Source organism: Gossypium raimondii, chromosome 6, assembly GCF_025698545.1.
Source record: "Gossypium raimondii isolate GPD5lz chromosome 6, ASM2569854v1, whole genome shotgun sequence".
Classification (NCBI taxonomy): Eukaryota; Viridiplantae; Streptophyta; class Magnoliopsida; order Malvales; family Malvaceae; genus Gossypium; species Gossypium raimondii.
In genome coordinates this window covers 7,386,373-7,458,461 of record NC_068570.1, presented here as the reverse complement: position 1 = coordinate 7,458,461, position 72,089 = coordinate 7,386,373, and the positions used below count along the sequence as shown (strand labels likewise).

The 72,089-nt window shown below is 33.2% G+C and overlaps 1 protein-coding gene and 1 long non-coding RNA gene across 2 annotated transcripts; one reads left to right on the top strand and one right to left on the bottom strand.

The window, feature by feature from the left end:
* Nucleotides 1–32,537: 32,537 nt before the first annotated feature.
* On the bottom strand, nucleotides 32,538–34,647 carry LOC128041807 (uncharacterized). Its single transcript, XR_008196658.1, has 3 exons — nucleotides 34,591–34,647; nucleotides 34,039–34,122; nucleotides 32,538–32,764 (listed from the first exon to the last, which is right to left on the bottom strand). It is a non-coding gene; the product is annotated as an uncharacterized LOC128041807 (long non-coding RNA).
* Nucleotides 34,648–48,720: 14,073 nt separating this feature from the next.
* On the top strand, nucleotides 48,721–52,601 carry LOC105773458 (zinc finger BED domain-containing protein DAYSLEEPER). The gene is made up of 2 exons (XM_012595396.2): nucleotides 48,721–49,002; nucleotides 50,442–52,601. The coding sequence occupies exon 2, from the start codon at nucleotides 50,459–50,461 to the stop codon at nucleotides 52,493–52,495; it is 2,037 nt and encodes a 678-aa protein (XP_012450850.2). The 5' UTR covers nucleotides 48,721–49,002; nucleotides 50,442–50,458; the 3' UTR covers nucleotides 52,496–52,601.
* Nucleotides 52,602–72,089: the final 19,488 nt, after the last annotated feature.

Sequence of the window (72,089 nt, the reverse complement as noted above, 5' to 3'; positions counted from 1 at the left end):
AAGGTGAGGTGAGGGTGGCGAGACCTACTCTGATGAGGTACTAATAACAGCAGCCCTCCCCCTCCCAATTGGGGGGTTTTAGAGTGACTTACTCCAAGACGATTTTTTATTATTATTTATTGTGAGTAGGTGCGTGTGGGGTGCAAATCTAGTGGGGAGGTGTGTTTTCGTGCACGTATAAAGTTTTGTAAGAACTTTAATATGAATTTAAGGGGAGCATTCGTGTGGCAAAAAGTTGTGATGAAATAGTAACAAAACAATATATAAATTTTAAAGCCCAAAAACTATTATCACTTTCATCAACTACTTGAAAGCATATGAGATCGTTGCTAAGTAATAATTCCAATGAAATAAATCTGTTGAATGAAGTATTCTGAATATTGAACCTACAAAGAGATTAGAATTATACTGAATAAGTAAGTAAATAACATAACTTAAATAATTTGACTAACTAATTACTCTATCTTAAATTAACTAAGATTGTCTAAGTTAAATTAAAAGACAAATTTATTAAACTAATTTAATCTTTAAAATCTAATTAAAAAAATAAAAGCAAATATGAAGTAATTAATAATGAAGATGTAGTGGTGAAGAAATCTTTAGCTAATGAGACTTAATAATCTATGTAGGTTATCAATGGATTTAGGGTTCATAACTAATGTGGTCATCAAGGTGTAGGTACCTAAGTTAGTTTACAACTTACAGGCATCTAAAGAATTCTGAAGTTGGTGTATAGCTTATTAACTAAATCATTGACCGTCACTATCATCAATCCCCAACTACATAAGTGGTGTATATCTTATAGGTAGTCTCGCAATTGGTGCATATCTTAGCGGGTTGTGTAACTATTCAATTAGATTGCTAAGGTTAAGTCAACATCTCATCGTACTCTCCCCCCCTTTATTCCTTAAAATATGCATCACTTAGTTTAATTATGAAGAATAAATTGAAACATTAATCTAGACATGATCTATACCTAAAATTCCTTCATCAATTAAACATTTTAGTTCATATTGGAGTTCAAACAAACATAAAAGATAAATGAAAAGATAATAAAAATAATGGAAAAGACTATAGAAAAGAGAAAAACAAATTTTATTGATTTGAAGCGCGAGACTCTTCAATAATCCACTCTAAGAGTATAATGAATCTTGCAACAAATTGTTCACGTAATCACTTTCAAAATAAAAGAAAATAACTAAACCTATCTAAATTACTACTAAACTAAGAAAATTGAATAATAAAAAATAACCCTAACAAAGTATTAAAACATCCTATTTAGCACTGCCTAAAGTATGTGATTTATAGGTGTTCAGATGACCACTCTAAGGCTTCATCCTTAACTTGGGTACAGAGGATTGAAACAATTGAGAAAGGGTGAAAATTGGCCAAACTAGAAAGTCAAACGCTACGCCACTTTACCCTAGCATTGTAGCACCCGCGTCTTTTTGCCCAGTTCCATTTTCCCTCATTTTCACTTGCTTGTTTTGCCTTCGTTTGCATTTGATCTCATTTCTCAAGCTCAAATTCACCTAAGTAAAAGTCATAAAACACTTATTAAATTATTAATCACTAAAAAACATAAAATATACACTAAAACCAATAAAAGTGCACATAATGCAAATGAAATGCAAATTATGAAAATTATCCTAATTAACTCTAAATGTATGGTGTCTTTATTTGTATGGAGTAGTGGTTAAAGCTCTTGCCAGACAATCATTTGAAACGGGTTCAAACCATATGACCCCTGTCCCTTACCCTTAATATTATATTAAAAAATCCAAGTCATGGAAATTTATTCAATAATTAACCAAAATCTAAGTGAAAAAGGCCTAAAAGTATTGGTATGATGGGCACTCATCATTCCCCCACACTTAAAAAATGCCACAAATATGTCTGAAAAGGATGCTATCAATGCCATAAATGGTTCTTAGAAAATCAACATAGTTGGAAAGTACTAAAACACTAAAGCTCTAATGTATATGTATGCACAAATCACATGTGTGTTATCTCATTAATACATTTGAAAAGTAATAAACGATAAATAAATGACCATAATGAATTAATAAGTTCATCAGTTATCCTTTTTCCCTTAAATCGATTCCAATATGTGAAAGAGTCGCTAAGTCTTTAAGGCTTATAATGGGGCTCAGGTCGAGGCATAGTGAAGACTTTATGTAGAAGAATCTAGTCAAGCAAGGGTCATACTTTCAATACAACCAAAGTTCCATTAAATAGAAAATCTAATCTTTAAAGCATTTTTATTTGGAAAAGATCTCTTCCATTATAAAGATTATTTGAAGAACTTTTTAAATGGATATTTTAGAGAAATTTTTCATTGTAATTGACCTGACGTCAAAAGTAGTATTTATTTTGGGATATTTTCGCACTTAAGGAGCTTCTTTTATAGGCATTTTTATCTTAATTATTGAATTTTTAGTTGTTAGTAGCTTAGTAGTAAATTTTAATAAAATAAGTGTTTTTGACACAATTTTTAGTGTTGATGAACTTATTAGGTTGACACGGGCCTTCTCTAGGTTTTATTTGTGTATTTAAGTGTGCGGGAGGGTTAATAATTTTAGGCTCAATTGATGTAGGAACTTGGGATGAGTGTTGCACAAGCTTCCTGAGCCGTGAAAGCACGAAAAAATGTCCAAAGCCATGAAATGACTGCTATGGTGAGACAAAGAAAGTCTATGGCGTGAAACGCACCCTGTGTTGCATTTCATGCCATAGCCTGAACGTAGGTCACAAGAAATGATGATGTCAACAACCGTATTTTTGCAGATTCTCGTAGATTTTATTTCTTGCTTGCACCCAAGGTATCAGAGGCATATCTAGCATAAGTGCACATTTTTGTGCCTATAAATAAGAGGTTTCTGTACACAAATTAGAGCATCAATCCATCAAACACAGTTTTTCTATTTTGTTTTGTTTTCTTTTTATGTTTGCTTAGTCAGAACTTTTCTATTCCGATATGAAGACAATTGTGAGTGGAGATTGCTCTGGATTCGTGCTTCAATATATTATCAATGAGCATTTTCTCTATTCTTCTATTCCATTCTTTTATTTATACTTAGTTAACCTTATCAATTAACTGTTGTATGAATATTAGAATGATTTCTCGCACTTTATTCATATCTTTCATAATTTGTTTATTTAACTAATTAATTAATTAAATCAATTAATTAAAAAAATAAGATTTCATAATAAAATTAGTTCATATAAATTATGTGTTCTTAAACCCTAAGCTTGAAAATCCTAAAAAGTAATCAAATCTTAAACGAGGTGGGGAGACAAGTTTGTCAAGTAAATCATAATTTATCTCGATAGAGGAAGTGAGGTACGGGGATAAGCGAGTATATGCCAATTAATTAATTAGTAAAGGCCGAAAGGTAATACTAGTTAATTAATAGCTCATTCCTATTAAAAATGAAAATCTGAAATTAGTTAATCTTCTTTTTATTAATTAGGGATTTAATCAATCATAGGCTAGAGGCTCGCATTGTTGACACTACGAATAGGAAATTTCATTAGGTTAATTTAGGTTTATCTAATTAGTTTAATTACTCTTTTAATTTGGATTCACACTACTATTTTGTGACTCGATTAGATCAGTAACTATTTTTGTAATTAATTTAATAATAATTTCTCCAATTAGCAATCCCTTGGGTACGATCCTCAGAATTCTTACCAATTGGGTACGATCCTCACAATTTGACATGTATGCTTGGAGATACTGCACTAAATATTTATATTTTTATTTGTATGATTTTTACTATAAACGATAACACATTTATAGGCAGTCAATAATTTAATATATTTTTATAAGCCTTTTAATTCTTATAGGACAACTTGTTTAAGTGAGATGTGTGAATTAGAAAGAATTTTATTTGTTCAATTAGAAACTATTTATTTGAGTGTAAAATTGTAAGTAAACTTATGTTTATCAGTTTGCGTCTAAACTTTTAGGGGGAGAGACTTAGAGGGAATGTGATCTAGTTTGAAGTATAGGAATAAAGTTGTATCTTGGTGAGTAAGTTGGACTTATACCACAACTTGTACTTGTTAGTGGATTACTGTATATGAAAGACCCCACAGATGTAGGAAGTTTCTAAGTGTCCATCTCTATTTTTCTACTGGTAGTTACTTCATCTAATTGCAACTGAACGAATATTTGATAGGAAAAATAAATGAAATTTAATTTTTCACAAATATATTAAACTAAATTTTGTAATATCAAATAAAGTTATCTCATTTTCATATTTCTCTCATTCAATAACCAAACAATATTATGCTATTCTAAAAGTTAAGAGTTCTAAAAATGATGCGATTTAGGCCCATTAAGCTATGTATTATTCTTTATAAAATCATCTCTAAAGTGTTGGTTAATCAATAAAAGAATAATTTACACAGTACATACAACATAATCAGTGTGCCTTCATTCTAAGTTACATGATTAGGGATAATAGGCCTGTTGCTCATGAATTTGAATGACATTATATTTTTGAATGGGTTTTGATCATCATTGGAATGATATCATTATGAATTGTGTGAAAAATGTATCTTATTTGGATTGGATTAATGGTTCATTGACAGACTTTTTCATATCCCAAAAATCGGGTTAGTAAACTGAATACCGAAATTAGGTTTATAGTAATAAATTAGGTAAAAAAATTAAAATAATAGACGAGATTAAAATTCAGGTAGGGAAATTAAAATTAAGAGTTTGATTATAATTAATATAAAATAGATTTTAAATATGAAGCCGGTTTTGAAAATAATTGATGAAATGGGTTTTTAATTAAATTTGGACTAGTTTGAAAAAGGGTGGAAATCCAAAGTGGTTAAAAGAGAAATTGCCCAATTTTTGAAAAATGGTTGGCTATTTTAAATACCCAACCGTCACCTTCCTTCCTTCATCTCTTCCATTTGAAATCTCTCTAAAATCCCAATCTAATTTTTCCTCTCAAATTATCCAAGCAACTCAGACTCTCTAACCTCCCACACACCAAAATAACCTTCAATTTCAAAGAAAAACCATGATTTCTCCATCAAATTTGCCATTGTTCTTCTCAAGTTCATCCTCGAACTAGATCCATAGTTCATCATTTTTAACAAATTGAGGTAACATTTTGAATTTTTATGTTCAAACAAAGCATGTTGTTATTTCAATTCGAGTTTTACTTGATTTTATGGATATTTTAATAGATCTGACATTTTGAAACCAAATTTTGATTCAAAAATGGTGAATCTAGAAATCACAAGTAAACCTACTTTTTTAAAGTGATTTTGACTCATTTTTAGTAATTAGAAGATATTTCAACTCAATTTAATAGATCTTTAACGAATTTTTAAGAATCAAACGTTTTCCCTTGTTTAAATGTTTATGAGAGCTTGATTTTTCAGAAAATTTAAATCCAAAAAATTAGATTAAAGTGAAGGCTTAGATATATAATTAAATGGTATTTAGGATGTTTGAAATCAAATTCGAGATTTTAAAACGAAGATATGGAAAGGAATATCTTATTTCGGCAAAACTAGTTAATTTTCGGTAGTAATAAGAGAATGTGCAGACTTGTAATTTTTCTATGGTTTGGATGTGAATAAGGTTGTAATTGATGAATTTGTAATTTGTTTATTATGTATGCAAAGTTTTGAATCAATCGAGAGCTTCTTCAAGCAAGGCAATGGGCAAAGAGAAGTTTACCTAGCCTTTGGTGTTCAACCGAAAGCAACCCAGTGAGGGGTCAAAATTGCTGCTTCTAGGCACAATTCAATATGTTATTAGGGAGATTAGGTTAGCCTAGAAACCTAGCCTAATTTTTGATTGTAAGTATATCTATTTGATCTATTATTGTTATGCAAATCATGTTTGTGAGATGTGACATGCTATGTGAATTATCATGAAATGTGAATGAAAATATTATGTGATTATGACTGAATATGATATGAGCTTGCTGGTATTTACGCACACAATATGAGATCAATGTGATATGGCTCTTTGAACATTATGTGAGCATTTGATTAAGTGGTATGGCTATGTGTTATACGATATGTGAAAGTGTGCATAAAATAGTAAGTACATGTGTGTTTAAATGGATATGTTGGCATTGTGATACTTTGGAACAATTGGATATCATTGGCATGCCATAGGATTGTGAGTACTCATCATTATTTGCTTATGTATGTAGGTATTGAGGCCCCGGGACTAGTTTGGAGAGACAAGGGAATGTTGAGCTTAGCTCCATTCAGTAGGATTGGTTGGTGTGTTTGAAGAGTGTTAGCTTCATGCTACACTTTTGTGGGACTAGTATAGACTCTATGAGTCATTTGGTGTGATGGGAGATCCACTAATCCAATCATACACGTTTCATAGTCACAGAATGTCAATTTTTTTATCATCAATTGTTATATACTTGATGTAATGCCTTGAGTAAATGATATAGTATGCTTTCTTATAATCTTAAGATTATGGTTTATTTATGGTCATTTTGAGCACTCGCTAAGCTTGTAAAATCTCACACTCTTATGTATATTCTATAGATAAATAGTTGGTTCATTGGAGGAGAAGTGAGCCATCCAAGTGATCTAAAGCAAGGCCAAACTTTCTTAAGTATGTGTTGTGTTTTCTATTTCAATAAGGAAGGAAATGTAAGACCTTACTTGGGGAGTTATTCTTTGATATTTTTGGGTTGTAATGGACATTTTAAAGACTGTTTATGGACTTTTATAGCTGGCTTTTGACCATTGATTACTTGAGAATGATGATTTTGAATATGCATGTGATGATGATTTGAGTTGCATGATAAATGATTTGTATGCCTATAGCTAAATAATGATATAGATGTTTTTAGTGCATTTTGGATGTTGTAACAAGTTTTAAATGACTTACTGGTATAAAATAGACCTTTGATGCACATAAAAATGCTGGTAATGCAAAATTGGTATGTTAAGTAATTGATTTATGACGTTAGGAATTGCATGCTAGCATAACTATTTACCTTGGATGTCAAATTGTGTATTGGTAAGTTTTGAAGTGTATGAACATGCTTAACACGATCTATGCATGTTATATGATATGTTGGATTAGAGACATTAGGCTAAATGCAAGAATTGGTATGTTTGTTAATGTGACAAAGTGTTATATGCAGTTTTGGGCTATTTTCTGCATAAATTGCAGACGACGTTGCGATGACGTTGCGATGACGTCACGACAATGGATTGACATCGCGACGAAGGATGTCACATGGTCGCGACATGACATACTAAGTGATTGAACCATGTTTTGATAGTTTTGCAATATAGTCCTAATTTTTATACTATGCAATGGGAGTCCTTACATGCGATGAAATTACTTCAAAATTTGCATGATTAAGTCCTATTTGTTTAATTTCAAAATTGTACTCTCGATTTTATAAAAAGGATTTTTGAAGTATTTTAATAAACTTAAGAATTAGTCCTTAAATCTTTATTTTGTAATTAAATAAGTTTTCTTATCGTTTTGAATTGTTTCTTTCAAATATACTCTAAGTTCAAATGCTTTAAACAATATGTATGCTTAAATTTTTGAGTTATGCATGATTTGTATATTGCATGAGAAAAGACTAATTTACCCTTGTTGTTGTATTGTTCAGAATAGCACTACACAAGCATGATTTAGAGTTTATATGCTTACCCTGGACTATATGATTGATGTTTATGCATGTAAATATTATGTGTGAATATTGTGTGCTGTGAACAGTGGTTTTGTGGTTTGTTTGGTGGTCAGTAAAGAGAGTTACCTAAGTGGCTAATGTGACGTTCTGGATTTGGATCGGACCGTCTCGGCCGGGTTTAGGGTGCCACAAACTTTTTGTAATAGAAAAGGGTCTATAACAAGGTGACCCATAATCTCTTTACTTTTTTTTTTACGTGTAAAGGTGTTTCCAACTATATTTTCTTATGCCTAAATAAAAGACTCTATTAAGGGGTTCAAGTTAGCTGGTGTAGTCCTAAAGTGAACAGCCCTTTCATTGTTGATGACTGTCTCCTTTGCATGAGAAATAGTTAGGCAAAAGTCGTAAGGTTTAAGGGTGTGCTATAAGAGTATAAAAGTGGCTATGGGTAAAGGGTGAATTTGGATAAATCATTGATCTACTTTAGTCAAAATACGCTTACTCGATAGGGTGAGATGACTTTAGTAATTCGGAGTGTCTAAGAGGAAATTGAGCATTACAAGTATTTGGGTGGCATTTGATATTGGGTAAGTGAAAGTAATTTGCTTTTTAATATATAGTACATAAAGTTAACCTATATGGTTACAGTCTTATGGTGGATGAGAGGTTTTTTCAAAAATATATTTTAAAATCTATTCCCACCTACATGATGATTTGCTTCCTACTACCTAATTTAGTGATTAATACCATTATTCGACAAGGAAATTTTGGTGGTTTAGTAAGCATAAAGGTTGTGTTATGTTAGAGTGGAATACCATCAAACATCTGAAAGGGATGGGTAGCCTATGCTTTAGAGATCTCAAATTATTTAATTTGACTCTATTAGGCATGCAGGCTTGGTGGTTAATGCACCACCAAGACACACTTCTCTATCAAGTGCTTGTGGCTAAATACTTCATTGAAGGAAACATATTAGATGTGAAGCATGTTGATAAACTATACTTTGTGTAGATGAATACTTGGAAGGCTTGTATGCATTTATGTAACACCCCATACTCGGCCTAGACGTTAAGATCAAGTCTAAAGAGTTACATTAAACGTTATCAGGAAACCAATTTTTGTAAACACAGTTACAAACCGTCTAACAGATTATAAACATTCATAAAAAAAAACCAAGCTACAAATCAACCATCTTAAAAAGTCATAATACGAAGAAATCACTGAAATTACTGATAATATAAAAGGGTGATTAAGCAGAATGATTGAACTTACATTATGCCAACCTGATCAAGACTGTGAGTTACCTGTAATTCAATCAACAAATAAAATGAGTTGATAAATCAGTGTGCAACCGATATAAATTCAAATGGAAGCGTAAATATAACAGTAAATTCCAAAATTTGTGTTCAAATCAGAATCAGAGGATATTCAGTATAGTCTTTAAAAATCAAATGGAATGGAGGATAATTCAAGTTTAGATACAACACGGATCAGAAAGAAATGTAGCTTTTCCTACACCCATTCGCTATACACCATCTCTGACCAACCCAACACACCATTAAGGGAATTTAATACCCATCCAGCCCTACACATCACATAGTGTCAGTATGACATGTTCACATAATTGTAGACTACCTACCAGAACAAATTGTGACAAAACGCCATATTCACATATATATTGTGGCTTATCCACTGAACCAGAACAGATCAATTCCTTCTTTACACAATCTCCATCCAATGTAAATGCAGATTATAGATGTAAGATATCAACAGTCATCACATTCAATATGCATTTAGATAGTCAACTATTCAGTCTCAGGTCATCAAATAGCACTTATGCGGTCTAATTCAGATCATACGTACACTATAGAAGGCCTACGTTCGAGTCAAATGACATTGACGGCCCCATAGATAAATCTCATTTCTGACCCACATGCCCGTGTGGTTTCAGATGGGCTGGCCTGTATGGCTCCACACGGCCTAGCACACACCTGTGTCATCTACCCGTGTAGCCCTGAATTATAAACAGTGAGTCACATGGCCTGGAACACACCTGTGTCTCTGGCTCGTGTGGTCCATAATGGCAAACAGTGAGTCACAGGGCATGGACGCACGCCCGTGTCCTTGGTTCGTGTGGTCTTTAATGGAAAACAGTGACTTACATGGCCTGGGCGAACGTCTGTGTCCCAGGCCCATGTGGTCATTAATGGCAAACAGTAAGTCACACAGCCTGGACACACGCCCGTGTCCTTGGCCCATATGGTTCTTAATAGAAAACAATGAGTCACACGGCCTAGCACACGACCATATGCGTCGACAACCATGTTTTTTGACGTACAAATTTCGCAGAGAGTAGGGTTTTCGGTATGCACCTGAAGAAGTTTTGAAGTTGGAACAATGTAGAAGACTCTCGCAGACTAAAACGACCATTCAACAACTCAATTAAAACTTAATTGAACTAAAACGCTAAATCACAGTCGAATTTTTCTACGTCGAAAACTTCAATGCAAAAACCCCAAAACGAAAAACAATCACTTACCAACGATTGTTTGGCATGTTAAAATTAAGTGACCCGAATCCTTTTTTAAATCAAATACAGTGGTAAAATAAAATAAAAGTAAAATCTCTATAGAATTATACTTCTTTTATTTTATTTTAGAATAAGGTTTTTTAAAACTTATTAAACTCCATCTAGTTAATATTGATTAGAATAAGGCATTTTAATCTTACTACACTTCTATTAGAATATGGTTTTACAAGCCTATAAATAGACATAGTTTACTCTTGTAATCATTCAAATTCGACATAGTGAATTATCTTCTCCTCTGCCCGTGGTTTTTCTCCCGAAAGGGGTTTCACATAAAATCTGTGTGTTCTTTATTTTTCTCTCTTTTTCTTTGCGATAAATTGTCATTACCAACATTTTATTTTTTACAAAGTGGTATCAGAGCTTTCGAGTTGTTCATCTCAATTACGGTAATGACGTCTTTGAAGTATGAAATTTCGCAGTTGGATCGCAACACCAGATTTCTGTTGTGGCAGATAAAGATGTAGGCAGTTCTTGCACAAATGGACTTAGAGGAAGCCCTGCTAGAGGTAGATAAGATGCCTTCAACATTGACGAAGGAAGAGAAGAAGCGCAAGGATCAAAAGGCATTAACATAGTTACATCTGTATTTGTCTAATGAAATTTTGCAAGATGTGATGAAGGAGAAGACCGTCGCTAGATTATGGAAGAGGTTGGAACAAATATGTATGTCGAAAACTCTAACTAGCAAGCTGCATATGAAGCAGCGTCTTTATGCTCATCATTTGGAGGAAGGTGCTTCTGTGCACGAACACTTAACAGTGTTTAATAAAATTCTCTCAAACATGGAGGCCATGGATGTTCAGTATGATAAGGAAGATCTAGGGTTAATTCTACTTTGTTCGTTGCCCCCATCTTATTCAACCTTTAGAGATACGATTTTATATAGCCGCGAGTCTCTCACAGTTGATGAGGCTTATGATTCTTTAACCTCGTATGATAAGATGAAACATCTTGTGGTTAAAATTGACTCTCCAGGATAGGGTCTCATTGTTCGTGGGAGACAATACCGGAATGCTGATGATGATCGTGGAAGGACACAGGAACAAAATCTTCGCGGTAAATCTAAGGGTAGATCGAAGTCTTCAAATAGAGGTAAAACTTGTAACTTCTGCAAGAAGAAATGACACATTAAATATAAGTGCTATAAGATATAGAACAAGATCAAAAGGGAGGCTGCGAATCAAAATCGAAAACAACCAGAAAATTCTAGTAAAGCTGATGTTGTAGAAGATTGCAGCGATGGTGAACTTCTAATCGCTTCTGTTAACAATTCTAGAGTGAGCAAGGAGTGGATCCTTGATTCGGGCTGCACCTTCCACATGAGTCCCAATTGGGATTGGTTTATAACTTACGAAATAGTATTTGAAGGTGTTGTTTTGATGAGAAATAATGCTTCATGTAGAATTCTAGGTGCTGGAACAATTAAAGTTAAGATGTTTGATGGAGTTGTCAGAACACTTAGTGCAGTACGACAGGCTCCAGAATTGAAGAGAAATTAAATTTCATTGAGTACTCTTAATTCAAAAGGGTACAAATACACAGTTGAATGTGGGGTTTTGAAGATTTCCATAGGTTCCCTCGTTGTGATGAAAGGCCAGAGAAAGACTGTCAAGTTATATGTTTTGTAGGGTAATGCAGCTATCGCATCCTCTTCCTTTTCAGATGATGATATTACTAATCTTTGGCATATGCACCTACGGCATATGAGTGAGAATAGCGTGGCAGAATTGAGCAAAAAAGGACTTCTTGATGGGCAATGAATTTGCAAACTGAAGTTTTGTGAGCACTGTGTTTTTGGAAAGCAAAACAGAGTTCGATTCATCAGAGGAATCCATAATACAAAGGGAACGTTAGAGTATATTCATTTTGATTAGTGGGGGCCATCCAGAGTGCTTTCGAGAGGTGGAGCTAATTATATGCTAACTTTTATTGATGATTATTTCAAAAAAGTGTGGACGTTCTTCCTGAAGCAGAAAAGCGATGTGTTTTCCGCATTTAAGTCTTGGAAAATTATGATTGAAAAACAGACAGGAAAAAAAATAAAATACCTCCGCATAAACAATGGCTTAGAGTTCTGTTCTGATGAGTTTAATAAACTGTGCAAGTCAGAAGGGATCATGAGACACTTGACAGTTCGCCATACTCCACTGCAAAATGACGTTGCAGAATGAATGAATAGAACGATCATAGAGAAGGTTCGATGTATGTGGTCAAATGCCAACTTACCAAAGTCATTTTGGGCCGAAGTAGCCTCTACTGCATATTTTTTTATCAACCGATCTTTATCCGTTGCCATTGAAAAAAATACCCCACAAGAGGTATGGTCTGGTAATTCTGTTGACTATTCTGATTTAAAGATCTTTGGGTGTCCTATGTATGTTCATGTTGATAATGGAAAATTGGAACCGAGATCCATTCAATTTGTTTTTCTTGGTTATAAAGCTGGTGTAAAAGGGTATAAGTTATGGTGTCCTGAAAATAGAAAAGTTGTGATTAGCAGAGATGTTGTTTTTGATGAAACTGCTATGCTACCTAACTTTTCTCCTAAAGACTCTTCCAATGGAGAAAATCAAAAGTAGGAGCATCAAATTAATCCAGAATCTACAATAGAGTTGACTCCTCAATCCAGTACAAAAATTCAGAATATAGAGTTGCTTCTTCACCTTAATACTCTATCGCCAAAAACAAGACTAGAAGAGAAATTAAACCTCCAAAGAAGTATGCCGAGGCTAATCTAGGTTCTTATGCTTTAAATTTGGCTGAAGATAAAAATGCAAACCAAGAGCCATCTAATTATTCTGATGCGGTTATCTGTGAAGACTTAGAAAAGTGGATGTTTGCTATGCAAAAGGAGATGAAATCACTCCACAAAAACAAAACATGGGATCTTGTGAAACTTCCTAAAAGAAAAAAGGTTGTTCGTTGTAAAAGAGTGTTTAAAAAGAAAGAAGGGACTCTAGGAGTTGAGGAACCCAGATATAAAGAAAGGCTTGTTACAAAGGATTACAGCCAAATTCCAGGAGTGGACTTCACAGATGTGTTATCTCCAGTTATGAAGTATAGTTTGATTCGAGCTTTGCTTGGTATTGTGGCCATGCATAATTTGGAGCTTGAGCAGTTAGATGTAAAAACTGCATTTTTGCATGGAGAACTTGAGGAGGATATTTACATACAACAACTAGAGGGTTTTGAAGTCTCAGAAAAAGAGGACTATGTTTGCTTGCTGAAAAAGTCCTTTTACAGTTTGAAACAGTCACCAAGACAGTGGTACAAGAGGTTTGATTCCTTTATGACTTCTCATGATTTCAAAAGAAGTAACTTTGACAGTTGTGTTTACTTTAAGAAAAATAATGTTGGTTCTTTTGTGTATCTTCTCCTTTATGGTGATGACATGTTGATAGCAGCGAAAGATAAATGAGAGATAAGGAAGGTCAAAGCCCAACTAAGTGAAGGATTTAAGATGAAAGATTTGGGACCAGCAAAGAAGATACTTGGAATGGAGATTCTTAGAGATAGAAAAACAAGTAAATTGTACCTAAGTCAAAAGGGGTACAGTGAGAAAGTTCTTTGCAGATTCAATATGCAGAATGCTAAGCCTATTAGTACTCCTTTAGCAACTCATTTCAGACTTTCATCGGCTTTGTCTCCATAATCAGATGATGAGATTGAGTACATGTCACACGTTCCATAATCTAGTGTAGTAGGATCTCTCATGTATGCTATAGTTTGTTCACGTCCAGATTTATCATATGCAGTCAGTGCAGTTAGCAGAACATGGCGAATCCTGGTAAAGAACATTGAAAAGTAGTTCAATGGATTTTAAGATACTTACGAGGTACTACTGATGTTTTCTTACAGTTTGCAAGAACTAGAGATGCTATTATTGGGTATGTTGATGCTGATTTTGCTGGAGACCTTGATAGAAGAAGATCTCTCACAGGTTACGTCTTTACAATCGGAGGTTGTGCAATCAATAGGAAAGCCTTTGTAAACTACAGTTGCTTTGTCTACCACTGAAGCTGAGTACAGGGTGATTACTGAGGCTTGTAAAGAAGCTATTTGGTTGAAGGGACTCTTTAGTGAACTCAATGAAGACGTTCAAATAAATACAGTATTTTGTGACAGTCAAAGCGCCATCTTCCTTACAAAAGATCCTATGTTTCATGAGAGAAAAAAACACATTGATGTTCGGTATCATTTTGCTCGTGATATTATTGCTCGCGGTGATATTGTTGTGAGCAAAAGTAGTACTCATGAAAATCTTGCAGATATGATGACTAAGTCACTTCCTATAACCAAGTTTGAGCATTGCTTAAACTTGGTTGGTGTTCATTGTTGAAGTTAAACCCTTAAGGGGTTTTATGGAAGAGGTTGAGAACTTGTTCGTTGAGAGTTTGCGATGAAGAACTTGCTCATTAAAAATTCGTGTCAAGGTGGAGATTGTTAGAATTAAGTGACTCGAATCCTTTTTTAAATCAAATACAGTGGTAAAATAAAAGAAAAGTAAAATCCCTATAGAATTATACTTCTTTTATTTTATTTTATTTTAGAATAAGGTTTTTTAAACCTTATTAAACTCCATCTATTTGATATTGATTAGAATAAGGTGTTTCAATCTTACTAAACTCCTATTAGAATATGGTTTTACAAGCCTATAAATAGACATAGTCTACTTCTCTTGTAATCATTCGAATTCGACATAGTGAACTATCTTCTCCTCTACCTATGGTTTTTTTCCAAAAATGGTTTCCATGTAAAATCTACGTGTTTTTTGTTTCTCTTTCTCTCTTTTTCATTGCGATAAATTGTCATTATCGGCATTCTATTTTTTAGATGGCCCTTAACAGAAATTAAATTTTCGGAAGAACAACCCTCTCAGCATCTTCACCTAACAGAAGCAAAACAAGCAATTAATGAGAACTCATGAAACCCTTCCTGTAACATTCAAACTCACAATGCAACGACAAAAACAAAAGAAACTTACACAGAACCTTTCAATCAAAACAATGGATACCAAGGCGAGCTCGATTTATCCTGCTAGCAAAGTTACCAAGGAAAATAACAAAATAAAGAAAAGAAAAGAAAAGAAAGAAGAATAATAAAATGTAAAAGAAAATGAAAAGGGGAAAGGGGAAAGGGGAAGAAGGAACGTTAAATAACTTAAAGAAAACTAACAAAAAGATTTACAACATTTAACAGACGACACACAAAAAATATTTCTCTGTCAACTACGCATAGACTCAAACATAGGATTTGGGGTAGAGGTTAATTTCAAATCGTGTCGTTCGTTTCCAAAACATTATTCATTTACAAATCGTTATTCAATTTCCAAACGTTCTTTTTATTGCGGAAGCTTTTAAACAGTTTGCGTATTCGCGGTATTTTTGATAAAACATTAATTTCATTTAAAAACTCGAGTTTTACCTAACACTAGCAGATTTAAATCATAAAACCGTATAAAATTCAAATTTAAACCAAAATTTGTAAAGACCATAATTACAGCAAACTACTCCCAAATAAAAGTAAAATCATAAATAAGTAAAATCATAAATAAGTAATAAATAGTGTAAAAGAAGTCGTGTGACCACCACTGAGTCCTCTGTCGCACTGATCCGCCTATATCTAGGGATTACCTGTACAGATTAAACAGAAGGGGTGAGTTTACGTAAAGTCAATGTGTACTCCCCATACTAATGTACAAACAGTAAACATATAATCACAATTTGGGCTTAAGCCCTTTTCAATATCAGTATCAGTCCAGTTTGGGCCTTAGCCCATCTCAGTAAAAAAATAGTCATTCAGTAGGTCTTTAGCTCATCAGAGTATCAGTAGTAGTAACAGATATGCAATCACAAAAATCCTACCCATCCAGCCTCTGCACACCATCTCCGTCCAACCGTACACTCCATGTGGGGATATAATCAACCCACCCATCCCTACACTCCAAGTAGTACCGAATGTGGCACTAGACAGTAGTTTATAGCTGAGCTGCCAGTAAATTAGGCTCGAGGCCTTTCAGTACACTTCCTCCGAACATTACAATCCCCCAACCCAATGCAATGCAATATACAGATATGACATGCTATAACATAATATCATGCATGTAAACAGAGCATACAGTATCAAATCAATGGGACATCATCAGGCTTAAGCATATCCATCATACAGCCATTTCAGTCAATTAGGGGTCTAGGTAAGCTTATCGACCCAACAGTAGGTCCATAGTCGACTTGGGTGACCTGTGCAACCTTAGTAATAAAACAGTGAAAATGGGCCTACAAGCCCATGATGTTTGCCCGTGTAACTCCACACGCCCGTGTGGCCCACATGGCCCAAATTGGCCTTGGCCTCGTGATTCATTTTAATGTAACCCGTGCTAGATAATTATTCACATGTGTTTCCACTATTTACTTATATGATCCTTCAAAACTGTCTACTTGAGTCACTGTTACTAAATTATTTATATCTTGAGATACAAAATTTTGAATTAAGATCTGCCTGATGTTTTTCAAACTAGACTCAAGTAACTTTCTACCATAAAATTTCCAGAATTTTTGGTTTCGCCAATAAGTACAGTAAAATCTTTAAACTTACCCCTATTATGCTGTCTGACAGCTTCGACTCTTCTTTGCTAAAAATTTGGATAATATTTTCATTTGTTTCTATTGAAAATAAACTAATTAATAATTTAAAACTGTAAATTTGAACCCCTAATTATTTTTCTCCAATTTTTTATAATTTTCCAAAGTCAGAAGAGGGGAACTCGAATTCATTCTGACCTTGTCTCACAAAGTTTGTTATATCTCACGATTTACAATTCCATTACTAATATCGTTTCTTCCATGAGAAACTAGACGCAACAAGCTTTAATTCCACATTTTTTTTCATCCTCTAATTTGATTTCCACAATTTATGGAGATTTTTCAAAGTCAGCCTACTGCTGCTGTCCAAACAGCAAGCAATTCCGGCTTTTTGCTGAATCCCTTATTTTTGCGTTTTGGGTACACACCTGGTTTTCTTTGATGCTAAAATAGTCCCCGAGCACTCCAAAGCCTATAATTGAACAAATAACACCATAATCAATCTTACATCGCGATTAATCAAAATCCCGAAACCAAAATACTTACCCATAAAATGATGAACACTTACCGCAAAACTTTAAACCGGTACGTTTATGAAAATCACGAAGAGAGCCTTAATCCTCTCAAAATGATGCTACCAACACCCCAGAATTAGACTAATGAACACAAAATAATATCTTAAAATGATACCCAACAACTTACTGAATTTGCACAAGTGCTGCTTAACGCTACGAAATCAAGGGGAAAGAATGGATTAGGGGAAACAAGGGAACTTCGGCAGTAGTAGAGGAAAGAAAAGAAAAGATAATCGAGTAAGAAGTAAAGAAAAAAGAAAATTTTGATAGAGATGGGAGGAGAAAACATTAGAAAGATGGAGAGAAAAACGATTCTCTTTTTTACGAAAAAGGAAAAAAATGATTAGATTTTAGATATACTCCCCTATAATCTCCTAATTCACTCTTAAAATCGCTCCCCCACTTTCAACTACACATCCACCACTCAGAAACCCAGTTTAGCACAACTCTTGCCGAAATTAGGAGCAAAAAAATACAACCCTTACTGTCCCCAAGATTCGAACCTATGACCTCCACCATAATAACACACCATTTAACCACCAAACCAACAGACCCATTTTGATGTAACTTACCCAACAATCAAATAAAAGTCTACTGAATAAGAGTAAGGCCCAATTCATTCAAAATACCAAAATTTTCCCAAACGAAAGCTTGAACTTTAGACCTCCTAAACACTCCCAAAACAGATAACCACTAAAGCTGACAGATATTTGTGTCATATTTTCACAATAACGAAATTAGAAATTTTGGGGCATTACACTTCCTAAAAACTTGACTCAAGCCCTTAACCTCAAACACATACACAGAGCACATAGCCACAAATACAAAAAATTAATTACAACAGAATTCAACAGTCAGACATTCAAAATTTTGGGGCGTTACAATTTAGACCAAGGCTCTACATGGATAAGTAATACGGATAAGTAATATCAAATTGACATTTTCTTTACTTTGGCAAAGTTTATTTTTGATAAAACATCATTTGCACAACTTAATAAAATCCTTTAAAACAACTTTCAACTTTTAGAAAGCTTCAAACACATTTCGAATTATTTCCAAGGTGTTTAAACATGGCTAATAAATAAAATGATATCTCAATACCTCAAACGACTTAAACATACAAGCCTTGAAGGTGTAATGGAGTAAGTTTGGAGACTTGAAAGGAAAATCTCAATACTTGGCTTATAGGTCTTGAGACTTGCCTTATCTACTGTAGCTTTTTAACTATTGAATTGCAAGTACCGATACCAAACCCCTAGTATCAACCCCTGGGTATATGGGACTTGAAAATTAGCTTAAAGACATTTCAAAACAATCTCAAACATAAAAAATCATACCATTAAGTTCCAAAAAATCTTAGAACATTATCAAAGCTTATTAAACTCAATGACATCTCATAGCATGTCCAAATCAATTCATAAACCAAAAATTAACTTGAAAGTATCAAAAGTATCATAAACATCATTGAAAACGCCATCCAACTACAAGCTTAGTATTGAACAAAACTTAACCTATGTACATGGCTCATTAAGCCACTCTAATACAACGTAAATGAAAATACACTTTTACTCCCTTAGGTTGTGATGCGACCCACAAACATAGCAAAAATGAGCTAGTTCTTCCACTTGGAACCCAACCTAAAGTTTATGTAACACCCCAAATTTTTGGTATAATGTATAACATTGTTTCATGTGTAAGTTTTATCTCCATTAATGGTCCTTTTTTGTCATTATTCAATTCTCAATTTACTTTATTAATTTTGTTTAATAATCCCTTTAGTTAAAAGCATGTAAGATATTTATACTTCTTAACTTATGTTTTAAAAAATGTATTGTGATGAATTTAGTACGATCAGTGCTTAATGAATCAGAAGAGTTTAATGAATGCAAATTAATCTTGCATTAATGTTGGAAATTTTTCTGATGGAAAAAACTTCAAGTTTATGCCTATATATACGTAGCAGTGTAAAAGGCCCCTATGCTCAACATTTTGTAAAAACATACACTATGTAAGTGAGTTGCTAGCAACATAGAATAACCAATACACATAAAAATAAATACCAATGGTTGAAGGTTAAATTTCTATTATGCTTTTAGTTAAATTTTCATGGTTTATTATTTATGATGATGTTTTTATTTTATATAAAATATTTAGATATATCTAATATAGTTTATAGATTTTCTAATTTTTGGTATCGAGCCATTTTTGTTTTTATCTTGATGTTATAAATTTTATGTGTATATATTGGAAGATGGTTGATTAATAAAATCAGGTTCAAGTAGGTTGGGTTGACTCGACTAAAAGTTGAAATTGAAGAAAATGACATTTTCATTTAATTGTGGTAAAAGTTTTTTAAAAATATTCTTAGAAAATTTAAATTTTTTATTAATTGAATTTAGGTTCTTGTTTTTATGCATAATTACGTAATTCATTTTATTATTGTATTATTGTCCAATTGCTTCGTTTAAATTTGTAATTATTATATATTTATACATGCGTATTTTCATTTTACTTAAATCCATAAAACTAGATGTCATGTCATTAATATAATTTTTGAATAATTAAATAATAACCACGACATCTTTAATTATTTTTAAATTATAAGTACCGATGGTCACTAAACTAACTATAAATGAGACTAAGGCAAGTGCACCTATCGAACAATAGTATAGCTATGCCGAGTAGGGAAATCGTATCCACGATGACTAAAATCACTAGTAATTATCGTCTTTCTATTATTTAGCCGACAAATTGGAGTGATTGTTTTTAATCTAAAATTGCTAAACTAATCTAACTAAGAACGCAATAGAGAATGGAATAGGAAAATAATCGAGGATAACCAATGAGATAGACAATACCCAAGAAATAATCCACCTAGACTTCACCTATTATTATGAATCTGAATTAAAAAATTTATTCACTTGCATCTTGATCCGTAGAAATCCATAAATTATGTTAATATCTCTTTCGAGAGTAAGAACAACTGACTCTAGGTTGATTAATTGATATCTCTTTCTAAATAAAACCTCTATCATCTCATTAACTCAATCTATAGATTTTCCTATTAGATTTGACTCTAACCCGGTAGATTTATGTCGGCCTATGTCTAGGATTGCATGCAACTCCACTCAATTATGTTAGATCTACTTTTTAACAGGGACTTTTGCTCCACTGAAATAAGCACATTAAACATGAATTAATATCCCAAAAATATTAAAACAAAAAATAAGCATGCATAATTGAGAACAAGACTTAAATATTTATCATGTAAATCAGAAATCAAATAATAAGATTCATCATAGGTTTCATCCTCCCTAAGTATCTAGGGAATTTAGTTCATAATCCTGAATAGAATATCTCAAAGTTAGGATAACCACAAGACATAAAGAAACTCAATAAAACTTTGCAAGAAATTAAACGGAGATCTTCGATCGTAAGGGAGATCCTCTTCTGAGTTGATTCTGATGGCGTTCTTCAAGTCTTTTCTTCGATCTTCTCTGTTTCCCCCTTAGTTCTTCTTCTAATAGGTATTTATAGACTTTAGAATGCTCAGAAAGCTGAAAATTTGAGTTTTCTTGCGTATTTGGGAAGCAAGGTATGAAATCGATACGGGCTGGCACATGGGCGTGTGGTCAGCCCGTGTGGCTCACACGAGCATGTATCCATCCCGTGTGGATCCTAAAAACAACTCTTTTTGTCTGATTTTGGCTCGTTTTTTGCCCCTTTCGCTCCCAAATGCTCTCCTACGTATAGAAGCATGAATTTAAAGGATTAAGAGCATCAAATTCACTAAGTTGCATAATTAATCATCCAAAAACGCATTAAGAATGGGATTAAAATATGATAGTTTTATAGTTTATCAAGTACTCATAAATCACATTTAGTAATATGACATCAATTATGATTAATCATGTGAAATATAATTAAATTTATCCTATAAGAATTTTTATTATATTTATATGATTAATTAGGATGAATTATTAGATTATTTTTCTTAATCTACACATGAGAGTTAAGAAAAGAAATATAATCTAACAGTTTCATTATAAAGGTTAAATATGACACTTTAAATAAGACTTAGCCCACAAACAATTTTTATTTGTTTTAGGATTTATACTTTTGCATGTTTTACATGTTATACATTGGTATAATATGATGTATGATTATTTGCCTCGATATTTATATGATATAAGTATATATATTTTGTTTTATGCAGTATGCAACCTGTAAATTTTTCTAATATCAAATGTGACATACTCGATTTAAATGGTGATAACTATAAATGTTGGAAGGAGAGAATTCTTCTTCATTTATGGTGGATGACATTGATTATTCTTTTCGTAAAGATGAATCACATGCACCTACTGATTCTAGCTCTTAAGCTAAAATTTCTCTTTATGAACGATGGGAGCGATCTAACCGCTTTAATATGATGTTCATAAAGACAAAATTTTGCTAGTATATGTGGTTCAATTGGAGAACGTAAAAATTTCAAAGATTTATTGAAGGCCGTTGATGAACAATTTGAATCTTTTGATAAAACCCTAGCTAGCTCCCTAATGGCAAAGATATCATCAATGAAGCTCACTAGTATTAATGGTGTGTGTGAGCACATAATGAAAATGAGGGGCATTGCAACTCAACTAAAGGCTTTTGAAGTTGAGATGACTGACTCTTTCCTTGTGCACTTTATATTGAATTCACTTCAACCGCAATACGAGCATTTCAAAATCTACTATAACACACACAAGGAAAAATGATCAATTAATGAACTCTTAACCATGTGTGTTCAAGAAGAAAGAAGGTTGTTGCTTGAATGAATTCAAAGTGCGCATATGACAATGTAAGGAAAGAATACTAGACAAGTCAAACAAAAGGGAAAAGGGTAAAATAATCCAAATTAACTCCCAAAATGACTTCAAGAAGGGATCCAAGTGTTTTTTTTCTATATAAAGAAAGGGCACATAAGGAAAGATTGTGCCAAACTTAAGGCTTGGCTTAACAAGAAAGGTAAACTAACCGTTTTTTTTTTTGTTATGAATCTAATATGACTAATGTTTGTCATAACACTTGGTGGATTGGTTCTGGTTCTGCAATCCATATTTCAAATACCTTGCAGGGCTTTCTAAACCAATAAAAGCCATGAACAAAGCATATATTAAAGAAATAAGATGCATTCACGTGTGGAAGCCATTGGAACATGCTTATTAGTTTTAGATTTTGTTTTTGTTTTGAATTTGAAAAGGACATTTTATAGTCCAAGTTTCTCTAAAAACTTGATCTCAATTTCGAGACTTGAGCCCTTAGGTTATTCCTTTAATTTTACAGATAAAAGTTTTAAATTATTTTATAAATATGATCTTGTTGGACATGGTATAATGTCTGATGATCTTTTTCGAATTAATTTTTCAGACAATACTCTTTATAAAACAATGCAAGTTCATGATAATATTTGTATTAAACATTGTGTTATGAATGTCAAATCTTCCAATTTGTGGTACTAGAGACTGAGGCATGTCTCTATTAATAGAATTAAGAAGTTATTAAACGATGGAGTTCTTGAAACTCTCGATTTTACAGATTTTGATTCATGTATTGACTACATTAAGAAAACAAAGAAAACCAATAAAGGTAACATAAGGAGTACTGAATTATTAGAAATCATACATACTGATATTTATTGTCCTAATATGAGTTTACATGGTTATAAATATTTTATCACCTTTATAGATGATTACTCGTGATACATGCACCTGTACTTGCTTCACAACAAGGATGAATCACCGGATGCTTATAAAATATTTAATGCAGAGGTAGAAAGACAATGTGAGAAACAAATTAAAATCATGAGATTAGATAGAGGTGGAGAATACTAAGGTAGATACACAAGAATCGAACAAGCACCTATTCTATTTGCTAATTTTCTTCGAGAGTAAGGTATTATAGCTTAGAAAAAGTTGCCTTGCTCACCTGATCAAAATAGTGTAGCAGAGAAAAGAAATTGTATATTGATGGATATGGTAATGAGTATGTTTAGTAACTCCAAACTTCCTTCTTTATTGTGGACAAAAAGCTCTTAAAATAATAGTATATATTAAACCAAGTTCCAATTAAGGAAGTTTCTAAAATGCCATTTGAAATTTGGAAAGATTGGAAACCATGTTTGAGACATATGCGCACTTGGGGGTGCCCTTCTAAAGTAAGATTTTATAATCCACAAGAAAAGAAAGTGGACCCAAGGACTCTAAGTGGGTACCTTATTGGATTTGCTAAAATATCCACAGGGTACAAATTTTAATATCCAAATCATAGCACTAGAATTATGGAATCAAGAAATTCAAAAGTTCTTATTTCTTGAGAATGACTAGATTAGTGGGAGAGATCCATCTCATAATTTAATTTCTGAGTTCAATCATTATGATAATTAAACTCTCGCTACAAGTGAAATATTGGTCGTTACTCATAACGCTCCTCAATTACAAACGAATGGTGGACAACCAATCATTGTGCTTCCACAAGTTGTTCAAACCCAATCCTTTAGCAATTCTACTTAAACCATCATAATAAAATTTAAATTAATGAAATGGATATTAGTATTTATTGTTTAATGTAATTAGAGGTGTCCAAGGGATCGGTTGGGTCGGGCTGACGCTCGATTCCAAAATAGTTTTCAAGCTCAAGCCCGTTTTTGAGCCACCCCGTCCTCTCAAAAAAATCATTTTACTAGTTAAAAATTAATAAATTATTAAAAATATATTTTTAGTTACTATTTTATATATTTTTATAAATAAATTTTAATTTAAAAATATTTTATTATTTAAATTGAATTGAGGTCAAGTCGGGTTGACCCAAAATGCAAAAATCTTTATCCAAGCTTTGTCGAAATCGGATCGAATCTACCAGGTTAGACAAGCTATCTGGATAGGTCTAATTGTAATCAAATTAATATTATGAAATACAATTGAATAACCTACCAAATCTCGATCTACTGGCTAGTCTTATTTATTATTAATCATTAATCATTAATATATATAGTATTGATCTTATTTATGACATAGTTATGTTTTCCTTCCAAGTTCAATATTGCGGCAATGAAAAAAATTACAACGTTACCTTTCTATAATGATTGAATGATGGGTTATATACCATATTTCTCAAAATTCGAAACCCAATTTGATGAATAAGAAATCAGATTACGGTGATATTAAGTGATCAAATCTTATGGTATTTTTTAAAAATCGTCACATAAAATATATAAAAAGTAAAGACTTGATAAGTTATAAAAAGATTGTGTTCTTTTATGCATTATGGATGGAAAGAAAAGTTATTAATAATAGGGCATTAAGATTTTTTAAAATAAAATAATTTGTCACTAATAAAAATTTATATTGATGACGATAAAATTGTCACAATTTAGTCGAGATGTAAGAAAACATTTATCACCAATTTTTAGAGGTAAATTTTAACATTGAACATACAGGATGTAAACCTATGATATTTTTATGAAATTTTCATACATAATATATCTCAACTTTTAAGCATGACAATTATTTGTTTTCTATGTTTGCAGTATATTTTGTAATGTTATTTAAGCGCCACTTAAAAATTCATCAGTAATTAATGCCATATGTGACAAATAAATAATTATATATATTCTTATAATAGATTATTATGATGCTTATAATGCCATACAAAATTAATCATTTAGCTAGTAATTTTATTGTCATTAACAATAAACATTTAGTGATATACATTCATGCCACTATATTTGCTTCATAGTAATGACAAATTAAAAGTGTCATTTATAAAAATATATTTACGATAAGTATGTGAGGTTAAAATTTTTCAAAATACAAAAATTTTGAAAACTCATCACTACTAAAGTTTTGAATTAGCGACATAAACAAAATGTTAAATAAAATTCAAGACGTCACTAAAAACTTTCTCACCAAATTGTTTTGTGATAATTCTTGGTGCCAAACATTAGGTGACACAATGTCATGATTTTTTTATAAATTTTCCTATAAAATATAAAAGATATAATGAATGAAAATTACTATGTTCATCTCATTAAACATAATTTTATGAAAAAACAACATGTTACTTTTTGTTATTTTAAATACGATGAATTAAATTGTAACGAACAAAACCTTTAGAAGATAGTGACATAAAGATAAAAATTTCTTTAAAATAAAAAATAATGATAATTCATCACTAATAAGAATTTACATTTGTGACTATGAAAATCGTTACAATTTTAAAAAAACATTTCCCACCATATTATTTTAGAGGTAAAATTTAGCACCAAATATATAGTGACATACACTTATGAAATTTTTGAAATTTTCATATAAGATATACTATCAATCGTTAAATGTGACAATTATTTGTTTTCGTCATGTTTGTAGTATATTTTATGACATTATTTTAAGTGTCACATGAAAATTTGTCACTAATTGATATATTTGTTGTAGTTATATAGATGCATTTGTATGTAAACATGTTTGAATTATGTGTCTTATGCTTAATATGTACTAAGTTCGTGTGCCTTATTTCGTCATTTAAGACACTTAGTACTTTGGTTCAATATGCTTTATTGTTGCAAAAGAAGTCACCTAGTGATTTTTTTTATTCAAACATGTTTGGAGTGTTTTGTTAGATTGATTGTATATGTTTTAGGATTATACATTTGTTAGACTATTTTGTATTGGCTCTAGGAATACCTGTATAGGTGTTTAAGTTTGCTTAATTTACTTTTTCTGCACTTTTTCTACAGGGTATTGATACCTTGTCAAGTGGTATTTGTACATATTCCCCAAAAATGACTACTTGTTCACTTTGACTCTGAGGTATCGAACACGTAGGGAAGGTATCAATATCATCGGTTCCTGGGCCATTTTTATTGCATTTTTGGATTCTTAGGTAAAAATAGAAGTGTGTGGTCAAAGTCACACTTATACATATACTTAGAGGAAGTATCTTAGCTTAAACTTTTTTAATAAAATTGAAAATACTTTGTATTCTAATGATCTTTATTGAAAATCATTTGACATTTTAAGAAATTATGTGATTTAAAGAAATTTTTTTAATTTCTTGAAATTAAGGCCATGAATTCATTTGGACAACTTTGCTTTATCTACTAATCTTTGTTGAAAATATTCAAAATGATAAAAAAAAAATGCTTTTATCTTGTTTTGACCCTTTGACGGCCATTTTGCAAAGTGTTAAAGTCTTAAACTCTTTTCTTAAGCTTTTCTTACCTCGTGACCTTAAGTTATGTATAAGGTACTTGAACATATTTTATGAATAATATAGGGTCTTACTTTTAGAACTAGAATTAGGATTAACCTTTAGGACTACCTCAAGAATTATGCTTAGAACTAGACCAGGATTAGAACTTAAGTTTAGAAATTTGGATTAGACTTAAGTTAAGAAGTTAGGATTATATTTTGTCTTAGATTAGGACTCCTTTCATTTGTATCTTGTTCTAAATTGCTATATCTTTTAGATACCTTTGTCATGACATATTTTATGCTTAAATATGCTTGCCTAAATTCTCTCCTTATGCTTTTCATGATTGCTTTTTAGCTTTGGTATGCTTTTGATATCTATTTTATTGATGCTATTGTGATTTCCATGTCTTATTTTGTTTAATAACATTTTGCATCTAAAAAAAGGGGAGAAAAGTTCTTAAAGATATGCATCTAGTAAGGGGGAAAGGAATTGCTCATGCTTATATTGTTTTGTCTTTAGCATGCAATTTTCATTCATAATTCATGTCTTGGTCACACTTATTGTTAACAACTGATAATTTTGTTTAAATATAAATTGTTATTTTTTATTAGGCACGAATTTGGTTCAAATTTCATGCAATTAGGACCTATTCCTTAGAATTTGCATAAAGTTGTTCTTTTCAAATTGATTTGAAGTATGCCTCTTTACCATATCATTCCTTCTTGAAATTTATTTTTACTTGTGAGAACTTCATTGAATGTTCTTGACATGAATTTATTATGACTCATTGTATTCTTACATCGATCTTCATTCTTCCTAAGATACAAATTTCAAAATGTATAGGAATATTGATATTACTATTCTCATTCTTAAGGAATTCGCCAATGGACTTGGATATTGTCTTAGTTTAGTGTGTTTCTCATAATATTAATCACCTATATTTGATATTACTATTCTCATTTTCTTTATGGAATTGCCTTCTCGTTAATGTATACCTCAAGTGCACTTACAGATTAATATTTTCATTAAGCAATTAGATGTTAAAATATTGTAAAAAATTGTAAATAAAGGTGATAAAATATTTTCTCAATTAAACTGTAGAACATTAAAATGTTGACATGTATTGGTGTACATTATTTCAAGAAGCTAAGTACTTCTTATGGCGCCTTTCATTGTATGTTTCATTTGCATTTCCCTAATGCAATCCACACATCCACCAAGGTTAATAAAAGTCAAATTCAATAGAATTTTAGTTCTTTACTAATCTATCTAGTCTTTCTTTGGATACATGACCCAAACATTTATGCCACAAGTAAGTAAAATTTTCATTTAGCATATTGCATTTAATTCAAACATTGCTATGACTAACAAGTAAGGATTCGAAAAAACATTATCAAGCTTAAATTTATATAAATCATCAATAAGGTTTCTAAAACCTATAACATTGTTATTCTAAGTTGAAACAACCATGTCCAAATTTAACATTAAACTCATAAAATCAATTTTGACATAGAAATAAGGCTCCTAGAAACTGAAAATATATAAAGAGTTTGAAATAGGCCTAAGTGATAGGTAATATTTTTGGGAAAATTGTTTACGAGAATAGTTTTGTTACATAGTAGAATTTCAAATAATTTCATAAAACCTAAATATTTGTTGTGATATCTATAGCTACAAATTTTATCAAATATAATACTTGTGTTTCTGGACTAGCAAGACTTGTCGGTTCTTGGCTTTCAACCAAATGTTATTATTCGCTATTCTCGAACTCTCGATTGCTAAGTGAGTGGCTCTTACTACAAATTGAACACAAAAAGAAAACTATAATTTTCCAATGGGGAAAGTTTACTTTCTCTCTGGGGAACCAAAATTGAAGTTTATATCTCGAGAACTCATAAAAATTATAATTTATTTTGTAGCTAAATTGTGAGAATCGAACATCGATAATGAAAATGAATCGCAAAGAAAGAAATATAGAACACATAGATTTTACGTAGAAACCCTTTCGGGAAAAACTACAGGCAGAGGAGAAGAAATTTTCACTAATTGTTGAATTCGAATAATCCAAGAGGAGAGATGACTACGTCTATTTATAGGTTAAAAAACCTTCTTCTAATCAAAGTCTAATAGAAGTAATACAGTAAGGTTGAAATACCTTATTCAAATCAATGTCAAATAGAAGAAGTGTACTTCTATACTGATTTCATTTGTGCAATCTATACCGTACCCTGGGAACCTCTGACCTCCACACCCCCGATTGTAACCCCAGTCTAGTTTCATGCTTAATGGGGATATGCAGCCTTCACCCCTACAGATCCTCTTATCTTGCCACTTTTTTTAAAACAGGAATTTAGGTCACACAACACTAACATAAATAAAATATCCTAAATTTTGGTAGAGTAACCTCGTCCCTGAATTGTGTGTATTCAGCTATCCCATAGTGCCGTTATCAAAGAGTAATCAATGATATGGGTAGCAAACCAAGATCGGATTCAAGTTGTTGTGGCACGAGAAAAAACGAATTGAAGAGTAATCAAGACTATTTGGCATGTAAGATACCTAAAATGAATTAACACCAAGTGAGAAAGAGCAATCAAGGCAGATAATAGAAGTATGAGGAAGAATGAATTCAAGTAAGAAAGAAAAAGATCCAAAGAGTTTTCGATGATTATAAGTTGAATCTTATAAGGAAATCCTTGGATCTTAAAACTTGAAACTTCACAAGAATATGGAGTATTAGAAAAATATTACGAAGGATAAAATTAAGATTAAAAACAAATATGGAAAAGATGGATAAATATTTGAATAGAAGAATATGAAAGGTGATGCCCTATGAAAACTTTTGAAGAGATGATCTCCAACAAGCTTCACAATTGGTTCTAACCAACCCCCTAGGCTGGCCACATAGTAATTGGAGGGTGAAGGGATTTCCACGGCTTCACAAAGAAAAACCATGAAAAAACCACTTCTAGAAATCTTAAGAAAGCTATTTTACAAAGATAAAACTTAAAGAGTTGAAAAACTTTACTCAATGAATGTGTGCTTAATGAATAATGAAGAGCCCTTTATGTAGGTTAGCTAAGTACATGAAAATAAAACACTTAAGTACAAGAAAGCTCTAATTTATCTAAACAATAAATAGTTCTAATAGAACTAAACTTTTTATTGACTAAGAAATATAGAACTCTTAAACAACTTAAAATAACCTAAAATTCAGAATAAATAAATAATAAAAACATAAAACCTAATAAATACAATATTGGACTCATATATAATCAAAATTAAGCCTTAAATCGAACACAATATGATTTAAACTTGAATTAAAGCTTGAAAATCAAAATTTCCTATAATAATCTTGTCCAAAAATTCTAGTCACACAGTTTTCTCTAACTTGAGCTCACAGACTCAAAATTGGGTGATTCAAAGTGTGTTTCGAAGCTAAAAGATAACTCTTCAAACGGTATGAAGGCATCTTAACCCAAAAATGTCTGGATCCCATCCAAAAATTTGTTTCAAGTCAATTGATTTTCCAAACTTTAAAATTGATAGCTTTGGTGAATTGAATTTAATAAATTTTACCCCGTCCGTGCATATATCACTCCCCCTTTCCTCGAAAAATTTCGTCCTTGAATCTTGTCTTTGATTGAACAAGAAAGAATCTTTATCATAGGTGGAATGGTTTAATTGAGCTTCTCTCAAAGGATCAATAAATTCTTAAAAGAAAGAACCAAATCCACTAGACAAATTCAAGTTAAGGTTAGTGAAAGCATAATCATTCCTTTGCTTTGTATAGGTTCTTTCTTTTTTACGTTCTATTTTACAATGAGAATTAAACTCTCTAATTTTACCTAAACAATTTTCACTCACCAAATTTGGACTATCAAATTGAATTTTAACGCTAAAGGTCTCTTTTCTTTGAATATTTTTACATGAATCATCCCCACTTCCCTTTAACCCCTCACAAAAATTTTGAACATTGAATTCATTAGAATATAACTCTTTTAACTTGTTCAAACTCATGGACTCTAGGAAACAATTCTCACTATCAACTTTTCTCAATTCATAAAGTGCAATATCACTATAATCACAGTTCTCACTATCACTATCAACTTTTTTGACATCAACTTTGGAAAAAACAAAAAAAGGTGCAATGTTAGATTTAGACTCAACAACATGCACAAAATCACACTTAATATCTTCACAAAAAACATCACTCGAAGTCTCTTACTCATTTATATCATCATCGTCAATGGTAGCACTAAAAGAAGACTCATCAATGGGCTTGGTGTCATACGTACATTTTTTTTTCTCTTCTATCATTGGATAGGCAGTGAATCAGACACTTGTAACCATTATTTTCTTTTAAAACAAACCAATGGAATTTCAAAACAGATGAGAGATCTTTTGAAATTGTTGGGCATTTAGAGTCATGGTGATCCCTCTCATCACAAAACATTTTTTTGTGCTCCGCCAAAAGTCGTTTAAGAATGTATATCTCATTATGACCCTTGTTCAAATGTTTTTCTTGACAAATCTATGAATGTAGCGCCCCAAAATTTCTAATTTCGTTATTGTGAAAATATGACACAAATATATGTCAGCTTTAGTGGTTATGTGTTCTAGGAGTGTTTGGGAGGTCCTAAGTTCAAGCCTTCGGTTGGGCAAATTTTGGTTTTTTGGATGAATTGGGTCTTACTCTTGTTCAGTAGGCTTTTATTTGATTGTTGGGTAAATTACATCAGAATGGGTCTGGTGGTTAAATGGTGTGTTACTATGGTGGAGGTCATGGGTTCATATCTTTGGGACGGCAAGGGTTGAATTTTTTTGCTCCTAATTTCAGCAAGAGTTGTCCTGAACTGGGTTTCTAAGCGGTGGATGTGTAGTGGGAACTGGGGGATCGATTTTAGGAGAGAATTAGGGGATTATAGGGATTATATCTAAAATCTGATCATTTTTTTTCCTTTTTCGAAAAAAAAGAGTCATTTTTCTCTACATCTTTCTGACGTTTTCTCCCCCCATCTCTGTCAAATTTTTCTTTTTTCTTTGCTTCTTGCTTAGTTTTCTTTTCTTTTCTTTCCTCTACTTGTAACACCCCTTACCTGAGATCGTTTCCAGAATCGAGCACAAAGCGTTACCTAACTTAACTTACTAATTCAGAGCATAAAAAATTGCTTTTAAAATTAATTTTCTCGCGTTCAATCAATATGTCCCTAAAAAGGATCTTCGAGACCCTAAAACATGCAATGAAAATGGTTCGGGTCCAAACCGGGAACATTAAAATTTTTCCAAATACTTAAAAAAATTAAAATAGTTTATTTCACTGTTCACAATAAAACTGTCCAACTGCATAGCAGTAGCTAAATTAATTATAACTCGAGTTAAAAAACTCAAAATTTAAATTTGTAAATTTTCCCAAAAACTAGACTCATATATCTTATGATCATAAAATTTTCAGAATTTTTGGGTTGGCCAATTAGTACAGTTTAATAGTTAAAATCTCCTCTGTTTTGCTGTCTGACAGTTCTGACCACTCTTCACTAAAAATAAATTATCTAATTGTACAAAATTCAGATAATATTTTCGTTTATTTACTTTGAAAATAGACTCATTAAGGATTCTAATAATATAAATTATAACTCATAATTATTTATGTACAAATTTTAATGATTTTCTAAATTCAGAACAGGGGACTTTAGAAACCATTCTGGCTCTGTCACACTAAAATTCAAATATCTCATAATATAAAATTTCTTTGCCTACACTGTTTCTTTCATATGAAATTAGACTCAATAAGATTTAATTCTATATCTCATTCACTCTCTGATTTCATTTCTACTAATTTTGGTAATTTTTCAAATTCACGTCATTACTGCTGTCCAAAAACTGTACCATTGCAAATTTTTACTCTTTTGTTATTTCTTTGTATTAACTATCATTTAGGTATACATAACATCAAACATACTCCTAATTAGCCATTTCATAAAGACATACACACAAAATTACTAATTCCCTATACATGCCATAACTTAAATCGTTTGTCAATGAAAATACCCAATTGGTAACTTGATAGTTGATAGTGTGAAGCGATCTTCCACGACCTCCAACCCGAGCTTGTTTGATAAGACTCTAGAACAAAGGAAAGGAAAGAGGTAACCTTATAAAGCTTAGTAAGTTCACATGTAAAATAACAATCATTAGTAATGAATTTAGCTTATTACTAAGCTTTCATAATTTGCATAAATAATGCTAAGTTCATACTTTCCCATCTTACTCATCGGTAACCTTACCAAAAGCTCAGAATAAAAAAAATAAAGCACCTGACTTAATAGCTTGCTTACGTACCTACAACATCTCATTTAACACATTAACACTCTTTCATAATATAAGCATATTGCCAATCATGTCACAAAGCGTCATAAGTATAATTGAAAACTTATCACTTACTTAATACTTGAATATACTCATTAAAATACTTTTAATATCATCAACTTATAACCTCAATGCTATTAAGCCTTATGTACATACCTGTGCCTAGTCATAATACTCACATATCCTACTCTTACTTATCTTTAGCATACTCCTTGAATTTCCCGTTGAACTACTTGTAACATTAGGGATGTTCGGGATATTTCGTACACCTGGTAGGACGCCAATGCCATATCCTACATATGGTCTTACATGGGATCACATATCGGTGCCGATGTCATGTCCCAGACATGGTCTTACACTGGCACTCATCTTGAGCCGATGTCATGTCCCAGACATGGTCTTACACTGACTCTTCTCTGTCCGTGCCAATGCCATCATGTCCCAGACATGGTCTTACACTAACACTCCTCGGTCTGTGCCGATGCCATGTCCCAGACATGGTCTTACACTGGCACACTTACTGCCATGGTCTAACCATGGTCTTTTCCGTCAATTCTTTCTTAATTGCCATGTTATAAACATGGAATTTTCTGTCAATTCTTCCTTAATTGCCATGTTATAAACATGGACCTTGAGATATCAATGCCTTGAAAAATCATAGCTAAAACATACTTGCTCAAATTCTCAAGGTCAGTCACATAACTCAATAATAATAATAGCAACAATTGCATAATAATAAAATGCTACTCAATTACATACTTACATTCTCAATCTCACCATATCCTCAATTTATCTTACTCTCCTCAAATTATGCTATTCAATACTTTCTTGATCTTATACAAAGCCACATTACAACTATGGTCTTATATGTAAACTTATTCGAATTCTCATTTTTAATGTCGAATCACTATCAAACATTTCTCAACTATTACCATTATATTCAAAAATCAATTCTAAAGCATCTATAACTAATATATCAATTTATCATTCAAACATGCTTAATTAAATGCATATTAAACACATGAACTTACTTCGATACCAAAACGTCCATTTGATCAACTTTCCTGATTTTCAGTTTTTCTCCCGTTCTAGGTCCAAATCTTGTTTTCCGGGATCTAAAACATCATATTTCACTTATTTAATCAATTTACTAATAATTTCGAACCTAAAACATATTTTGACAAAATTTACACTTTTGCCCCTAAACTTTTGCATAATTACAATTTTTCCCCTAGGCTCAAAAATTAAACTTTATTCCTTTTTCTTATGTTTATGACATGCTGAAAATGTTTCCCTTCTATGGAAACATCAAATTCTTGCTCTAACATGCACTTATGAACAATAATATTTTTTATCGATTATGTCGTTTCACTCGTTTTCACTGAAAATCGCTTAGCAAAAATCGTTTAACATAATGCTAAGCTTCATATTCTATCATAAAACATCAAAATACACACTTTTCATCTATGGGTAATTTTCCAAATATAAATCCTAGCTCGAATTAATGGTAGAATTAGCTTAAGCGAGTTACCGGAATTCTAAAAATGTAAAGAACATGAAAAACGGGGCTAGAATGGGCTTACTATGAAGCTTGGAAGATGAACAAACCCTAGCCATAGTGTTCCCTTGATACATTCAGCCATGGAGAAAAGAAATGAAGAAGATGATAGCTTATTTCAAGTTCTTTTGTCTTTATTCATTAATTAAGGCATTTTACCAAAATGCCCTTAAATACCTTACTTACTAACCATGTCTATTTTTGTCCATCAAACTTTAATGATCTAATTTCTATTTAAGGACCTCTACTTTAAACCCCCATTTTAGTTAAGTACTTTATGAACTAATAATCCCTAATAGACAAATTAAACATGCAATCTATAAAATTCTTATCGTTAGTCTAACACATGCATCCAATCAGTCGGTAAATCATGATAATTCATTGCAATAAACTTTTCTATTTCAGATTTATGGTTTCGTAACCATTGTTTCATTTAGGCCCTATTTCAGGATGTTACACTACTACTACCAAAGTTCCCTTGTTTCCCCTAATTCATTCTTTCCTCTTGATTTTGTAGCGTTAAGGAGCACTTGTGCAAATTTAGTAAGTTGTTGGGTATCATTTTAAGATATTATTTTGTGTTCAATAGTCTAATTCTAGGGTGTTGGTAGCAGCATTTCTCGAGGATTAAGGCGCTCATCGTGATTTTCGTCAACGTACCGATTTAAAGTTTTGCAGTAAGTGTTCATCGTTTTATGAGTAAGTATTTTGGTTTCGAGATTTTGATTAATCGTGAGGTAAGACTGATTATGGTGTTATTTGTTCAATTATAGGCTTTGGAGTGCTCAGAGACTGTTTTAGCATCAAACAAAACCAGGTGTGTACCCGAAACACAAAAATAAGGGATTCGGCGAAAAGCCAAAATTGCTTGCTGTTTGGATAGCAGCAGTAAGCTAAATTTGAAAAATCACCATAAATTGTGAAAATCGAATTAGAGGATGAAAAACATATGAGATTAAAAATATTTTAGTCTAGTTTCTCATAGAAGAAACTAAGTAAGCAAAAGAATTTCATATTATGAGATATTTGAATTTTAGTAAGAAAGGGTAAGAATGATTTCAGAAATCCCTGTTCTAATTTTGGAAAATTATTAAAATTGTACAAAAATAATTATGGGTTAGAATTTATATTTTTAATATTATGAATAAGTCTACTTTCAAGAGAAATAAACGGAACATCATCCGATTCTGTATGAGAAGATAATTAATTTTTAGTGTAAAAAGGTCGAAACTGTCAGATAGTAGAATATGGGAAACTTTAAAGAATAAACTGTACTTATTGGCTAAACCAATAATTCTGAAAATTTTATGATAAGAAGATATGTGAGTCTGGTTTTAGGGAAAATTTGCGGATCTTAATTTGGAATTTTGTAGCTCAAGATACAAATAATTTAGTAATAATGACTTAAGTAGATAGCTTTAAAGGATCATATGAGTAAATAGTGGAAACGCATATGAATAATTTACTAGCACGGGTTACATTAAAATGGATCACGAGGCCAAGGCCAAGGCCAATTTGGGTCATGTGGGCCACACGAGCGAACATCATGGGTTTTTAGGCCCATTTTCACTGTTTGACTGCTAAGGTTGCACAGGTCGCCCAAGTCGACTATGAACCTACTGTAGGGTCGGTAAGCTTACCTAGACCCTTAATTTACTGAAATGACTGTATGACTAATATGATTAAGCCTGATGATGTCCTACTAATTTTATACTGTATGCCCTGTTTACATGCATGATATTATGTCATAGCATGTCATATTTGTATATTGCATTACCTTGGGTTAGGGGATTATAATGCTCGGAGGAAGTGTACTGAAAGGCCTCGAGCCTAATTTACTAGCAGCTCAGCTGCAAGCTACTGTCTAGTGCCGCATTCGGTACTACTTGGAGTGTAGGGATGGGTGGGTTGATTATATCCCCACATGGAGTGTAGGGTTAGACGAAGATGGTGTGTAGAGGATGCATAGGTAGGATTTTTGTGACTGCATATCTGCTACTGCTACTAATACTGTGATGGGCTAAAGCCCTACTACATGACTATTTTTGTACTAAGATGGGCTAAGGCCCAAACTGGACTGATACTGAAAAGGGCTTAAGCCCAAACTGTGATTATCTATTTACTGTATGTTCATTTGTATGGGGATTACACACTGAGTTTATTTAAACTCAGCCCTTCTGTTTAATCTGTACAGGTAATCCCCAAATTTAGGCAGATAAGTGCGGCGGAGGACTCAGTGGTGACCACACGACTTCTTTTACACTGTTTATTACATATTTATGATTTTACTTTTATTTGGGAGTATTTTACTGTAATTATGGCCTTTACGAATTTTGGTTTAAATTTGGATTTTATACGGTTTTATGATTTAAATCTGCTAGTGTTAGGTAAAACTCGGGTTTCCAAATGAAATTAATGTTTTATCAAAAATACCACGAATATGCAAACTGTTTAAAAGCTTCTGCAATAAAAAAATGTTTTGAAATTGAATAGCGATTTGTAAATGAATAATGTTTTGAAAATGAATGACACGATTTGAAATTAACATAAGATAATGAAAAAAATGGTTAAATAGAAAAGGGGATTTAGCAACGACATATTTTTTTAAAAGCACTACCATGTGACATCGTCAGATTTGGTCATAACGTTTAGGCCGGGTTTGGGGTGTTACAATCACCAATAGAAAATTTTTGGGCACTGGAAACAACAAGTTCGTGTGGGTTTAGAACACCTATGACATTTATGTTTTGCTTTAGGTTTATCATTCACCTCATTAGTACGATGTGTGCGCACCATTGAGAAATCACAAACACTCAAACAAGAAAATTTGTCAAGTAAAATAAAGCCTCACCGTTGGTACTCGCAAGAAAAACAACTCTTAGAGGCAAAGAAAAATAAATTAAGATCTTCTCACTTGTAAATGTTAAAGAGTAATCAATCTTAGTAATCTTGAGGAAGTTATGGGGGTCACTCTTTAACAAAAATAACCTAAAGCTCTAGGAAGCCGAAAGAAAAGCTTGACTCCTACGAAATTTGAGTTGCACGGAGGAAGAGAGGCAATTCTTTCGTACCTACCAACACAAGAAATAAGAATGTGTTAGAATGCTTAATAGAACAAAAAAAATATAAACAAAGGAAAACCTAAAGCTAGAATCAAGAAAAATTAAAACTACCCAATAGGAAATCAAAAAATGGAAAAACAACTCAAATATTTATTTTAAGGTATTCTTGATATACTAAAATCACAAAATTTAATCCGGAGCCTCTTTGTATGATGAAAATTAGATCTAAATATTTTCGGCATGAAATTCAACCCACATAGTATTTTTTTTATTTTTACCTTTTTTTTAGTTTTCAATCTTTTTTATCTTCTTTATGGGGAAATATTTTTTTTCAATGTATCACAATGCCAAGATACTGTAGACAAAATTTCAAATCTTTTTGAAATCGTTTACCCACTGGAAATATGTTTTCCAATTTTTTTCTAGGTAAAAGACAATTTTCAGAGGCTATCAAATAGCAGCAACAAGAAATAGTGTTTAGCACAAGGAAAAAAACTAAAAAAAATTCCCAAATGTAATACCAAATGATATGGGCAGCAGACCAAAATTGGATCCAAGTTGTTGTGGCACAAGGAAAAATCGAATTGAAGAGTAGTAAAGTCTTACTTGGCATTTAAGATACCTAAAACGAATTAACACTAACTGAAAAAGAGCAATCAAGGTAGTGAAAAAAAGTACTAGAAAGAATGAATTCAAGTAAGAAAGAAGAAGATCCAAAGAGTTTTTAATGATTATAAGTCAGATCTTGCAAGGAAATCATTAGATCTTGGAACCTGAAACTTAAAAAGAATATGAAGTATTAGAAAAAGATTAAGAAAAACAAAATCAAGATTAGAAAAAAGATATGGAGAAGATGGATAAAGATTTGAATGGGAGAAGATGAAAGAAGATGCTCTATGAATCTCTTTGAAGAGCTGATCTCCAACAAGCTTCACAATTGATTGTAACCAACCCCCTTGGTCGGCCAACTAGTAAATTGGAGGATGAAGAGATTCTATGGCTTCACAAAGAAAAACCAAGAAGAAAACACTTCTAAAAATCACAAGAAAGCTATCTTGGAAAGATAAACTCAATGAGCTAGAAAACTTTATTCAATGAATGTGTGTTTATTAAATAATGAAGAGGCTTTTATATAGGCTAGCTAATTACATGAAAATAAAAATCTTAAGTATAATGAAACTCTAGTTTATATGAAGAAGAAGTGGTAGTGGAACTAAATTTTATTGTTGACTAAAAATCATAAAACTCCTAAACAACTTAAAATACTTAAAAATAACCTAAAATTCAGGATAAATAAATAATAAACATATAAAAACTAATAAATACAATATCGGAATCATATATAATCAAAATTAAGTCTTAAAATTTAACCTAATATGATTCAAACTCGAATTAAAGCTCGAAACTCGTAATTTCCCGTAATAATATCGTCCAATAATTCTACTCGCCCAGTCTTCACTAAAACGGTCATAACTTGAGCTCCCAGACTCAAATCAAGGTATTCAAACTAAGTTTCGAAGCTAAGAGATATCTCTTCAAATGGTATGAAGGCATCTCAACCCATAAATTCCTAGATCCCATCCAAAAAGTCATTGCAAGTTGATTGATTTTCCAAACTTAAAAATTGGCAACTTTGGTGAATTGAATTTAATATCCATGCATGTATCAGTTATTTAGTTATGGATTCAATTCACTAAAAGTACCATGAATGAACTCCTCATTATATACCATTATGAAGGCAACTTAGATTTATGATTCATCTAATGGTCACCCTTGAATCTTCCACAACGAAAAAGATTATTACTAATAAATAATAATAACAATAATTCTTCTCTAACAAATTACTTGTAGCCACGTTTCTTTTTCATAATTCATGCAATGTTAGTAAGAGGGTATCATTTACTCTTTAATTAAGCTATGAATTTCACTATTTTAAGTGAAGTTATTTCATGTCATACATAAGTTATATACCCAACATAATAAGTCTCAACTCTAATACCAACTAAGCAATGGCTTTTAATTTATGAAAGCATATGAGTTACACACACTTAGTCAGTCACTTACTCAAAATTGAGTCAAGTCATACTATAAACATCACAAGTAAACAAATACATAAACGAATTCAGGATAAATTCAACTTGTGTCATGTCCAATGTATTGTAAATCTAGACAATCACACCTATGTCTCTATCTTTCTAGGAGTCATCCATTTCAATACTCAAGATAAGGTATCTCTCCAATTTGATTTGATAGAAAACATAATATTCCCTTGAATTAATTACTCATTTTTCATTCCTTATACTACGGACCATTTAGATTAGCTACTAATATAAGATGCCTTCATGTATCATAATTCATCCCTATGATGCAACTTAGTATTAGTTAACCCTTAGGTGACCAATGAGTCAATATTTGTTTTGTTCATTTTGCTTTTCGTGCAAAAACTAATGAGGAAAATAATACAAAAGATAATAATTTTAGCTATGGAATTTTATGAACCAGTTTATTCAAAAAAATGCAAGCATGAGGACAAAATAATTGTATTAAGGGCACAAAATCCCAACAAATATCCAACAACAAACCATAAGTCCCTATGCCTTCAATCAAAGCCTTCATGCGGTTCCTCATATATAGGAAATGCTCATTTGGGTTTGTAGTTTGGATCATAAGGAATCTTTGTGTAAATTTGGAGACATGAGTAGTAGAACCAGAATTAAACCCCCAAGTATTATTAGGAACTTCAATTAAGTTTGATTTGAAATATACAAAAGTATAAAAGGTTACATTTGTTTTCAAACCAAGCTTTGCGTATTTGGCAATATTTCTAATAGTGTCCTAATTTCAATAAGAAGTAACACTTATCTACCATTCATTTCTTATTCTCTCCATTGGAGACATTGGCTGGTGTGTTTTTCCTCTTCTTAAACTTGTTGGTTTTTACTTTAGGCCCTTTTCCAACTCATTACCCCACAAAGTTGATGGAATAACTTCCTTGACTTATTAATCTTGCTTCATACTAAACGAGCTTACTAGTCAATGTATTAACATCTCACTTATCTTTAATTGTGTTATAGTTAAACTGAAATGACCATAATTTGGAGGTGTTAAGTTTAATATAAATTGTAATAAAAAGGAGTCATCAATTGTAATCCCTAAAATCTTTAGCTTTGCTGCAATATTAGTCATCTTGATGATATGCTCTAGCATTCCCCTCGACCCATTAAACTTCATGGTCATGAATTGTGCCATAAAAGTACCAGTGAGGGGCTTATCTGCATAATGGAAACGTTTTTCTACAAATGTAAGATTTTCTTTCACGCTTTCAGTTTGTGGAATTGTAGTCTTAATGTTGTTGGCAATAGAATTTCACAAAATAAACATAACCTCAATTTGTTTGACCATTCCCGTTTTTTTTTTTGTACAACTTCTCTTACTCATTAATTAAGTCAATAATAACAATAGGTTTATCTTCTAATAGTGTTTAATCAAGATCCAAAACACTTAAATAGTACTTAACTTGTTTACTACATTTACGAATAACTCGTTAAATAAAGTAATAAATGAGGCTTATGAATGATTAGAAATAGTTGCAAAATAATAAAAGCAAAAGAAATACATAAATGCTCAAAATAATGAAAGTACTTTATGAGTTCAGATAAACAAATAATGAAGTATATCTTAGTTCTCCTTTATGCAGATACTACAATATACTATCATAAATAAATGCTACTAACTTTAAGGAACAGATAAATAATTTCATCATATATATATGTTGCTTTTGGACATTCAAATATATATCTAAAAATTATATAAATTTGTCACCATAATTTTCACAATCCATTGCATAAATAATTCACCTTTGAGCAAATTTCAAAGTTCTAATGAGTAGTGAAAGTTAATTATCTATTTTTCCATTATAAACATTTCACTAGTTAAATGAATATTGACAATTTATACATGCATAATTTAATTGATATCTATGAAAACTTTCTAATTTTAACAATTTAGGGACTAATAAATTACATATCACATACATAACTTGTATAGGAACTTTTAATCCCCATTTATATAAAATGCTAAAACACACAATCTAATATATCCTCAATTTCCATTATAATACTTAAAAATAATACATGAAAAATAAATAATTTTATATTAATTATAAATTTAGAACATAATAAAAATTAAACTTAATAAAAATTTAAAATAAATAAATATATTACATTATCATAAATCGTAATGCTAAAACGTAATAAATAATAAATAATATCTCCATCAACCTCACTTTGACTTTTTAAACTATAAGCACGAATTAAAACATTTTAAAGCATAAAGTCTTGACACTCTTATCTTTCAATTTGCCAAGAGCCAACCACATTCTAATAATAAATCGCAACAACATACGAGAGATACTGACAATAAAATCAATGACATAAAATAAACCTTCGTCATTAACTTAAAATAAACCTTACTCAAAACAAAATCTCTTTTAATTGACATGATTAAAAATAAAACTAATTTATTGATTAAATCTTGGTATAGATATTGTTACCAATGTAGGAGGATGTGAGTTCAAGTGCGTTAAAACACATTATCCTCTTATTTATAAGTTGGGAGGGGGTTATAGGTAATTTTAAGTATTGCACCAAAAGAACAAATATTATTAGAACATATAGTTTTCACAAACATAAAAAATTTCATGATGCGAAATTAAAATCGACCATTGAATTTGACAAAGAAAATCACGATAAATTATTTTCTCTATCTTGACATTTTCCGTTAAGGTTATACAAACCCTAAGTGATGAAGACTATAAACTTAACATGTAAGAATATTACTTTTTACACATTTAATAATTGAGGGAGGGAAATAGGGTTGTTTGGGATTGAACCCAAACTTTCATGTCTACAACATAATATTCTTACCATTAGGCTAAGAAGTTGTTGGCAAAAGTCTTATTTTTTACTAAAATATTACTCATTTTTAATGTTTAATTTAAATTTGTAGAAATTATTTTTATTTATATATAACTATTGTAATACATTCTTAATAAATAATTTTTTTTCATATTATTAAACTCATAATCGAATGAGGTATTAATGTGATACGTTTATCAAATAATAGAATGAAAAATAGAACTTAATTTCTATTAAAGTAAATAACTTAATCCATTTAAATTTGAGTATAAATTTAATTGAAATCTTACAACTAGTGCATTAACCATGGCATTAAAATTTGCCAAATCCAAAGGCTTGTCGGATATAATGGTGGAGGGAAATGCATATGTGATTATCTCTAAATTGAAGAATAATAGAGTAGATCTGTTGGTGCTAGGACACTTTCTTCAACTTAAGACACTTTTAGCAAGTCTTGGTTGTAATTAACTTTTAGAGTTTGATTTTAATTATCCCGTAAAAATTCATAATTACATAATGAAGGATGCTATTCAAGTTCATAATTAATAAAATATGTTGTGTTTACTTTTTTTTTTTTTGAAATTAGTATAATATTGTTTTAAATTTGGCTTATGTGTTCTTATATTTCTTTCAACGTTTAAATTTCCTACCTAGCAAAGCACAAGGTGACAAATGCATGAAAACTGCGTGTATTGGTATGTCAGTGTATCACTGACGCTGTCTAACTGTTCCAACGCTGATATAAATAATCACACATGCCCGACTCCTCTCGGTTTAACCCACAACTGTCTTTCCTCTTATCCCCTCTACTTTTGCTTTTCTCCTCTTCTTTTTTTCCCCTTTTTTTTAATTTTATTTTTAAATTACTAATAGGTTAAAATCTACTTCCGGACCCTCTACTCTTCAACCATTTAGAATTTAGTCCTTTCATTTTTTAGAGTTAAAAATACAAGTCTAATTGTTAATGTTGTTATAACCTTTCTGTTAAATGCAGGTTTATTTCAGCATCATTTTTCTTGTTGCATTGTTATCAAAATGAGTATATGTTTATTTCAAATAGTTAAATCATTGAATTTAATAAAAAATTAATGATGTTAATTATTAGACCAAAGCTTTGAAATCTGAAAAGTAAAAAATCAATTTCCTAAAATAAATATTAAGAGATTAAGTTTTAAATTTACTAAAAATACAAAACTTTTATGCACCAAAAATGACATTAATTTTAATTTAGACTTCTCAAAAACGGGATTAATAAACTTAGTCATAAAATAAACATTAAACAAAAATATTAATAATATATCTGCATTATGGATCGAGTACAACTATTAATATAAAAGTTTTACTTGAGTTTATTATTATTCAATTAATGTTAAGGTATATTGCATTTTAATGAAAGAATATATGTTCAAGCTTTGAAAATAATATTAGTGATAGAGACAATTATTAACTTTGAATATTAATAGTAAAACGAACCTAAAATATTTAAAATAAGTTAATAAGATCGATTTAGTTTTAAAATAATGTAAAACTAAATTACAATATAAATAATATATACAGATATGGTTATATTTGTAATTAACTTTTTTAAAAGTAAATTTATATTCCTTATTTGAAATCCACACGTTTCTCTTATAAGAAGTTTTAACGGATTTTTAACTTCTTTGTTGTACTTGTATTATTTAATATCTAAATAATTTATTAATTAGTTTCACTTATAGAATGAATGAACATGGACTAGTACTAACAGCTCTCATAGATATCTAAGCTCAGTCTAACTTAATTGATCACCTACTTTTTCAACAATTTATGTTCAGTATTTATGATTCTCTCTTTTAATAATTTCGTTTTGTTTTTGAAAATGAAATATTTCTTATCACTACATTCAACATTTATTGATACGTTTAATTTCTTTTTAAAAGAAGGAGATCGATTTGATATAAAAGGACAATTTTTGAAAAAGAAATTACAAAAAAACTATTTGGGTGATTGTGTTTAGAATGAAAGGATTCATCCCTTGTAATTTTATTATCCACAATACATAGTAATTTTCTATCATATTAATATTTACTGCTAATATATATAAAAATAATTATTGAGCAGGGTTCGATAATGCAATGCCATTGCCCAATGGTGGGGTAAATTTTTAGACATAACCTTTTTTTTCTGTCTGGTCTTTATCTTTTATTGTATTGTATGTATGTAGAGAACTTTTTTAAAATGTCGGAAAACTTACGCATTAGGGCAAGTAGCTAAGCCTATAAATGTATGTAACCACCATGTAAAGTTGTTTTATAAAACTGATGCTTAGGTTAAACCAAAGTTCAAAACCCGACCCAATATTGAGTACTGCAACCGATAAGGACTTGTAACGTTACGTACAAAACTAGGATCAAAGAAATCACATTAATGTTTTATTTTAGCTTATTTCTTTCTTGTAGTTAAATTGTTTTGCTTTTCCATGTGAAATAACTTGCGATTTGCCCTCTTTTTACTAAAGACGAAAATGCAATAATAATTGGACCCACGACAATTGGTTGGTCTTATTCTGAACTGGAGCTTTTTAGTTGGATGAATAGTCTGTTGTATAATTCTATTCCATTTCTACCTAAAAAAGATGATTTTTTTGGGCCAACCCCTCTGAGATATCTATAATGGTACGAATCAGTGCTAGAAAGCCTAGTATTTTTGTATTCTAATGAATCGTCAGGAGGGTGGGCCAATTTTAGATGTCCTTGAAATTTGATACCAACTAAAGTTTTTATTCTATTGATAAATTAAAATTAGCATGGTTGATACATAATAGCGATGCTTACTTGTTATTAGTAATTAACGCCCTCGTCGTAGTATTTTTTTAAAGTGGTAAACGATTAGTTAATTAATTTTTTCATTACTTCTGCCATAGGTGTGCGAACACCAGGGCAGAGAGAATCAACACTAATATGACAATAAAATCAGAATAATTAGGTGTGGTGTCTGCAAGTGTGACATGTCAATTGTAATATTTATAATGTTCAATGGAACACTTGAGTATTCCAAGGATCGAACCCAAAGGAGTCGACAATTTAATGATTCATTCTCGACAAGCATGCAATGAAGGAATCAAACCCAAAGGAGTTGACGATTTAATGATTCCTTCTCGACAAGCATGGAATGAAGGAGTCTAACTAGCTACTCACTAATTTCTATATTATAACAAAGCATAATTTGGAAGTGAATTACTCTAATTAACTACTTAATATGCAAAAGGACTAAATTGTAAAACTAGATAAATTACGAAATTAACAAATTAATAACAAAAAGATATTGGTTGACTTCCATGTTGTTAATTAACTTTTGAATTGGGGATCTAAATTGCTTAAACTCCTAAGTGGCTCCATTTTACCTCTCAATCTCAATTTTACCAAATTAGACAAACTAGTTCGGTTTATCTCTCAATCTCACCTGACTAACCCGAGACTAATGAATTGGTGTCCAATAAGATTACCACTCGGCCTCACTTATCTTGATTTACCGTTAAGGGTGTCAATCCAAAGTTTTGAAGTTTATTCAATCTAGTTCAGTTTTTGCAATTTAATCCATGTACCAAAAACTAACTAAGCAACAATAACGTCAACCAACCACCATAGATTTAGCTACTCATTATCATTTCTAAACAAACAATAATCAAATAAACATAAATAACAATGGTTTTCTTGAAAAAAGCTTGAAGGAGATAACAATGGTAGTGAAGATGATGCACATGTACACTAAAAATCAGAATTTTATCTAAGAAAATGAAAATGGAACTAAGCTATATTAAAAGCTTGGGATGAAAATGAAAATATAATGTAAAGTTTAAGTTTAAGTTCTTAAACATAAATAACACCTAGCTACAGTAAAACTAACTAACTATCAAACTAACTAAAAATTAGAAAAGTAAACTAAACCCCAAAAAATAAAAAATAAAACCCTAAAACTAAGCTAAAGAGATGAAAGAAAACCAAAACTAAAGAGATGAAAGAAAACCTAAACTAAAGCTCTCCTCCTCTTCTCAGCCAAAAGTGGCTTTTAATATCTGATTTCAACCTAAAAGTTTGGATCAAAATGCCCTTAAGCCTTAATTTTGATTGGTATGGGTGTTGGACAAAAACTACCCCTGCCGTCATTTTTTTCCTCGTTAGACATCGGTATCGCGATACCCAAACTTCGATATTGTGATACCTAGTGGTATCACAATACACAATGCAATATTGAAATTGGGAGCCTTGGGGGTCTCAGTATCGCGATACCAATCCTTAGTATCATGATATCGTTGGAGTTTGCCTCAATTTTATTCGTTTCAACATTGTTAGAGGTATCACAACTTCCATGCTTCGATATTGCAATACCCCCTTCTAGGTGATGTTTTAACTCACGTTCAGGCCACCATTGACCCCCTACAACGCTCAATCAATTGTTAGGTTCCCTATGGCACATTTGGTCAATTTGGGTATAAAAAATAGCGTAAAACATTCTAATTCACTTATTAAAGCAAAAAAGAAAAAAACTAACTAAAAACACGATAAAAACATTCAAATTGCTCGTGATAAGCTCGTCAAGTGTAATAGAGAGCCTAATATTGACGTATCAAATTATGACAGACCAATATTCTTGCCTTGGCCCCACAAGATCATTGAATTCTATTTTGACCCCTAAATGAAAAAGTGTAACTTCTCGCCCGCATGCTTACATATGACAATTCGACATTATAGAAGTCATCGGATATTCAAGCATTCAATAATGAACTGTCTCTTTCCATCCACTATGCTACGATATATATATGTGTCTAATCTAATTATTAATTAAGATTAGCATTATTACAAGTAAGGTAAAACCAACACCTGTCCGACCATTAACTATGAAAATGGTTGAATTATCAATTTTTTCCCTAATCGATTATCATATTACCGCAAGCAAAAGAAATCCATAGTGGTTAACTTTTACCACCTTTACGATTTCATCCATATGCTAAAATAAATTATCTAATTAATCAAATAAAAAAATAATGATTTCATATAACACTATGATAGACTAGTAGATATTAAATGTTAAAATTGATTGACTGCATCGTCGGCAAATAGGGTTTCGAAACCACCATTTTCGGTACCATTGAAAACGGGTTGTTACATTCTCTATTCGCACCGCCTACACCAATTGAAAGCTCTCATGTCCCTTATCTTCTACAGCTCAATTTTTTTAATGAAACAATTTTGAAAGTCACGAATTTGCAAACCAAAACCCAAACAACTTTCTTCTTCGACCTCTATATTGACTGTTAGATCAATTTGGATCTAAAGTATGCTCGTATACTCGTTGATGGGTACCGATACATTGACTGATTGTCAAATTGTTGCTTGGAACTCACTATCCAGACTTTAAAAAAAACTTAACAGTCCATTGACTTAAAATAAAAACTTTCAAATAGTTTAGTGACTTAAATGAATACTTTCAAATAGTTCAATAACCACTTTGTAACATTTTGAAGTTGAGTAATCAAAACTTAGGCTTTCTAATAGTTTAGTGACCTCGAGTGTAGTTTAGCCTTAATAAAAATATGATCTAGATGGGAGTTTTCTTAAAATCAAGTAAGCAAAAAGTAGTATTAGACATGGCTTTTTTCGGTTAAAATATACCACAGGCCTGTATATTCTTAAAAAAAATTGAAATTTATTCATTATACTTTTATTTTCAAGAATTTAGTCTCTACTTTTTAGATTTCAAAATTCAAGTCCAATTGTTAACACTGTTAAAATTTTTTAGTTAAATTCCTAAAAATAAAAATACATAAACTAAATTCCAAATTTACAAAGAGTAGAGGCATTTATGTCACCCTGTCCTCCTATTACCAAAAGCTATTGTAATTTCTAAGATGTCTTATCTTCTAATAAAATAAAATATTGATGTTGTGTGGTAATTGAATTTTGGTATAATTATTTAAAGGTATATGTTTAAGTAATTATTATAATGAGCTGGTTTTAGCAAATTGATTGTAATGGATTACACCCAATTATTAGGAGGGTTTGAGAATGGGAGAAACTAGCGACAATAATTTTCAAATTTATTTCTCAAGGAGGGTGTGTGACTCGATAAGAAGCAAAGGAATGGACCCTTCCCACTTCCCACCTACATAAGCGAGTACCCAAAGTCAATAGACCCTAAACCCTATAAATTTTTAATCTCTCGGCACCCAATCTCACGTTTACCTTTTATCCACAAACCAATAAAAGTCCCATCCCAACAACATCTTCACCTGCCCTTTTCTTCTTTCAGGTCCAATTAGCCTTTCGGGTCTGTTCTAAGCCCAAATCCTCTCTCTCTCGTCCTCGTCTCTCGTCTCTCTTTCCTCTTCCTTCCTGCAAAACCTTAGATCTCTCGGCCTTCAACGTCGCTTTCTGGGCTTCAAATCCGATCCCAGATTGCTTCTATTTGGGTTCTTGACCGGTAATCTAACACCACCTTACCCAAATTTTGCTTTTCCTTCCTTTGAATCTAATTTTGTGATTCTCTTCTTCTTCTTTTGGATTATTTCAATGTTTGCTTTCTAATTCAAATTTGTTTTGTTTGAGTTTAGGGTTTGATTTTTTTTAAGGCTCCATGTTTCAGTGTTCTGATGGTTACGTTTGATTAAATTTTACGAACATGAAAAATCGTTGGTCTCTTTGTCCTTAATATTAGTTTATGGAAGTTGGGAGTTGGTTTTAAATGAATCGATGAGCTCCTTCCTTATATTTCTTCATTTCTGCAGTTTTTCCTTGTGTTATATATTGCCTTTCGTTTCTTGTTTCAGGCTTTAGATGGGTCTACCTTCCTGCCCCTTTTAAGATTTTAACAATCAGGGCAGTAGATTCCTCAATTCATATTTAATGGGTTTTTGCTTTGTCTTTGATCTGGGCAAACATTAAACATGATTCTTTTTTGTTTTCGTCTTTTGATCTATGAGTGATGTGTTTGATCTTGGATTCCAGTTTCACTTCATCTGGGCTTTTTCCTTTTTGTTTATTTGTTTTTGAAAGAGAAAAAAGTTATATTTTGAAGCCCTAGATCTAGGTTTTGCCCTTTTCATTGTAAACTCCTTGTTAGATGTTAAAAGTCAAGCCCATTTAGTTAAAATTCCTATTTTAGCCCTGCTCCCCAAGGTGGGCCTATTTGAGTTTTATCTAAGTTAATTTGTTAGCGTATAATCGTTTTCCCGGATTGACCCACCGGGTGGTGGCCCGGGCCCAATTATTTTTTGACCCGGTCGCCTATCGTCTGTATTGTTATTGAGATTGCTTGCTTTTGTTGCCTATCAAAGCAGCTCTTCTTATTTGTAATTTGCATTTGATGTACGTAGGGTTGCAAGCATGGTTCATGTAATGATAAATTGGTATATAGTTTAAAAACCAGAGCTTAGCTATAAGTTGGTACGTGCAATCTTTTTGAAATGTTTTGGTTTAGAACCGGAGGTTATCTCAATTGGCTCATGCAAGAGTTCGAAGCCTAGCATTTAGGTGTACCGTGTTATACCTACTAAACCTAGAGAATGCAGTGTAATTTATTACCCTTGCAACTATGAGGGCGTATTTATTCTACATCCTTTTCTTTTCTTTATGTGTGTGTGGAGAAGTATTAAAGCCTGACTGTTTGCTGTTTAAATTTGGAAATGAATTGAGGGCCTCTTTTCTTTTCTCTAGAACCTCTTGCCTTAATTATGAAGCATCTCCGAGCAGGGGAGATTTTGTTTATTACGTGTGTGTCGCGTATGTAAAAGCTGATAGAGTGCTTTGGCTATGTTTGCCTTAGATGAGCTACTTGAAGCTGTTGTTCTCTTATATATATATATATACATATACATACTTACATATCATGGACTCCTTTTCTAAAACTTCTTTTGCTTTCAGCTGCAGGGTTTACTTCCATGACAGAAATGACAGAAATTACAGATATGGAAACAATCCCTGGGGAGAGTAACAATCAGCTGGCACTGACCACTCCCGAAGCGCAGCCTATCAAGCGCCGAAAAAAGAAGTCCATGGTTTGGGAGTACTTTACCATTGAAAATGTGAGTGCCGGATGTAGAAGAGCATATTGTAAGCGCTGCAAGCAAAGTTTTGCTTATAGCACTGGTTCTAAGGTAGCAGGTACCAGTCATCTGAAGCGTCACATTGCCAAAGGAACCTGTCGAGCACTCTTACGAGGCCAAGGCCAAGATAACAATCAATTCATCACCCCATATAACCCAAAGATGGGTGGAAGTGAACCTCCTAAGCGACGCTACAGATCTCCTAGCTCACCTTTTATCCCATTTGATCAGGACCGGTGCCGCCATGAAATTGCCAGAATGATTATCATGCATGAGTACCCTCTTCACATAGTTGAACATCCTGGGTTCATAGCTTTTGTTCAAAACCTTCAGCCTCAGTTTGATAAAATGAGTTTCAACACCGTTCAAGGGGATTGTGTTGCAACTTACCTGAGGGAAAAGCAAAGCCTAATGAACTTTATTGAGGGTATTCCTGGACGCTTCTGTCTTACACTGGACATGTGGAGTTCAAATCAAACCCTCGGTTATGTGTTTATAACTGGACACTTCGTTGATAGTGACTGGAAGTTGCACAGACGGGTTTTCAATGTTGTAATGGAACCATATCCGGATTCCCGTTCTGCTCTAAGTCATGCCATCGCTGCCTGCCTTTCAGACTGGAGTTTGGAAGGCAAGTTATTTTCCCTCACCTTCAATCATCCGCTAAGTGAAGCTGGGCTGGAAAATCTTAGACCTTTACTGTGCGTTAAAAATCCCCTTATTCTTAATGGTCAGCTGTTAATTAGAAATTGTATAGCTCGTACTATGAGCAGCATGGCAAAGGATGTGCTTGGAGCAGGGCAAGAGATCATCAAGAAAATCCGTGATAGTGTAAAGTATGTGAAGATGTCAGAATCCCATGATGACAAGTTCATTCAAGTTAAAAACCAGCTTCAAGTGCCCAGTGAAAAGAGCCTGTTTCTTGACAATCAAACTCAGTGGAACACAACATACGAAATGCTTGCAGCTGCTTCTGAATTAAAGGAAGTGTTTGATTGCTTGGATACTTACGATCCAGATTATAAGCTAGCCCCATCAATGGAAGACTGGAAGTTGGCTGAGACTTTATGCAGTTTCTTGAAACCTCTCTTCGATGCAGCCAGCATCCTTACAACTACAACTCTCCCTACCGTAATTACATTCTTTTATGAAGTGTGGAAAATACATGTGGACTTGGGTCGTTCCGTCACTAGTGAGGATCCTTTCATCAGCAACCTTGCAAAATCAATGCAAGAAAAGATTGACAAGTACTGGAAGGACTGTAGCCTGGTTTTGGCAATGGCAGTGGTCATGGATCCTCGTTTCAAAATGAAACTTGTCGAGTTCAGTTTCACAAAAATATATGGCGAAGATGCTCCCACATACATCAAAACTGTTGACGATGGAATTCATGAGCTCTTTCTTGAATACGTGGCACTCCCATTGCCTTTGACGCCAACTTATGTGGAAGAAGTGAATGGTGCAAACAATGGAAAGACCAACGAATCTCATCAAGGTAATCTTCTTTCGGACCATGGGCTTGCAGATTTTGATGTCTACATTATGGAGACTAATAGCCAGCAGATGAAGTCTGAGCTGGATCAGTACTTGGAAGAGTCCCTGTTACCTCGTGTCCAAGAGTTTGATGTGTTGGGTTGGTGGAAGCTGAACAAGATGAAGTATCCAACTCTTTCCAAGATGGCTCGCGACATTTTGTCGATTCCGGTGTCTGCTGCTGCCACCGAATCAATCTTTGATATCACAGACAAGCAACTAGATGAATATCGTAGCTCTTTGCGACCGGAGACAGTGGAAGCTCTAATCTGTGCCAAGGATTGGCTACATTATGGATCTTCTGATGTTTCGAATGCGCTTGTTAAAATGGAATTTTAGATGTAGATGATATTCCAGAGTATCTTGTTTATGGACATGTTTCACTGTAGGCCTCTATTTGTACAACTAGAAAGATTTGTATGGATGCTTCGAGTATTTTTTCTTATTACGTGTTTCTTTGAAGGCTTTACGTGGCAAGGGAAAGGTCCCAACACCATTGTGTTGCACGTGGCTTGTGCTAATTGACAGTCTCTGAAGGCTGCTCTCTAAACCCTCAGCATATTGAACCAAGATGCTTCATCTGACATCCCCTCCCACGATGCTCACTATCTATTAGCAAATCAATAACCAAGTTTTATCCCACGGTTTCCATTCAACAACCATCTTCAAATCCATGTAGTGTTCGTTGGTAAATAAGCAACAACAATGTGCAATAAAGCCGACTGGGAAAGATATGGCGTGAAAGACAGCCATCTACAACTGCTACTTCCATCATCTCTATTGATATAATTTGTTATGCCCCTCCGCCGAGAACATGTGTCGAGCCTAAAATGAATCATTAACTTTGCATTGATTTCATGAGTACAACCATCCGGTCCACTTCAAATAGAATCCACCACCCGTGTTTAAGGGAGAACGTTATCCTAATGTAAACACACTTTCAAGACAATAAGAAATCTATTTAAGCTTAATTGTTGGAAAAAATTCAGTTCGAAAATTAATTTCTTGTACAGCAAAAGAATAAAAATTTGAAAATCGAGCCAGCTTGTGATATTTATAGCAATAAATTTTCCCGAATAATACCTGTGGGTTGAGCAAGACGGATCCTAGACGTTCCTGACTTTCAACCGAACGACTTTTTCCGCTATTCTCGTACCATGAACTGTTTTGAGTGTGGACTTGAACAATTACGAATCAAACAAAAAATTAGAAATAATTTTCTTACTTTTAGTATGAAAATAAATCTCTCTTATAGAAACTAACATAATTGTTATTCCCAAAAATAATATTTATATTTAGAAATAAATTCTGATTTATTTTTGAGCAGAATAACAATATATCAAAGTTGTGTATTGTAGCCCTATTGTGCCATCTATTTATAGGGAGTAGTAATGAAACCCTAGTTGAATTAGTTACAAACAATATTTATTTAATATAAAAACAATTCCCTAGTTGAATTAGGAGAGAGAGGGGTGGCTAATAGACCTGTCCATGGGCCGGGCCGGGCCCGGAAAAAAAATTTGGCCCAACTCTTAGGCCCGGGCCCGGCCCGGCCCGAAATATGGGCCTAAAATTTTGTCCAGGCAATAGGAGAAAAAATAATTAGCTTGAGCCAGCGGCCCGATTTTTAATAAACACAAAAAAATATTTTAAAATAAAAAAATAAAAATATTTTAAAAGTATTTTAAAATTAAAAAATAAATATAAAAATATATATTTATTATATTCGTACATGCCGGCAGGCTCGGGCCAAAAAGTTGAGCCGAGCCCGGCCCATTTTTAAACAGGCCTCATTTTTTGCCCAAGTCCATATTTCGGGCCTATATTTTTACCCGAATCCTCCCATATTTCGGGCGGGCCGTCGGGCCGGGCCGGGCCGCCCGACCCATGGACAGGTCTAGTGGCTAACCCTTGTTATTTTACTATGGTTGTCGCCCCTCATACTTGTTATGAGGGCGTTTTAGGTCTCTCTTGTATCGGGTCCAATTATGTGTTTCTTGAACTTTTAACTCGGTATTTTACAATTCAATCCAACTCAATACATGTTTTAATTTAAATAAATTAAATTTTCAATTAAATAACTTTATTAACCCAATTCTAATTCCGTTAAAATCATGACAACTCTACCATAAAAGAATCTATGAGAAAATATATTTAATTTCGCATTCAACGGATTCACAATGACCAATTAATCTAATTTCATTTTGAACTTCAATTAATTAAATAATAATTGAAAAACTTAATTTAATTCTTAGGTTATTTCCATACTTAGTGAGAAACCACATTCATTTCCGAACGTAACTCATTTATCTAACTTTATCATTTCTATCAATTTGTACTCATTTGATTCAACATTCAATTCATTTTTGGTTTAAACGAGTTAGCGGAGGGTCTTATTGGACATATATGATTAAGACTCAAATAATTTATAATTAAGTTCTAACTTTTCAACTATTAATTATAAACTCATTTGGTCACGAAGTCATTCCACTATAGTATCGTGATTGAGGTCTCCATTATAACATACAATTACAAAAGCTACTCGATCAGTACTCGTCCAATGACCTAGTCATAAGTGTATTACCCTCATAGGATAACCTTAATCTCTTTGGGATAAATATGTTCTCCCAATATGATCCTATTTTATCTCATGGTAACCATTACATCTTTCTTTATGAAAAGTCAATTACTATCAAATAGTAATGATCGCCTCCGGACATACTAACGTCCAGAGTGTGAATACTACAGTAAAAGATATATGAATGAGAGGGTATCTGCAAGTATATGAGTCTAATTGTAATATAGTTACAACAGAGTAGCTGAACACTCCGAGGTCCGTACCCAAGGGAGGCTAGTGCTAGATCAATTTTAACCTAAACACCAAAAGATCTAATTAGTACTCAAAATAAGTTATATTACACAAGTATAAATAAAAGGAGTTTTTAGGATTTTTATAATAGAAATATAATAAAGAAAAAAATATCAAGAGATTGAAAAGTATAATTAATCAAATCTGGTTATGGGTGATTAACTCGCTTTGGTAATTTTCATCAACTGCCGCTTCAGGTTCCTCTTCAATCAACTAGTCGATATCCTAGTGGGATCTTTCGATACGTCCACTAGAATAACCAGTCAGTAATGACTACTTATCTTCCAACCTCACAGTCTAGATAGGCTTAGGGTGAAGGTGTTTACGAATAAGCCATACCAATTTTAGGTTAATTCTCATCTTGATAACTTCCTAGGTTAATCAAGCCTAGGGTTTATAGATCATACCTTCACTCGCTAATCCTCCATAAAGGGATTAGTTCCTCATGGTGTTCAGAAACACTATAGAATTGATATAAAAAGTGAACATGATGAATGAATCGAAAGTATAGAGTTTAAGAAAAAACTTGATTTGTATTTAGAATGAAAGCAAATCCACAAAGTTTGATTGTATCCACAAATCAGATCTCTCGAAACAAAACAAAGAACATACTGAAAATAAATCTAAAACCTAAGAAAAGAGAAAAGCTAAACTGGAATTAAAAGAGAAATTCTAAGCTAAGTAATTGGTATCTTTACTGTGTGACAAATAAGCCTATTTATAGATTTCAGGTGGTTGTTGTCCTTAGCCCTAGGTTAGCTAACATTCCCAAGCTTTAATTTTGATTGTGTAGACCAAAATTCCCTCTAGCTCGTGTTAATTTTCATCTAGAGTCAATGTCGCGACACACCAAGACCTGTGTCGCGACGTAGAAGTTAGTATACTCCTATTCAGTATGTCTTCAGGGGTATGTTGAGACACCCTTAAGTTGTGTTGCAACGTCAAAGGTAGTTTCATGATTTCTCTATTCTACTTTTTATGCTGTGACATTGATCCTTTCGTGTTGCAACATAGTGACCAGTATCTGTTTAGTACGCCTTCCAATGGTCTCTTGCACACTTACAAAGTTCATTAACTCACCCTTAGGCCTCATTCGGTCCTTAAGGTCAATAAAAAACTCCATTTGTACATTTTATTGGCTTTAAGAAAACTTACAAAAACATAGTTAAAACCTAATGATAATGCTTGTTTTCAAGATTCTAAAGTGCGAAAGTTAGTTTAGTTATCTACACTGAATTACGATAGATCAAGTAATTAAGTCATTCATTACAAAGAAAAATCACCCGTGACTATATTTACTTTTCCTCTATAACGTAATACCAGCGAGAGGATATCATTTACCATGTCTTGGACTATGAATTCTATTATTGTAACACTCATATTTCTAATAACCGAAAATTAGGAACGAATAAGGGACTATATTGAAAGAAACTAGAAGTTGGCGGCTATATTGAAAGGTAAGGGAAAGCTAGAAACTGAATCGGATATGGTTGAGATCCAATTCTGGTTCAGTTAGAATGGAACCAGTCGATTCCTTAGTAGGAGGCGTAATAATTAGTGATGCACGATTTTCATGAAGTTGGAAAAAGTGAGAGAAGGGTTATAAATAGCTGGGAGATGACTCTCAAGGGTGATTTTCTTCCTAACCTTGACCAATTTGTAATAGCTCGTTTTTAGTGAAGTCAAAACAGTAGTTTCAGGACCACAAATCTGATAAGTAAATATTTATTCTATTATTATTTTAATGTCTATGGTATGTTAGTAGGGTCGCATAAAAATTTTGTTAAGAAATTTTGACGTTTTCATGCTTAATTAAATGAAAAGGACTAAATCGTAAAAGGTACAAAAGTGGAGTTCTACTAACTAAAATTATCTATTGGCTATGGAATTTAATTATGAGTGGACTTAAATGGTAATTAGACCATTTATAATATTAGTGGACTTTTATGGACACAAATTAAGTGATTTTGAATTTAAAACAAAAGGTTAAAAAAGATAAATAAATAAATAAATCATAATTAAACGAAGTAAAAATAATTAGTATCATCCTCAACCCTTATTTCTTCCACCAAAATTAAAAAAATAAAACAACATGGGAGCATTCTAGGTTCGGCCAAGCTTGATTCTACTTGCATGGTATGCAATTTTGTCTCGTTTTTAATGATTTTTATGTTTTTGAAATCGCTGTAGCTTAATCTAGCTAGCCCGAGTATTAATTTCCAAAACTGTTAAAATTTTAGGGTCTTACCATGAATTTTCTTGCATGGTATACAATTTTTGAAGTGTAATGAAGGATTATGAGTCCTTGTTAATAAATAAACAAGTTTTGTAAAGTGATTTTTGATGAAAATGTCATTTAAGGTCTTATTTGTAAAAATAGTAAAAGTACATGGTGAAATTGTGAAATGTTGATTTGTATGGATTGATAAAAGTTTTTAGTGAATTCGGGTAGCACATAATCTGGATGAAATTGCTTAAATCTCATTTTACAAGCTTAAGGACTAATTTGTAAATAAGTTAAAATATTAGGGGTAAAGGTGTAATTTTACAAAATATGAATTTTGGACTAAATTGAATAGCATGAGAATTAAATGGATTGAATTTTTATATTTAGATCTAGATAGACCTCGTACGGAGTTAGATTGGGGAAAAGTGAAAGCCTCGGATTGTTATTCTCGTTTCTACGTCTTTGTTATCGAGGTAAGTTTGTATAATTATATATCGTTTTAATGCTATATATTGATATATGTGTTAATAGGTTAATTGATATGTAACTGGTGATGTAAGTCCAACGATGTCATGACGATTATCGAGCACCATTTGAACCTTAGGAATTCGTAGGATACAAATGACATGTCATTAGGGTATTCATGTTTAGGGTGCTGGTTTTGAATATCCTACTAATGGCTGAGGTCCTGCATTTGTTGCGGATAATCCATAGCTCATGTGAACAGACCCATTTCATAGCTCGTGTGAGAAATGATGTAAAGGAAATGAAAGGTTACGATTATATGTTTAGCACAATTTGTATGAGCTATCCTGCGTATCCGATGATATTCTAAACGGTTCAATGGGTATGAAAAGGAAATGAAGGGTAAGTTTCATTGAAAGTATGATATGTTAAGGAAATTGATGGATTCAAATGAATTATGTTCATCTGTAATGGCTTACATGTAACACCCCTAACCCATATCCAACGCCGGAATAGGGTTACAGAGCATTACCGGACTTATAACTTAAACAATCATAATTTTCATAATCAATTATCATTCAAATCAAAAACCATTCAAATGCATTTATACAGTCTCTAATATGAACCCTCGAAACCCCAAATAGACATCAAAAGCGGTTCAGGGCTAAACTGAGTACTCAAGAAATTTTTAGAAAAACATTGACAATTTTCAAAGTGTAGGGGACACACACCCGTGTGGCCAGGCCATGTGAGAGATATGTCTGTGTCTCAGGCCGTGTGGGCATTCGAAATGGGGACACAAGGCCATATCCTAACCCGTGTAACTCACTGACTTGGGTCACACGGCCGACCACACGTCCGTGTACCAGGCCATGTACCCATCGAAATGACCTCACACGCCTGTGTGCCAAGCCTTGTGAAAACTGGAGGGTATGCTGACTTGTGCCACACAGCCAAGCCACATGCCCTTGTGCTAGGCCATGTGAAGCTACTGACTTGATTTCTATAAAAGTATCAGGGGACACACGGCCGTATCACCTGGCCGTGTGTCACACACGGCTGAGACACATGCCCGTGTGGACAAAAATAGGTCATTTTCCAAGCCATATTCCTCACCCACATTTGCACCAACCTATACACATCACTTTGCACATAACCATGACATAAATAAGCACTCAAAACCAACCAATATCAAATTTATATCATGTACTATCCACACATACAACATGATATCCATAAGCACATTCATATGACCACTTTAAAACATACCAAATATACTTCCATAGTCTACTTAAATGGTCAATCACATATATGAGACATTTTGCCTAAAACTCAGCATACATACATATCTACAACACAACCATTTAGTGCCAACACACAATCTCACAAGCAAGGCATTCATATAGAAACCATACACCACATATCATAAGGCCATTTACACATTTTTACATATCAACACATATACCATTTTCAAGCCAAATCATTTGGCTAAATACACAACAAAACATATAAGCCACATTAGCCAAAATACCTATACATGCCATTTAACCCAAAATATAAAGTCCAAAATACCAAAATAAGAGTTTAATAGTGTGACACGATATTTGACAACTTCCAAACTGAGCGAGCTTTCGAATCACTATAAAACACGGAATTTAAAACAGAGTAAGTAATTAAGCTTAGTAATTTCGTATGACTAATAAATACAACTTACCAAATCATCCATAATTTAGGTAAATAAAAATAAAAGCATATATGCAACTTAATTTGGCCCAAAGCCTATCACAAAATCACAACCATGTTAGCCATGTATTTATATATCAAATATAAATCACTTCTCATATTTTACATAAATACCTGTACTAGTTTGAATCGAACTCAAGTAACCTCAAATCATCACTGTGCCCATTGGACCATTTGGAATACTATCGGATACTCGGGTACCTCATACACTAAGTGCCAATACTTGGTAAAAACCACATCTATCTCATATCTCATATAGATGCTCACTCTCAAGTCATCACTGGGTTTTCTCACACAAGTTGTCAATCAAGACGTAGCTACCTGGTGCTACTTACACAAACTATAAAGTAACCAGAAAACAAGCCGAAAACTCAGTCATCGGTAGGACGTACAAGACCAGCACCCAAAACACGGTAACCCCTAATGACATGTCATTTTTATCCTATCTATTCCTAAGGTCTTTTCTTGATCTAAATAATCAAATTTAACTAATTTAATTCTCAATCCATTCAATTTAATAAAAAATTCATGTTATGGAAAAATTACCATTTTTCCCTTATACTTTTAACTTTTTTACAATTTAGTCTCTAGGCTCGTAAAATAAATTTTATGCAATTTCGCCCCTAACCAAGCCTAGCCAAATATCATATACATCCATATCAGCCCATACATTTCACAATTTCACACATTTGACACAAAATTTTCACATTTTTTAATTTAACCCCTAATTAGCAATTTCATTAAAAACCCCTTAACAAAAGTTGTTTAATTAACAACAAGGACTCATATTCTTCCATTAAGCTTCAAAAAAATGAAATGCTCTCATGGAAAAACCCTAGAATTTTAATCATATTGCAAATTAGTCCCCTATTTAGCTAGATTTAGCTACAACGGTCTCGAAAACATAAAGATTAACAAAAACGGGACAAAGAATCACTTACATGCAAGGAAAAAGCTTGAGCAAAATTTCTTCCCTTCTCCTATCGTGAATTCGGCTATGGTGAGAAAATGGAAGAAGATGATGGCTTTTTCTTTTATTAAATTAACCTTTATTTACTTAATTACCTATTTACCCTTACCTAACTTTAAAAATTACTCAATTACCAAGCCATGCACATCCACTAATTCATTTAATGGTCTAATTAACATATAAGGACCTTTACTTTATAGTTATATAGCTATTTAACACATTTAGTTAATAGAACACAACTTTCGTATTTGATGCGATTTAGTCCTTTTTCACAAATTGAGCATACAAACGGTAAAATTTCTTAACAAAATTTTTATACAATCATACTATCATGCCGTAGACCTCAAAATAATATTAAAAATAAATTTACTACTTCAAATTTGTGGTCTCAAAATCACTTTTCTGATTTTACTGAAAATGAGCCGTTACAATTCTCCCCCTTAGGAATTTTCGTCCCCGAAAATCTTACCAGAAAATAGGTTAGGGTATTGTTTTCTTGTGGTTTCCTCTGATTCCCAAGTAGCCTCCTCAATATCGTGACGATGCCAAAGAACCTTCACTAAAGCTATTCTTTTGTTTCTTAACTCCTTGATCTCTCGAGCTAAAATTCTGGTCGGTTCTTCGTTATATGACATGTCAGGCTGAATCTCAACCTTTGACGGAGAAATTATATGCGAAGGGTCTGATCGGTACTGTCATAACATAGATACATGAAATACATTATAAATATTTTCCAACTCTGATGGTAATTTCAGTCGATAAGCCACTGGCCCAATTCTCTCAATAATCTCATACGATCCGATAAATAGCGAACTCAACTTTCCTTTGTGACCAAATCTTAGAATTTTTTTCTAAGGCGATAATTTCAAAAACCCTTTATCGCCGACCTGAAATTCAATATCTTTATGTTTCAAATCTGCATATGATTTCTGTCAATCTGAAGCGGCTTTCAAATTGTCTCAAATCACTTTCATTTTCTCTTTGATTTCTCGGATCAAATCAACCCCGTTTATCTGTTTCTCACTAAGCTCGGTCCAGTACAATGGAGTTTGACATTTACGACCATATAAAGCTTCATACGGTGCCATCTTAATGCTCGATTGAAAACTATTATTATACGCGAATTCAACCAACGATAAATTTTTCCCAATTACTTTTGAACTCTAAAACACAGTAACGAAACATATCCTCGAGAATCTGAATCTCTCTCTCAGACTAACCATCGATTTAGGGATGAAATGCAGTGCTAAAATGTAACTGTGTACCCAAAGCCTCTTGTAACTTTTTTCCAAAATCATGATGTAAACCGTAGATCTCTATTCGAAATAATGGAGACTGGTACTCCGTGTAATCTCACAATCTTAAAAATATACAATTCGACCAATTTGTCAAGAGCGAAGTCCGTACGCACCGGAATAAAATGTGCGGACTTCGTCAAACGATCAATAATGACCCAGATAGCATCTTTCTTTTTCGGAGACAGAGGTAATCCCGATATGAAATCCATCGTAACTCTATCCCATTTCCACTCCAGCATCATTACTGGTTGTAATAGACTTGACGGTACTTGATATTCGGCTTTAACCTGTTGACAAATCAAGCATCTTGACACAAATTCAGAAATGTCATGTTTCATACCCGACCACTAGTACATCTGTTTCAAATCACTGTACATCTTAGTATTCCCCGGATGAACAGACAAGCTACCACTGTGTGTTTCTTGTAAAATTTTCTGTATAAACTCGGGATTCTTCGACACGCAAACTCTACCTCAGAATAACAAAAAATCATCAGATCCGATCTGAAACTCTGAATCAGTAGTCAACTCACACTGTACTCTTTTAGCTTGCAATTCATTATCACATTTTTGAGCTTCACAGATTTGCTGAAGGAACATCGGTTTATCTTTTAACTCGGCTAATATTGAACCATCATCAGACAAGGTCAATCACGCATTCATCGCTCTCAGAGCAAACAAAGATTTTCTACTCAAAGCATTCGTGACCACGTTTGCTTTTCTCGGGTGATAATCAATTACTAACTCATAGTCTTTCAACAATTCAAATCATCTTCGCTGTCTCAAGTTTAAATCTTTATTATGACATCAAATACTTCAAGCTCTTACGATCAGTAAATATGTGGCACTTCTCACCAAACAAGTGGTGTTACCAAATTTTTAATGCAAACACAATAGCGACTAATTCCAAGTCGTGTGTCGGATAATTCTTCTTGTGAGTCTTTAATTGTCTGGAAGCATTCGCTATTACTTTTCCTTCTTGCATTAGAACACATCCCAAACCATTCAATGATGCATCACTGAAAATCACAAATTCTTTACTTGACTCAGGCTGAACTAAAACTGGTGCTTTGGTTAATAGTGCTTTCAATTAATTAAAATTCTGTTGACATTTCTCAGACCACTCAAACTTTACATCTTTCTGCAATAACCGAGTCATCAGTGTAGCTATCATTGAAAACCTTTTTACAAATCTCTGATAATAGCCCGCCAATCCCTGGAAACTTCTGACCTCGGATATATTTCTTGGTGGTTTCCAGTCAGTAACTGCTGAAATCTTGCTCGGATCAACTCTGATGCCTTTCACCGAAACAATGTGTCCCAAAAATCTAACTTCTCAGAGCCAAAACTCCCACTTGCTAAATTTAGCAAATAATTGTTTATCTCGCAATGATTGTAACACAATTCTTAAATGCTCGGCGTGTTCAGACACATCTCAGGAATAGATCAGAATATCATCAATGAATACAACAACGAATCTGTCTAAATACGGCCTGAAAATTCTATTCATCAAATCCATAAAAAATTGCAGGAGCATTAGTTAACCCAAACGCATAACAAGAAATTCATAATGCCTGTACCTGGTTCTGAACATAGTTTTCGGCACATCCGAATCTTTAACCCACAACTGATAATAATCGGATCGCAAATAAATCTTTGAAAATACTGTTGCTCCATTCAACTGATCGAGCAACTAATCAATTCTCAGTAAAGGATACTTATTCTTAATCGTAACCTTGTTAAGCTATCGATAGTCGATACATAATCTCATTGACAAATCATCAATCCAGACAACGCTGCCCCGTGAACGGGGGCCGGCGTGTTACTTTCAACATCATCGGAGTCTGCTCGATTGGAATCCATTGCTATATGAAAAACATTATTTTAAAATTTCAGGAGATGTCACACCATTACAGGTTAATAAATGTCATGTATAGCTTGACTCACATACGCTACATTAGTCCGAGAATCATCTAAACTGTAACTTTGATACCAATAAATGTAACACCTCTAACCCATATCCGATGCCAGAACAAGGTTACATAGCATTATCGGACTTATAACTTAAACAATTATACTTTTCATAATAAATTATCGTTCAAATCAAAACCATTCAAATACATTCATATAGTCCCTAATATGAGCCCTCAAGGCCCCAAATAGACATTAAAAGTGGTTCGGGACTAAACTGAGTACTCAAGAAATTTTTAGAAAAACATTGAAATTTTTCAAAGTGCGGGGGACACACGCCCGTGTGGCCAGACTGCGTGTCTCACACGGCCAAGAGACACGCCTGTGTCTCAGGCTGTGTGGGCTTTCAAAATGGGGACACATGGCCGTGTCCTAGCTCGTGTCTGACCTCATGTAATTCACTGACTTGGATCACACGACCAACCACACGCCCGTGTGCCAGGCTGTGTACCCTTCGTAATGGCCTCACACATCCGTGTGTCAGGCCGTGTGCTAGGACGTGTGAAAACTGGAGGGTATACTGACTTGTGCCGCACGGCCAAGCCACACGCCCGTGTGATAGGTTGAGTGAAGCTATTGACTTGATTTCTATAAAAGTATCAGGGGACACACGGACGTATCACCTGGCCATGTGTCACACACGGCTGTAACTAGTGCCCGTGTAGACAAAAATAGGCCATTTTCCAAGCCATTTTCCTCACCCACATTGGTACCAACCTATACACATCACTTTGCACATAACCATGGCATAAATCAGCACTCAACATACACATCATGTACTATCCACACATACAACATGATATCCATAAGCACATTCATATGACCAATTTAAAACATACCAAATATACTTCCAAAGTCTACCTAAACGGTCAATCACATATATGAGACACTGTGTCTAAAATTCAGCATACATACATATCTAAAACACAACCATTTAGTGCCAACACACAATCTCACAAGCAAGGCATTCATATAGCAACCATACACCACATATCATAAGGCCATTTACACCTTTTTACATATCAACACATATACCATTTTCAAGCCAAATCATTTGGCTAAATACACAACAAAACATATAAGCCACATTAGCCAAAATACCTATACATGCCATTTAACCCAAAATATAAAGTCCAAAATACCAAAATAAGAGTTTAATAATGTGACATGATATCCGACAACTTCCAAACTGAGCGAGCTTCCGAATCACTATAAAACACGAAAATTAAAACAGGATAAGTAATTAAGCTTAGTAATTTCGTATGACTAATAAATACAACTTACCAAATCATCCACAATTTAGGTAAACAAAAATAAAAGCATAGATGTAACTTAATTTGGCCCAAAGCCTATCAAAAAATCACAATCATGTTAGCCATGTATTTATATATCGAATATAAATCACTTCTCGTATTTCACATAAATACCTGTACTAGTTTGAATCTAACTCATGTAACCTCAAATCATCACTGTGCCTGTTGAACCATTTGGAATATTATCGGATACTCGGGTACCTCGCACACTAAGTGTAATACGTGGTCGAAACCACCTTTATATCATATCTCATATAGTTACTCTCTCTCGAGCCATCACTGCGTCTACTCACACAAGCTGTTAGTCAAGACGTAGCTACACGGTGCTGCTCACACAAGCTTTAAAGTAATTGCAACACATACCGAAATCTCAGCCGCCAATAGGACGTACGAGACCAGCACCCAAAACACGGTAACCCCTAATGACATGTCATTTGTATCCTATTTATTCAATAAGGTTCAACCTGGATCCAATCCATAAGTTTTCGAATCTTCGTCGAGTATTTTCTTAGAGTCATATCATTACAATTTTAATAATAAAGCATTTAAAACACTTATAATTTAATGCTTATTAACATACGAACTTACCTAGAATTAGTACGAAGAAAATCGATCGAGAAATCCACTACTTTATCTTTGTCTCGGTCTAATTCCAAACGTGGATTTTCCTGATCTAAAAAATCAAAGTTAAATAATTTAATTCTCAATCCATTCAATTTAATAAACAAATCATGTTATGGAAAAATTACCATTTTGCCCTTATACTTTTAACTTCTGTACAATTTAGTCTCTAGGCTCGTAAAATGAATTTTATGCAAATTTGCCCTAACCAAGCCTAGCAAAATTTCATATACATCCATATCAGCCCATAAATTTCACAATTTCACAAATTTAACACAAAATTTTCACCTTTGTCAATTTAACCCCTAATCGGCAATTTTATTAAAAATTCCTTAACAAAAATTGTTTAATTAATAACAGGGACTCATATTCTTCCATTAAACTTCAAAAAAAAATTCTCTCATGGAAAAACCCTATACTTTTAATCATATTGCAAATTAGTCCCCTATTTAGCTAGATTTAGCTATAGTGGTCTCGAAAACATAAAAATCAACAAAAACGAGACAAAGAATCACTTACATGCAAGGAAAAAGCTTGAGAAAAATTTCTTCCCTTCTCCTATGGTGAATTCCGTTATGGTGAGAAAATGGAAGAATATGATGGCTTTTTCTTTTATTAAGTTAACATTTATTTACTTAATTACCTATTTACCCTTACCTAACTTTAAAAATTACTCAATTACCAAGCCATGCACATCCACTAACTCATTTAATGGTCTAATTACCATATAAGGACCTCCATTTTATAGTTCTATAGCTATTTAACACCTTAGCTAATAGAACACAACTTTCGCACTTAATGCGATTTAGTCCTTTTTCACAAGTGGAGCATACAAACGGTAAAATTTCTTAACGAATTTTTTATACAATCATACTATGATGATGTAGACCTTAAAAATAATATTTAAATAAATTTATGACTTCAAATTATTGGTCTCGAAACTACTGTTTTGATTTTACTAAAAACGGGTCGTTACATTACCTATGTTAAATTCATGTGGCTTATGTTTGAATATGCTAACATGTGTTGTTGGTGGTACTTAGGCTTGTGTCAAGTTTATGGTTGGATTATATTATGCTTAATCTAAATTTTATGTATTGAAATGGTAAGTGATGTTCATGTTTTATGAACTTACTAAGCATTATGTGCTTACATAGTTTTCTTCCCTATGTTTTATAGATAATCAGAAGCTCGTCGGAGACCTATCACACTATCCATTGATTATATCAGTAGTTTTTAATGTTTTGGTTAAGGTTATAATGGCATGTATAGGTGGACTTGTGGTGTATGTTAGTTGATAAGTTTGGCATGTATATGTGTTATTATGGTTGGTACTCTTTTGGTACTTATGACACCTTGTTGTTGTGTGTTAAAATGGTTAATTGATGCATGTTTTGATAGCCAATTTTGGTATGTGATGAGGTAGTTGCAAGGTGGTCAAGTATGGTAGGTTTTGTGTAACACCCTGAATTTTGGGCCTAGAAGAAATAGGTTTTGAACAAGGGAACAATTAGAAGATTGTACATAAATATTTAGTTGTGCAAGGAAGTGACATAAATGAATGTCTGCTTCAGTGGTTAAGTGATTTAGGAGTGTTTGGAAGTGTCTGAGAAGTCAGGGGTTCAAGCCTTGGCTTATGCAAAATTTTTATTTTAAGTGAATAAAATCCTTGGATCTAAATAGTAGGTTCTTAAATTATTGCGGTTAAAATATGATACAAAGGAGTTGTTGTTCTAGTGGTAAGGGGCGTGTGGAGTGTACATGGGGTCTAAGGTTTGAGTGGTGGCACATCAATAAGGCAGTATTTATTTTGTTACCTAATTTGTGTAGGTGGTAGAGTTGGATTGAAATACTGCTAAATGGATTTTGAACTGGTCATAGAGAGAATTGAGGAGGGATATTTGGAGAGATTTGAGGAGAGAATATTGAGATTTGGGGAGGTTGTTGTTTTGGAGAGATAATAGTAGAAAATTAAGGGAGAGGAAGTGGATGGAGAGTGTGTAGCCGAATTGGAGGAGGGATTTTTGGGGTTTGGGGTTGTTGCCGATTTGGTGAGAGTTAGAATTCGGGTTTCATTCCTTTTCTTTCAACCTTGGCCAAATACAGCCTCTCTCCTCCCTCACCATTTTTCTTTTCGGTTTTCTATCCTAGTCGATTCTCCCTTCTTCTTTTTCTTTTTTTAAGTTCTGCCGAATAGCTCTCGGCATTAGCAAGGGTTTGTTGATGAAGTGGGAGCGCACGGTTTTTCTCTTCATCTCCCTCAAGTGCTCTCCATTGGCCGAGTACTGATAGATTAATCCTGATTCTCAGCTTTTTGTACGCTACATCTCTGATCTGCAATCTATTTTATCGTTGTTGGTAAGTGGTTATGGAATAATAAGGAGTCATCTGTTACTTTTTAAGAAACAATATTGAGTGGCAAGTGGGGTGCAATTGAGATGGTTTGTCAAGTATGAGTCTAATATAAAGATGGTGACTTTTGTGTAGGTGGTGGTCGAGGTTGCTTGGCACTTTTCCTGGGAACCAAGGGTGCGATGATCATTGATTTTTGAAATAAGAGTGTTCGGAACGAAGGGAATCTACAAATCGCATTAGGTGTGTAAACACCCCACTGTAACTGTAGAAAGGCAAAAGCTGAAACGCCGGAAAGACGGCGTTTGAGACCACACAAGCGTGTCATCGCTCGTGTGGTAAGCCAAACCCGCGAATCATGGGCGATAGACTATAGAGGCCTCCATGAGCATTTTCATGGGCTTAGGCCATAATGGGCCATGTTAGGTCAAAATGGGCCGTATAGGCTCAATGGCTCTTGGGCCCTACACGGATGAAATTCATGATTTGTGGCAAACACTGGCCTGGGCTATGTAGATCTCATAGTTGTGGCGAAATCTGGGGTGAACGGGCCGCACTAACGTGTGGGCCCACTTGGGCCGAGTAATGGGCCTTGGGCCTATTTACACTGTTATGACCATTTAGATTACCTGAGTCGCTCGAGACGACTGCGGACCTTTTGAGAGGTCGATATCTACACCGAAACCCTAAAATAGGTAAAATAACCAAAATATCCCTATAGGGTAAAATGACCTAAATACCCCAATAAGGTAAAATGATTGAAATACCCCCATAGGATAAAATGACTAAAATACCCCCATAGGGTAAAATGACCAAAATACCCCCATAGGGTAAAATGATCAAAATACCCCTATAGGGTAAAATTACCAAAATACCCTCATAGGGTAAAATGATCGAAATACCCCCATAGAGTAAAATGACTATTATACCCTTAGAAGATGAAATGACTGTTATGGCCTTATGTTATGTATGACTGATTTGCTCTATGATATGTATGACTATGATTGAGCATGACATTTTGCATACACGTATGATATTATGTCACGATATATTGCTTGGGGATGGGTTGTTGTATTTGGAGGAAGTGTATCGTACTAATAAGGTTGCATGGGTCGCCCAAGACGATTGTGGACCTACTGATGGCTATATGCCGTTTATTTTACTGGCAGCTTTGCTGTAATACTATTTAGTGCCGCAACCGGTGCTAATCTTGGTGTGTCTCACTGGGTAGGTCGATTTTATCCCCACATGGTGTGTTTGGTGGGACGAAGTGGTGTGTAGAGGCTGGATTGGGTAAGATTTCTAACTGCATATCTCTACTGATTAATGATTTTGTACTATTACTGCATCCATTAATGATATTACATACTGTTTATTGCTTGACTGATATCTGTTACTGTTATGGGCCAAGGCCCCACTGATACTATTAATGAAATTGGGCAAAGGCCCTACTGATTATTGGCATTGTGATGGGCTCAAGCCCAATCGTTTACTGTTACATGAAAAGGCTTAGGCCCACACTGAACTGGACTATTATTGTAACGGGCTCAGGCCCAAACTGCATTTATCTACTGTTTAATTGACTGTTTACTTGTTAGAGGATTACACACCGAGTTTTCGTAAACTCACCTCTCTGTTTAACTGTACAAGTAATCCCCAATTGTAGGCGGGTCGGTACTGCGAGGGACTCGATGATGGCCACACAACCGCATCAGTTTTCATTTTTAGCTTCTGATTTATAAGTAACTGAATTTGGGTATTTTTATGTAAAAAGGCCTATTTAAAGTTATAAACTTTAAATTGGGGTTTTTATTTATTTAGTTTGATATAAACTGCTAGTTGTAGAAAAAGACGGGTTTTCAAAAGGTAACTATTTTCAAAGACATCACATTTTCGTAAAATACTGTAAAAGTTTCCGCATCAAACAAAGTTTTAAATATAGTAACAAACTAATATGATCAACACACTGCTAAAGACAACTTGAGTTTTCAATAAACGTGAATTAGTATGGAACGGGTTTTCAATGAAACTGTGTTTTTGAAAAACACTTCAATGCGATATCGCCAGATTTGGCCATAACGTCTAGGCCAGGTTTGGGGTGTTACATTTTGAGATGAAAATGAGATAAATGTGCATGGTTGAATATGGCCAAATATGCATATGTTAAAATATGTTTGATTGACTATGATTGAGGTGCCTTATTGGCATATTGGTTGGATGGATTATTGGACTATTGAATTGGTCATTTTATGCATATTTTGGTACATTTTGATGCATTGGTTATGGGTGCAAATTGCTTATAGGAAAATGCTTGAGAAGGGTTATGGAAATGGCTTGATTTTGGCCAATTTCGTGTCCACACGGATGTGTGTCTCAGCTGTGTGTGACACACGGCCATGTGACACGACCGTGTGTCCCCTGTAGGTTTTAAATGTTGCAAGTCAGGTAGTTACATGGCCTAGCACACGGCCTGGCACACGGGCATGTGGCTTGGCCGTGTGACCCTAGCCAGAGAGTTACACCAGTGAGGACACGGCCGTGTGTCCCTATTTCGAATGTTACACGGGCGTGTGTCTCAGCCATGTGAGTACACGGCCTAGCCACACGGCTGTCTGATCCCTGTTGCAGTTAAGTTTTTCTTACTTTTTCCTCAATGTTTCAAATGTTCCTGATTTAGTCCCAAATCATTTTTAAAGCATTTTTAAGGCCTCGAGGGCTCAATTAAGGGACGATATGCATCTTTATGTATAGATTATGATATTTTTATATTAAAGTTTGCAAATGTATGTTTTGAAGTTACGTTTTTTCGGTAATACTTTGTGACCCTATTTTGATGACAAATACAAGTTAGGGGTGTTACACAAATTCTCCTGTTCTTCATCTTTTTCGATATCTCGAAGAAGGAATATTTATGAAAGGTTCTGCATGGAGTAGACTTCATGAGGACTAAGTTGAAAAAGTAGGGAAACTAGCAAGCAAGTAAAGTTATTAATCCTACTGTTTATGAAAGGTAAATTTTATGGGTGTAAGAACTATTTTAAGGGCTCTACATGCTTATAGAAGCTTAAGCTTTTAAGGTGTAACATATGGTTAACCAAAAGATTTTGGGTTGTATGCTGCTACCTGGAGAATGAAAGCTCTAGTGCTCGAGAAAAGGAATAAGCTAAGGAAACAACAAGGATTAAGGTGAGTTCCTAACTCTAAACCTGTTGTTATGTTCTACAGTATTTAAGTATGCCATGTTGCATAAACATGAAATATGATGGCATGAGCATGCATTAGATGATTGTAGGTAAACCTCAAGGGGATTAGATGAAGTTAGAATGGGAATAGGGAGTGAACCTATTAAATACTGCCTCGAGTGAAGTTTTGGACCTTGTGGAGGGAACACTGTGGTGTTTGAGCATCAAGGCTAGGTCGTGTTAAAGAGATAATGGGAGGAGGATTCCTGAAATGACATCACGAAATGGTATTTACGATGATGGTAGTATTGACTGGTCCTTCAGGGCAACACCGTGACTGCAGTATATGGCGTAAGACCATAGATGAAAGAGGTTATGACAATCTGGTATAAGGTAAATGGCGTAAGACCATAAATAAAAGAGGCTATGAGAGTCTAGTATGAAGCACGTAGCATAAGTCCATAGATGAAAGATGCCATAGTGGCATGGTATACGGTAAAATGGTAATGGCGTAAGACCATGTATGAAAGATGCCATGGCAGCAAGGTAAATGGTATAAGGTATACAGTGTAAGATGACCGCCTCTAGATGCACTAACGTCTAAAGTGTAATTTCTACAACCAAATATAAGTGTTAGTCGATTTCTGCAAGTATACGAGCTAGGTTGTAATTTAGTTTATACAACAAAGTATGAAGTACTCCAAGAATCGTACCTAAGGGAGGAAAATACTAAATTAATTCTAACCTCGATGCAAATATATCTAATTAGTAATTTAACTAAATTATATTACAATAAACCATAAAGTGTAGAAAAATTATATTACGTAAGAAATAAATAAATTGCATTAAAATAAAATGGAAAATTTGCAAACTGAATCAATTCTAAGAATGGAAGACTAACTTGCTTTAGTGGTCATAACTAA

Bases quoted from the DNA above. Each gene is read 5' to 3' on its own strand.
- LOC105773458 (XM_012595396.2), top strand. From the start codon at position 50,459: ATGACAGAAATGACAGAAATTACAGATATGGAAACAATCCCTGGGGAG.